At 41.5% G+C, this 60,948-nt stretch overlaps 1 protein-coding gene across 4 annotated transcripts; it reads left to right on the top strand.

The window, feature by feature from the left end:
* The first annotated feature begins 11,479 nt into the window (after positions 1–11,479).
* AQP4 (aquaporin 4) lies at positions 11,480–25,033 on the top strand. Of its 4 annotated transcripts, none has more exons than XM_027745987.2 (5): positions 11,480–11,681; positions 16,011–16,302; positions 17,219–17,383; positions 17,739–17,819; positions 20,421–25,033. In XM_027745987.2, the coding sequence occupies exons 1-5, from the start codon at positions 11,608–11,610 to the stop codon at positions 20,697–20,699; spliced, it is 891 nt and encodes a 296-aa protein (XP_027601788.1). In that variant the 5' UTR covers positions 11,480–11,607; the 3' UTR covers positions 20,700–25,033. The 4 variants fall into 4 exon arrangements, with proteins under 4 accessions (XP_027601788.1, XP_027601786.1, XP_027601787.1 ...); XM_027745985.2 differs by having other exon boundaries at positions 15,888–16,302; XM_027745986.2 differs by lacking the exon at positions 11,480–11,681 and adding an exon at positions 11,700–11,836 and having other exon boundaries at positions 15,888–16,302.
* The last annotated feature ends 35,915 nt before the right edge of the window (positions 25,034–60,948 follow it).

The raw sequence follows: 60,948 nt of genomic DNA, 5'->3' as shown, positions 1-60,948 counted from the left end.
CCTGCATCTTTTTGGCTGTGTCCACCCTAATGGCTGCAGTGGGTCAAGGGCAATGCACTGCCTCTGTGTGCAAAAACTACCCTAATGGAAGCACTCTTACCAAGCAGAATATGGCTCACAATTCATTTTCTGCCTTGCTTTATTTGAAAGTGATGCTAAAACTGAAATTTCCAGCTTAAGGTGATGTGTTTTAGGCTACTCAATCTGCAAGTTAGCAGCTGGAGAAAGCAGACAAAACTTTTTAGGTGGGCTGGGCTGCTGCCAGGCACATCTCTAGGAGCTGCAAAGGCCACATCTGAAAAGCAGAATGGCCTTAAGGGATACTCCTAAGTGTTGATGAAGAACCCAGTTCTTACGAAACCATGCCTAATGTTTTTTTAGTATAAAAGATATCCCTGAACTGGAAGCAGCAAGGACTACTTTGCCAAACTCATGCCTTTCTGAACAAGACATGGAGAAGGAGAGGAAATATTTTGGGACATTTTGAGAGATTCTTTCTAGCATTTTCAGTTCTGTTTTCTGTGCCTCCTGACCCCCAGGCACCAGGCACTTCATTAATTTACTGCAATTTACCAAAGGAAAACAAGGTCTACCCACTTGCACCTTTATAGCTAAAATCTGCTCTCTGTGCTGTCTTGGTTACAAAAACAGGCACAGGCTGAATGAGAGAAGCTGGGAACTTGTTATGTAAAATCTACTGCAAGTGAGCTTTTCTAGTGCCTTTTCTATTATGCCTTGACCCCTTATTTTGGCACAGTAACAAAACCACTGAGACTGGACAGTTATAGGGTTTCACAGGCTTTTTATTTTTTTTTTCCTTTTTGGCCTCATCACAAAACCCAACTGAATCAATGGTGTGCCCAAACTTCTGAAATAGTCTAAGACTTCCAGTATCTTCTACATACAAAAACACAGTGGAGGAAGATTTGTATTCTATTTATTCTTTATTGAACCAGGATAGACTCCTGCCTAAAAATACCTTGTTTAAGATCACAATAGAAAGCTCCCACACATTTTTCCAGTTGCTTGATATTTGACTACATTATGATCCCTGTTGTTTTGCCTTCACTTTGTTTTCTGTACGTGCCTTAAATTCTCCATTTTTCCCAAAAATTACACTTGCCTGTAACTCAGGTGATTATTTTCCCCTCCAAGACTTGACCTTTGTTCCACTTCAGCAACATCACTTGAGTAAAAAAATAACAGTAAAAAATAAATATACAAATAAATAAATGAAACTAGAACAGGGGGAAGGTTTAGGAAGGGAAGGTTTGGGAAGGGAAGGTTTGGGAAGGGGAGGGAAGGTTTGGGAAGGGAAGGTTTGGGAAGGTTTGGGAAAGTTTGGGAAGGGGAGGGGAGGGGAGGGGAGGGAAGGGAAGGTTTGGGAAGGTTAGGGGAGGGGGGAAGGGGAAAGGGAAGTGGACGGGGAAGGGGAAGGGGAAGGGGAAGGGGAAGGGGAAGGGGAAGGGGAAGGGGAAGGGGAAGGGGAAGGGGAAGGGGAAGGGGAAGGGGAAGGGGAAGGGGAAGGGGAAGGGGGAGGGGAAGGGGAAGGGGAAGGGGAAGGGGAAGGGGAAGGGGAAGGGGAAGGGGAAGGGGAAGGGGAAGGGGAAGGGGAAGGGGAAGGGAAGGGAAGGGAAGGGAAGGGAAGGGAAGGGAAGGGAAGGGAAGGGAAGGGAAGGGAAGGGAAGGGCTTTCTTGACCACCGACTTCAAGAACTTCATATGCATTTTATGCCTTGTCATGATTTTGGAAACTTGGAAATATCTACAATTTCTCAGGTACACATCAATTCTTTGAGGCCATGCACTTGGGATCAGCGTGACCTTTTAAGGATGAATTACAAGTTTCTGACATTGGACAGCAAAAATTGCATTGTGAGACTGTGTGGAAAGTGCCTTTCTCTGCCTTTTGTACCAAAAAGGTTCGGTTTAGAAGTCAAAAATAATGTTTGAAGAGACCATTCTGCAAACTCCACCGTGCAACACTGAGGACCAGGCTGGGAGGTTTTACATCCCCTCTCACACCCCAAGAACTGGCCATGCCGCAGTGGGAGCCTCACTGATAACGGTGCCGGTGAGGCGTGTAGCTGAAAAGAATCCCTTTCACTGGCTTGTTGGTTCTGCCGCGCTGCTGGTAAGACAAATGTGCTCATGTCAGTCAAGTATGCAGGGTGAAACTGAAAATCAGATAGATGTTGAGGATGTTACACTTATTCAAAAGGGGACAGATGAAACCATAAACCCCACAGAAATTTCCCTTTCTCTGTGTTTCTACCATTCTTATAAAGGTAGGTCTGTTTTTAACAGGGGTCAGACTGTTCTGGCCTGAAGAGGTTTGGGTTGGAAGGGAACCTTGAAGAACATCTAGTTCCAATCCCCCTGCCTTGGGGGTTATGATCAGCCATATTTGTCTCCTTTATAACCTCCAATTTAATGCAATATCTGTCTTCACAAAAACAGTTTTCTCCACAAAACTCATGAAATCCTATGTAAACAACAACTTATAGCAGGGTTATCTATCCAAAAGATGGATGCAAGAAAAAGGATGAATGAGTTTAAAGATGTCAGGCATTAAGAATGGTCTCACACTGGTTGCTCTGTATTAATAAGTCTGCAAACAAGTTAAAAAAAAAATACTTTTAATCCCCAAAATCTTGTCTTGTTTTTAGCTATTTGCGCAGCTCACAGCTTTTTTCCTTCAGTTGGCTTGAAGCAGCTTGCCAACAACTAAGTGCCTGTAGAAGGCAGTCGTGGAGGTTAGATCAGAAAATAATGCTTAGATATGAACATGACATGTGAAAGTAGCATAAAGCAGGAAAGCCCTGTGGCCCTGTGCTTGATTTCACCCAGTCTTAACAGATTGCATCTGCCACTCACACTCCATAGCTGTGGGGTGCCAATGCCTGCAAATAACTGGACAAGAGCTATGGGCCCCAAAAGACTGTTTTATGTGGCTGCACGTGCTCACTGGAGTTCAGTAGCTGAAGACAAAGCATTGTTAGCTGCTCAGTTCTCATATGCTCACAAACCAACCATACACCCACCCACGCAGTAGCTTTAAGCTGGTATCATTAAAGCTGAAGACAGCAGCGAGAAGTGTTTATTTCTTTGTATTAATCTCTATTATCTTTTTTGATAGTTGAGCCAATACAAGATTCTCCAAAGGAGTTCAGCCTCTGCCATTGAATATCTCCAATTGCCATTTCTGAGTTTGAAACCTTTCTCCTAGTCCAGTAAAAAGGCAGCTCTTGTATCACAAGTTACTAGGCTTGATCTGTTGGGGTTTTTTGCAAGCTGTAAGCATGAAAATCCATGAGAAATAAACTTACTGTTCTACAAAGGATTTGGAAAAAAAGCATGTTATCAGGTTTTCTTTAGAAGCTTATGGACAAAAAAGCTCAGACTTGTAAATATTCATAGTCAGACGATCCTTTTCAGTTAGTTCAATAAAAGATGAACCTCTGCATAGAAAAAGGATCAACCTCTTCACATATGTGGCCTGAGGTTCTAGCTTTTAGAAGGTATTAATGTTGAGAGGGAAGATAACCCCTGTAAAATACATAGAATTAAGACAACAGTTACTACAAAACAGTAATCTACAAAGATAACCTGAATGATCTGAAGCAAAGTTGTCTTTCTCAGAACATGCTGCATGAGCCTATTCATGTCATATGTTTCCATTAGGTATATAAATACTATGAATATAAAGCTATATATGTATTATACATATTATCATTGCATTATATACAAAAGATGGCTTGGACAAAGAACAAATTCCTAGCATTCGGCCACATGTCAGGTATACTATGCCACTGAGGCTCAGCCTTGCCAAAGGAAAAAAAAAAAGAAAATTAAAAACAACACAGAACAGATTTAATTTTTAAAATTACACAGTGGTCAACAGAGGTAGCTATACAGTGTGTTTCAGCATTTCTAGAGGCTTTACTGCTATACTGAGTTTTGTCTGTTTAAAGCATTACCACTGTATGTTAGCCATGGAACAGTAAAATCGATTCAGACCTGGCTGACAGATCTCTGAAGGTACTTAATATACTAATCTTGGAAGCTGTTGGGGAATCTGAAGCCATCACTGTGGGGCCTCATGTGCTTTAGGGTTTTCCTTGGTGGGTAAATCTGGAAGTAAATATAGAATCACTGCCAGTATAGTTTGACCATGAATTAAATCAGTAGGTTGAGAAAAGGATGGCCAAACATAGCAGACTGGATCACGCTCTACTGTGATCCCTGTCAGACAAAATGTCTGCAAAATTGCATGCCTCAGAATGAAACAAGAGTTATCTACAGAATGAGGGTTATATCCCCAGAAGGTCTGAGGAGTTATTGTGGAAAAGCAAGGAAGAAGGTTTCCTCAATGCAATGCTGTGGCAAGAATGGCTAATTCAATTCCCAGGTGTGCTACAGGAAATGCCTTTACTTCAGAATATGCCTTCTGGGAGTCAATATTAAAAATGCATTTTAAAAAGCATGTTGAAAAAGTGGTGAAGGCACAAACAAGAGCTGGAAAAAAAAATTAGTGAATTTTCTTTAGAGGGAAAGACTCTGAGAGCTCGGTCTGCTTAGCTTATCAAAAGGATGATGAAGAGATGAATTGCTCACATTATATAAGTATCCTCATGGGGAGACAGTAGAAGTACAAGAGGCTTTTTAATCTGGGAGAGAACAGCATAATAAGAGGTAGCATATAGCAGATGAATTCATACAAACTCGGTTTAGAGACAAAGGCCATTTTAAGTGATGAAAATTATTAGTCTTGGGAATAAGCTACCAAGGGAATGCGTGGATTTTCCATGCCATGAGTTTTCAAATCTAAGCAAGGGTGTTTTCATAAAATATATTTAACCAAACACAAGTCACTGAACTCATGAAATGTGTCTTGAGGTAAAGCGTAATGGTCTATGACATATGACGTTAAATAGAAAATGTTATGTAACTCTGTAGTCTTGAACTCCACAGTTCTTTGACTGAGCCTCATATCTGTAGGAAAATGAAGCAGTGGTGAGAGAAGAGGCTGAGCATTTCAAGCTGAGGAGCTTGCTTAGAAACAACAACAGCACTGTAAGGGAGAGCAACTCAGACTGGTCAGAAAAGCATGGCTGGATGTTCCAGAGTGTATAACAGTGCTGTATACTGAGCACTACATTTTCTGTGGCTGATTAAATTGGTGAGCATTTAACTGAATTTCAGTGTCTCACCCAGCAAAGATAGATAAATCTTTTTGGTCCCACTGCCTAAGACTATACAGCCCTCAGTACACAGACCACCAGTATGATGGGCTGTTTTTCCCTCCCAGCACATGCAGAGCTTACTGCATCCTGCTCTGTGCTGCGGTATGTTATTGCCCCCCTCCACAAGAGAGCTTGCTTCTCTCCTCCATTTCCAGGCAACCTGGGACTCTTCCCCTAACTCTCTTGTGCCCCCATGAGTGCCCAGCGCTGCTTTCCTGCTCCTCTCCTCCAGTTCATCAAATCCTGGCTGCTCATGCCACTGATGCAGCTTTTTGCAACTGACGTTGTAGCAGTTTGTGGCAGGAGGGGAGAAAAAGGATTTATTTTTTTTTTCCCAACAAAGGGCCTGTCCATGCCATGTTCAAATTAAATTATTTCTAAAGATGAAAAGCCTCCAGGTGGTTCCTGTACCACCTAGTTCTTAATTTTGCTTTTCCAACTCTAATTGCAGCCTATTGAGGTGGGGGAGAGGGCAAAGGAAAAAGCAGTCGATCCAAATTGTCTTGTGAGGGAGGTAATAGAGCAGGGCTAAGGAAGCTCAGCAGTCATTTAAGTGCACAGCTTCTTGTAAATCCTTTCTGAAAAGCCTGAATGAATCCCGCAAATGAATGGCCATTTTGTCCCTTTTAGTTCTCCTTCTCTAGCACAGAACTCAATGTGCAGCTTGTGGACAGACAGATTCCACAATAAATAGAGAAGGAGAGTAAAACTAAACCCACTGGAGCTTAGCCAGCAGCAATGTCAAATCCCTTGACTGATTTCCCAGGGAATTCTTGCTCTAAATGTCAGGAGAACATAGCCCTGCAGCCAAACCTGGACCAGACTGATACCAAGGCGTGACAAAATGAATGACCTAAGTAACAAGATTACACCACAGGAAAATTAAAACTTCAGAAATGTGCAAAGATCACGTTTCAGTAAGCGGTCTTTTATGTAAGATCCTTTTAGTAGACAAAGCTTAACCCAAACTTATAAAACATAAATGAGTGAGGGGAGGGGGGTTTATTAGTGGAAACAGAGTGAAAGTTTCTGCAAGCACTAATGGTTTCTGAAAGGCTTACAGCCTGCTCTCAAATGCTCTTGTTGACAGGAGCCAAGGAAGGTCAAAGGAATTTGGTCTCCTAGGAGTCTGAACCACTTTGAAAACATCAACTAAGTCCTCCATCACTAGGGCACTCCTACAAATCCTCCTGTAGTCTCCCCTTCCAGCAAGCGTCCCTTTCACTGTGGTTACCTGCAGCCACTCGTGCCCATGGGGCTGGCAGGAGCCTAAACAGCTTTGGGATTTCTGATCCTCCATCAGCAGTAGCTGAAACTACCTGGTAGGTTCAAGATCTGTTGAAAAGGGCAGGAACGCCCAGAACAAAGAGAGGGGAAGAGAGAGAGAGAACAGGCATGTAAGCCTCATTGCTTTTGGAAACTAAAAGCCTGAAGTGGTGCTGAGAGGAGTCGAGTGAGCTGAGGAGCTTAACAACAGCAACATAAGGGAGGGGAGTCCAGATTCGCTGGGTACAAAGACACTGAGAAAACACACAGTGCTTCTAAATTATGTTCTTTTTTTTTAGGCTTTAGTCTTTTTTTAATTTGCTTCAGTCTTGTCTGACAAACCCCACTGTCTGACGGAGTTGCCCAGGAATGGATATCCATGAGACATGCCACAGAAGCGAAGGAACTCTTCCCACACTGCTACCCAGTGAGGTGATAGAAGCTAGTGCTGGGAGTTTTTCTGCCTCTCTCTAATATTGTTTTAGCTGGAATTAGCTGTTTGCACATTCCTCTCCAACTCTGGCAGTGTGCCCTCTCCTCCATAACAGACTAAACTGAAATCCCAGATCCAGCACGCTTCAACTATCTGGGAAGTTCTTGTTTAGAATGGGGATGTCTTATGTGTTGGAGCATCTTCTCACCATGGCTTATGTTCCTACGGAGATCTTTAATTCATGATGCCCTAGAAATTACTGTAGAAACTCAGATTTAATGTTCAGTGAAGGAGAAGCAGACACACTGCAAGATTCCTCTGCACATTTCCCCCGCCCCAGGCCCGACATGGATTGAGTTTTAACACCATCTTTAAATTTTTCATAATATTCTTTTGTAAGTTATTTCCTTAACTATGTTGAGCACAGCAGCTGGAGCAATATTTCATTGTTGGACAGAAGTCCAAAATGAGTTAGCCCAGGTTTTTAAAGATGAAAATACATATTAAAAACAAAAAAAAAACCAAAACCAAACCAAAACAAAACCCCAACCAAACCAAGACAAAAACTATGAAAAACCAAACTAACAAAAACGAACCTATGTGGTCCCATCCCCAAACATTGGCTAATTTATCCCTGTACAAACTGGGGCAGCTTTCCTCTGATGTTCAGTGCTATCTCAGGGGATGTCTTCCTTGCCTTCTGTGCTTACAACAGAACATAGTCTGTTTGTTTGATCAGAGCTGGCACTGTGCAGTTCACTCCAGGTTTGTGCCCGAAGCATTGCCTTTCTCTGTTTTATGCGGCCACAACCTTTGTCTAATCCTCCAGAAGATTTATCACAATAAGAATGGTAGCAGTGACAGAAGCTATTAATGTTCTGGCTTCTCTGTTTGGCAGTGATCTGCTCTGAAGATCAAAAAAAGCAGATACATGCTATCTGCAAGAAAAGGAAAAGCAATTACTGGTTTTGTTAAGCATATTTTGTTTGTGAACAAACAAACATGCCAAAGGAGCAGAGTTCACAAGGTGCCAAAGAACAAGTGTGTTTTCAAGGCAAAGCTATGAAAGTAAACTCAGCTCTGATTTTAAACAGCCAGTTCCAAAACTTGAAAGAAATTTGAGGTTTGCATGGGTGCCTTTTGCAGATTTTGGAACAACAGAAGAAAGGATTTGTATGACAGCAGTAGCCATGGTGTCAAAGTCTGAAATAATCAGATAATGGCTTCAACCAAATGCATGTGGGAAGAGGCATGGCATGTTCAAAGCACATGAAGGGAAGGCACAGATGTTTGAAAAAAAGCACTTAAAAAATGACCTTTTTGTACAGTAATTCCTGGCAGAGGGCAAAAAGGGAAGAGGGGTAAAAGAATAGTATGCAGACAAACATACTACCTGAAATACTTTCCTTATGAGTGACTCCTGCAGCCTTGACAGAAAAACTTGCTCTTTGGGTATATGTAGTAAATTATGGCCTTATGTGTCAGTAAGGCAATGTTAGGACTGGAAGTTTCTGAAATCACTGTAGAAGGTTGTGGAGGGCATAGATTGAAAAACCAAGCACACCAAATGAAAGAGCAGAGATGTGCAATGATGACTGTATCCCCCTCCTCCCTCAGCCCCGTCTTGACTAACTCAAGACATAAGCAAGTGAAGTAAAGTTTGAAAACAAGAAAAGCAAACACCAAGCCTGCAGTTTCTCTTTTGCCATCAAATTGTGAATGTCTCTTGGTATCTTTTATGACATGGCTTTAGGGGAAGAGCAGGCAAAATTGGGAGAAACACCTACATTTATACTTTATGATACCCTCTTTTGCCATCAACTGTGATTGGTAAGTATTTAACACATGGACATGACTTTTTTATTGCTGTGTGTACAAATTAATTGATAATGTTACACATTATGCTTACTTTTCACTGTTTTAAATTATTATCTACAATCTCCTAGCAGAAGCTAAGAGAGGATTTTCTATCTGTGGTTTCCATGTCCAGACTAGTTCTTCAGATCTTGCACTGTTTTCTCATGGTTAGAAGGATTATCTGGCACAATGTGTCTTGTACAGGTTGGCTGATCATGCCAAACTTTTCACAGTTGCTGCATGAATGCATCACGGTAGATGTTGTTTAGCCTTATTTTACACTTGAACATGTCCCTTAGAATGTTTTCTATATAACTTATGCACAGATTCTTCTAATGTGTGCAAAGGTCTAGGCCGCTGGAAAAAAAGGATTTTCTAGGTACTTTGTTCCATTTTCACCCATGTCTTCTTCAAGTGTCAATTTCTATGCATTCTCTAATGAAATAGTTGTGCCTGGGAGCTTAGACAACTTTGTGGTTTTTCTTATTACATGAAGAGCTCTTTTTTCACTGAATTGTTTTCTTGCTGTAGAGTTTGGGTAGGCATTGGGTAGGGTCCATGTGAATTTTCTCAACAGAGATCATCATGGTCTAATTTAATCAGTATTTTCCATTGGCCTCCATTTGGCATTCCACACTGGGCAAAACTTTATTGAATTTAGCAACTTCACCAAGTAAAACCACAACAGTGAAAAGGTCCCAGATGACGGAAGTTGGCGAATGTCACACCGATCCACAAAAAGGGCTGCAAGGAGGACCCAGGAAACTACAGGCCTGTCAGCCTGACCTCAGTGCCTGGCAAGGTTATGGAGCAGATCATCCTAAATGCAATTACACAATACCTACAGGATGGACAAGGGATCAGACCAGCCATCAGGGGTTTAGGAAGGGCAGGTCCTGTCTGACCTGCCTGATCTCCTTTTATGACCAGGTGACCAACCTGGTGGATGAGGGGAAGGCTGTGGATGTGGTCTATCTGGGCTTCAGCAAAGCCTTTGACACCATCTCCCACAGTATATTCCTGGAAAAGCTGGCAGCCCACGGCTTGGACAGGGGCACTCTGTGCTGGGTCAGGAACTGGCTGGAGGGCCGGGCCCAGAGAGTGGTGGTGAACGGGGCTGCATCCAGTTGGCGGCCGGTCACTAGTGGTGTCCCCCAGGGATCAGTGTTGGGCCCAGTTCTGTTCAGTATCTTTACTGATGATCTGGATGAGGGGATTGAGTCCACCATCAGCAAATCTGCAGATGGCACCAAGTTGGGGGGGAGTGTCAATCAGCTAGAAGGCAGGAGGGCTCTTCAGAGGGACCTGGACAAGCTGGAGAGTTGGGCTGATTCTAACAGAATGAGGTTCAACAAGACCAAGTACCGGGTCCTGCACTTTGGCCACAACAACCCCCTGCAGCGCTACAGGCTGGGGACAGAGTGGCTGGAGAGCAGCCAGGTAGAAAGGGACCTGGGAGTTTGATTGACAGGAAGCTGAACATGAGCCAGCAGTGTGCCCAGGTGGCCAAGAAGACCAATGGCATCCTGGCCTGGATCAGGAACAGTGTGGCCAACAGGTTCAGAGAAGTGATTCTTCTCCTGTACTCAGCGCTGGTGAGGCCACACCTGGAGTGCTGTGTCCAGTTCTGGGCCCCTCAGGTCAGGAAGGATATTGAGGTGCTGGAGCAGGTCCAGAGAAGAACAGCAAGGCTGACTTGAGCACAAGTCCTATGAGAAGAGGCTGAGGAAGCTGAGATTGTTTAGCCTGGAGGAGGCTCAGAGGAGACCTCATCACTGTCTACAATTCCCTGAAAGGAGGTTGTAGCCAAGTGGGTGCCAGTCTCCCAGACAACCCGCAGGACAAGAGGGCATAGTCTCACGCTCTGCCAGGGGACATTTAGGCTGGATATTAGGAAGAAGTTTTTTATGGAGGAAGTAATCAGACATTGGAATGGGCTGCTCAGGGAGGTGGTAGATTCACCTTCCCTGGAGGTTTTTAAGATAAGACTGGATGTGGCACTTAGTGCCATGGTCTAGTAACCACGGCAGTGCTGGATCAAGGGTTGGACTTGATGATCTCAGAGGTCTTTTCCAACCTGGTTGATTCTGTGATTTTATGATTCTATGAAAACACGATATAGGAAGAATATAAAGTTACTAGAGAGCATCCAAAGGAGGGCTACAAAGACAGTGAAGGGTCTAAAGGGGAAGCCAAATGCAGAGCGGCTGAGGTCACTTGGCTCACTTCAGCCTGGAGAAAAGGAGACCAAGGGGAGACCTCATCACAGTCCAGGACTTCTTCATGAGGGGAAGCAAAGGAGCAAGTACCAATCTCTTCTCCATAGTGACCAATGATAGGACCCGAGAGAATGGCATGAACCTGTATCAGGGGACATTTATGTTGGATATTAGGAAGAGGTTCTTCCAGATGGTGACTGGGCACTGAAACAGGCTCTCCGGGGAATGGTCACAGTACCAGAGTTCAAGAAGTATTTGGTCAATGCTCTCAGGCACACTGTGTGATTCTTGGGGCTGTCCTGTGCAGAGCCAGGAGTTGGACTCGATTCTTCTGGGTTCCTTCCAACACAGGGTATTCTATGATTCTATGATTTCGTAGCCAGTAGAGTTCTATTAAAGTACTCATAGGTATTTTAGATGGATAAAGCTCCCTGGCTGCAGAGCTGCTAGGGCTTTTTTTCCCCTTTAATACAGAGTGGCAGAGAAGAAACTGAGAAACCTTTGAATCATTCCCATTGCCGGGCAGCCCCGCGCCGCTTCTTTTTGACCGGCAGCCGCGACCCCCCTGCACTACTCTGCACAGGCACATGACCACAAGCGACCCGCAGCCGGTGCTCGGGCGGCCGCGCCTCGAGTCCCCGCCGCCCGCCCGGCGCAGCAGGTAGGGCAGCGCGGCGGCGGCAGCCGCTCAGTCGGGAGCCGTCGGGAGCCGTCCCGCCCCCGCCCCGCGCCCCGGCCCCGGCCCGCCCCGGCCCCGCCGCTCACTCGCGCCCGCCGGGGAGGCATGAGCGACGGAGCGGCCGCTCCGCGCCGCGGGTGAGTGCGCGGCCCTCGCGGGGCGCGGAGGGAGGGAAGGCAAGCGGCCGGCAGGAGAGAGGCAGGCGGGCGGGGACAGTCCTCCAACCCCCCCCCCCCTCAAACCAAAGATGACTTTAAGGGAAACCTTCGGGGAGCGGAGTGCGCGGCTGCGGGAGGGGCGCTCCGCGCCCGCGGGGACCCGCAGCTGCCCAGCCCCGGGAGGAGTGCGTAGCCAGGTGAGGGGCTCGGCGTTGTTGCCTTTCTCCTGCGTTTTGCACCGAGGGATGGCAGCCAGGGCACCCCCTTCCCGAAGGCACTACGGGACCTATCGGTTTTAACACCAGAGGTGCGAAGGGGACAGAGAGTCGCAAACCCCCTCTCCTTTTCCGCACCCTAAAAGTTTGTTCTGTTGTCCACTTGCAGTCCTGCAGTGGGGAGTCGTGCGTGCGGAAAACCGGGGTCCCGCACAGCTAAAAAGCTGCGGTACTGGGCTTCCGAGGCTCCCCACGTCCTGTAGATATCCGTGTCAGATGCTAACTTAATATCGTATTGGAAAAGGAGGCAAAATGGTTACAAGCAAGCCCTGCGACAGTGCATTTGTTTTGCAAGAGTAGCCTGTCCCCCTCCTTCCCCAAAGTTGGCCAGCGGGTGCCCGTTGTCCATTTGAGCTCCAGCCGGCGGTGCCAGCCCAGGTCGGCAGTGTGGGAATTCGCTGCGGAGATGCCACTGTAAATAGCCACTCCACGCACAGAACTTGTATGTGACAGGAGTGTCGTATGGAGTGGCTAGCCGCAAGCCCGTGTCCAGGCTGTGTGTCTGCTCTCTGAGATTGTATTAATTAGAAAAAGAAGAATTTTTAAAATACTGTTTGACTTTTGTATTGAAGCCTTTGTTGTGATTTACATTGTTATGGCTTTGAAGCCATAATCATACCTGCAACCCTGCTGGCAATGCAAAACCCACCTTGCATCCTATCAGACACAATTCACTATGTAATCTTGTAGTCCAGACCAGAGAATTTCAAGTGTGGCCCCACATGAAATTAATGTGTGACCATTACTTGAAAGTGGCTTTCTGTTGTGTTTTGGATTTATCTAAGGAAACCATGAACAACAACTACTCCAAAAAAATTGTTTTGCAACTTTGATGGTAAATCTTAGCTGCTGGAAAGTCCCATTTTAGTTTCAGACCTGTACAGCCAGATTTCTCTGTCTCATCTCAAGCCTTTAAGTTTAACTGCATGCTGAAAAAATAGTGGATGTTGGAGATAGTGTTGATTTTTAAGTTGCTGATCACCTTTGGATTTAAGTGAAAACCTGGACTCAGGGCTCAAACACAGTATTAAGCATTTATTAACATTTATAGGAGGTTTTGCTGTTAGGAAGGAATGTACACACTGAAAGAAAAATTTGACCCTGACAGCTGAGTATTTTACTGGGTATTGAAATTATAGAAAAACAGACTGCTTCAGAAAAACATGTATGGATTAAAAATAGATATTTAGATGATTAACTGTCAAAGTATGGCTGACAGTGGAGTTCTATGTAGTATGATGTTCTAGAAGAACAGAAACTTCATGTTGACAAGCAAGCTTCTATGTTTGAAGCTTTTGGCTTGCATGCAACAGTTTTGCATTTTTGGGGCTGCAAATAATATTGACTGAATTGACTGGATATGGTCTCAACTGGAGAAGCAGTATGAGATCTGTCTTTCATAAGTGGCACCCTCCTTCTGGTCAGGCCCATCAGCAATTCAGCAGAAGGTGTGATCCTCTGCATCCTCCCTGTCTCTCTCTTCCACATGTGTGCACCTGCACACACGCTCACTCTTAATGTGTTTTTCCAAGATGTTCCACAACTAGTGAGAAGCCAACTGCATTATTTTAATACCAAATACAAACCCCTTTTTCTATCCACTTCCCAGGAAGAAGGTGTGTCATTAATTTGCGGATTTCAGTGCATACAGAAAGGGATGTCAGGCACACTTGAACAAAGACATTAGGAGTTACCATACCCCTCTCTCCCATGCTCCATAAGTCTACGTTCCCCTCACAGTGCCTTTGGTGGCTGGAAATTTTCCAAAAGCCTTGAATATAACACCAGGGCTTGCATTTTGCTCAGGGAAATCCGGGTTGCATCCCAACTGAGCTGATGAGTGAAAGGGTAGATGAGTGCTGTTTCTCCTGTCTGTGCATCCAGGTTTCTTTTCCATGGGCTTCATGACATGTGTCATCCCCATATTAAATGTTCACCTGGGACATGTCCTGGGAAAATGAACTTTTCTCACTATGGATATAGCACCTACGTCTTATTCAGGTCACTAAGATAAATTATTAGTGAGGAAGTAATAAGGGTGTCAGAGGTAAGCCTTTAAGTTTCAGTGTGAAGCTGGGCATAGGGTTCAAAGGTAAGGGCAACCAAATACCTCTGAGCTTCAGCTTTGAGGGAGGCAATGGTTTTGGGGTCATTTTGAACAAAAAGTCTAGTCTAGACGGTTGATCATTAACTGACTGCTAATGTGAGATCTTACAAAAACATCTTTCCATTTGTCTTGAGTTTGACCCAAAATCAGATTTGGGGTATGGCTTTATTGTCTTTTGAGATTCTGGCTTCACTTTCTAGTAGAGCAAGTCCTACTGAGGTGTCTCAGATCACTTCACAAGCACTTTTCAACAGCCGTTTGCAGGAGATAATGTAATTTTTGTTCTCACATGAGAGTCTAGAGAACTGAGATAGAGTTCAAATGGCCTATCCAAAACACAGAGTAAATTAGCATAGGAAATGAGACAGGGAAACAACTTACTTGCTCCAGTCACAGGGTTAAATTGCTTTTCCCTAACTCACTGGAACTGTTAAGAAATTCATGGTCCATTCCTCTTGCAATAACTTGAAAAGGGCAGACATGCCTTTTATGCTTCTTTCTGATGTAACTGATATTAAATATGCATTGTAACTTCATTACCTCAGATAACTGAGCATAAATTCATCCATCTTTCACTTGAAATTCTGTTCCCAAATGTAGCAACCGAATATTCTTTCTTTTGTTTTCTGCTTCTTGGATGGGTTGGAGGTTTTTTGCTTTTGTTTTTAGAGAAGAATCTTGTTAGCATGCCTTAGAAACTCATTAAAATGCTTCCCTTTTGGCTTATTCTCCTAATTTATTAATACCACAAATAACTTTTCTTTGGTGACCCACTTTCATAGGTATCTGAACATCTAGCAAAATTGTAACTCATCAGCAAGGCAGTGTAGACTGATAAATAGCATCTCCAGACAGGGAGAAAAAACAAGACACTCCTTTCTTTGCCATGCAGAGTTCTACACACCACACATACAGAAAATATTATCTATTCCCCAGCTCACTTGACATCCTTAGCCCAAAAAAAAGCACTTTATTGATTGCATGATTGATTTAAAGGTCAGAATGTAGGATTGCATCTGTTCTCCTGCCTGAATTAAATTTTCACCCTACATCCACAGTGAAGAAACTGCTCTTTGCATAAGTGTAATTTGAAATATTGGTCTGTATGAGTGTTCAAGCAAATAGACTTTCTCTTCTAGCTCCCAGGGCAAACTCCTAACACTACACTGTCATCAAAAACTTTAGGTTTTGACTAAGTTACTAGTTTTTATTGAATTATCTTACCTGCTTTGTGAAAAGTACAGATTTGCATAGAAAAAGAGGATACTCACTGATTTAATGAACATGTTGATCAAGAGGCCACTTGAAGTGGTATAATTATACAGCCTCTAAATCAGAAAGAAGTCTGCTAGCATGGAAGAATACACTTATTTTCATAATCATTTCAAAATATACAGACGTTGCTTTTTGGGAGCTGAAGCTATACGGACAGTTATCTCAAGGAGTGATTAATTAACCTGTATCCTGCATACACTCCAACACTGACTGTGTTTTAAGGACAGGCTGCTCTAAGAGTGTAGTCTGTGGTTGTCCCAGGCCAATGATACTCAGCGTTGCAGCCTTCTCCAAAATCTGCTGAATAGCAACCCCTAACAGGAGAACAACAGACATTTGGTGACTTCTGATGAAGATTTGTTTTCCTTTTCAGTAAGTGTGGACGTCTGTGTAAGTGTGAGAGAATTATGGTGGCGTTTAAAGGAGTCTGGACTCAGGCCTTCTGGAAGGCCGTTTCGGCAGAATTTTTGGCCATGCTCATTTTTGTCCTCCTCAGCCTCGGCTCCACGATCAACTGGGGTGGAGCAGAGAAGCCCTTGCCTGTAGACATGGTCCTTATCTCCCTCTGCTTTGGACTCAGCATTGCAACCATGGTGCAGTGCTTTGGACACATCAGTGGAGGCCACATTAACCCTGCTGTGACCGTGGCAATGGTCTGCACGAGGAAGATCAGCCTCGCCAAGTCCGTCTTCTACATTCTTGCCCAGTGCCTGGGAGCCATCGTGGGCGCAGGCATCCTTTACCTTGTCACACCTCCAAGCGTGGTAGGAGGCCTGGGAGTCACTGCGGTAATCACTTCTCCTCTGGCTCTTGAACTAGACTAGCTTAGATCCTAAGAAAATATAATCAGTGTCACACAGAATGAAGGGAGTTCAAGTAGAGATTTTAAGGGCTTGCTGGTTTATTTGCATCTAGACAGGGCTTAAAGCTCTCCTTAGGATAGGTTTATGCAGTGTACTATCTATAGCTCTTCTTTTTATAGAAGTTCTCTTTCCTAGAACTTCCCCAAATCTGATGACAGCAGGTAATGTTAATTTACATACAAAATTTAAATAATATATGCGTGAAATGCCATTTTTATATGAGCTGGGGAGGGGGGAAATTAATTCCGTGCTATTATGATGGGGATTGAAAAAACATCAATTTAAAATGACATACTTTTGAAATAGATTGTGGCTTAGATTTCAGCTTTGTTCTAAACTAATAAGGAATGCCATCAGTTAGCCCTGTTGCAGGACTTATTAAAAATGCACTTGAGCCGCACACGGCTTAATTTTTAATTGAAATTTAAATTAATTAAGTCAGGGCTAATTAATGAATTTATAATTGAATAGTAAATTACAGTCTCCCAAGGAAAAAAAATGGTGAAAGGGAAGTGCAGCATTTGCAAATCTCTGTGTAAAAATAAACTATACTTCTGCAGTCTAAGTTTGAAGTCCATGTTGGATGTTACTGTTAAGCCTTCTGTTCTCAGTCCAGCAGTGATTTTCCATAACTCTCAAAATAAAAAAATATTTTAAAGCTTAAAAAAAAAAAAGGAAAGTGGAGAGGGGGGCAATCTGTACCTCTAAAAGTTCATTGTTGTCTTTTACTCTGTAACATTTAGAAGTACTGTTCATTGAAATACAATTAATGTGTGTGATAGCTTTCTGATTTATGAAATCACCTTTTCTTCATTTCTGGTGTTTCTTTCCCTTCTTCCAGGTACATGGAGATCTTTCTGCTGGGCATGGACTCCTGGTGGAGTTGATAATTACATTCCAGCTGGTTTTTACTATTTTTGCTAGTTGTGATTCAAAACGAAGTGATGTCACTGGTTCAGTAGCTTTAGCAATTGGATTTTCTGTTGCAATTGGACATTTATTTGCTGTAAGTTAATGATTTCTCATTAAAAAATAGATCCCTTTACCCTTTATGACTACTTCAGAAGTAAATGGAAACTTTTGTGACCTTTATAGCTGTTACAGCTAATATAGCTGCTGTATTCTTTATGGATCCATGCGAAAACCCTTTGGAGTTTGCAGGAGTGTCCCTTGGGTAGGGTGTTGCACCAGAACTTTTCTGGCTGTTTATGTGATGACTTCATTAACTTTATGATAAGACTCAGGAGAGTGGTGATACCCGCTGTCAAGATGAGAAGCCGTACAAAACCAGGGTGTTCCGTAGAAATCAAATCCCTATCATCAAGACTTTAATAACAGGTAACATTTTCTCTCTGCTTTAGATCAATTACACTGGTGCCAGTATGAACCCTGCTCGATCATTTGGACCTGCAGTCATCATGGGGAGATGGGAAAACCAATGGGTAACTCTACTTTCATGCTTCCTTCACCATAGCGACAAACAGCGATCAGAATTTTTCATACATCATTTGCTTTTAGCTCTCTCTCCCAGTACATCCCGTAGAGACTATCACCGAGGAAGGCAGGCACTGACCTGCCCCAAGCTTAGGTGTCATCATGCTCCTCACTTAGGACTGCAGTGCAGTAATGCAGCATGTTGGAATACCTTCTTACTGTTCAGGGGCCATTTGGTGGAGCTAGTAGCTGGGGTAGAAAGGAAATCATGCAAAAAGTTCAAAACAAAAAAAAGCAATGCAGTGAAACAGAAAGAATTGAACTGCTGGAAAGAAAAAATCCTCCAAGGCAGATTGCAAACCCTGCTGGTCATGTGGTGAGCAGTTATGGAAGTAATTCTGTTGGCTTCACGTTTCACCTGGTTCTGCAGCAAACTGGGGGAAACATATAAAAATGAGAGGAGGGACCCTCTGTGATGTGGTTCCTGGGGGACAACCTGCCTCAGCAAATGCTTATAGTGAGAGATGAAGAGGTTGCAGTCTGGTCTTTGCAGACCAGACCAGATGTTACCTGCTTCAGTTTGAAAGCATTACCTTAGCTAGGAGCAGTTGTGCAGGAAACAATGTGATAAACAAATTGTGAATGATGCAGTCATTTTCTACAGAATCCCACTATCCAACTTATTAAAAACCATTTCACATTTTATAAGGCAGAGATGGATCTCAACTCAGCCTCACCTAATTATAGACAGGGAAAGCACTTCTAGGGACACTTTCAATACTAACTGGAAGAGCTGCATATTACAGTGCGTGGAAGGATTTTCTTGATTTTTATAGTATGAAGCCCACATTGCTCTCACTGCAGCTAATAACAGAAATAGCATTGTCTTCAGGCCCTAAGGCTCCAATTCTGCAAACACGATACCATGTGTAACTTTGTTCCCAAGAGTTATCCTATTGAGGCAGATTTACCCATAATCAGTGAATGGTTTGTTCATATGAAAAACTGCTGTAGTTTTTCACAAGATTAATTATCCATACTCTGACGAAGCCTGTAATTTATAACTAAAGCTATAAACAATAAACAAATGTACCATGGAGAAACTTGTAGGAGAAGCTTCGTTACTGTCCTGGCCACTTGGAAAGACAGCCTTTTCTCCTCCTCCAGAGCAGTGACATTGGCATGCCATTCACAGAAGCCTGTGGGCTTTGGCACCTACTAATGTTACCGAACTGCTGGGTGTCGTGCTGAAATAGATAGGTACCTATAAAGTTGTGTTATATTCATTATATTTGCTTATTCAAATCAGATTATCAGCTAGCTGAATGCCTGTTGTATTCTGTAGGATTAGAAGCCAAATTTGGATTATTTTGGAAACATGAGTCTCAAATACTGAAGTAGAACTGTTTATGTGTACATTAGGAAAGGTTTTGTTCTCTTGAACATTAATTGTCGTGTTGGTTGAAAATGCAGAAAGAAATCACTTTTCTACATCAGTGTTTCACTTGTATGTCTTCTTGCAAACAGTCCAAATATGTGGCCTACAGCTGGCAATGAGCAATGAAAAGTTAGAGGAGGCCTCTTGTAAAGAGATGGATCAATTAAACTTGACAAAATTGTTTCACTTCGAAGATGTCGGCCTGCTTCTCAATCTTCTTACCGCTGCTAGTTTAAAAGTAAAGCTGTGTCAGAGCATCTGTTTGTTGTATGTGACTACAGAGATGTATTTGACATACATGACTCCACCAGGATCTGTTGCCTTTTTTGTCTCAAGAAATGTTATAGTTCTGTTTGGTTAAAATAAGGAGGATGAAGAACCTGTACTTTTGTGTTATTGGACAAAGTTTTAAAAAATAAGTTAAATTTCCCATAAAGAGGGGGGGGAAAAGCTTATTTCCATTAATAGGGGAAGGTATGGCAGCCAGAGAGGATGACCTTTGTTTGTCGAGAGGTCCATAGCTTCAGTGCCACTCAGCCAGTCTGCTCCAGAAAATTAGTAACCAGATATGTAGACTGAAATCTTTTTCAGGCATCAGGGAAGTAGTAAATGTGCCTCACTGAAATGTCAGTGTAGGTTCCTCTTTGCTCCATGGGGTCCACTGCCTGGTGATTCCTGAAACACTGATGTGAGAGGAGTTTTTAGGGAAGAGCTGCACCCATGGATGTGATATCATTTAGATGACTGGATGCAAGGTGACTATGGAGTACTTCTGAAAGGGCTGGAATAGCTGGGAGAGACAGGGAGAAGGCAGAAAGAAAAAAGAAAAAATACCAAAGACTAATGCCACTAACAAGAAACTGCCTTTCGAATAACTTCATGTGTGATTTTAGAGCACTCACGCTGAGCTCTAAGTCACCATCAGTGAAACCTATGGTAGTTGTACTTCTCTGACTCATAAACTGGATGGCAGATTTCATTCTGGTTCATGAAAGCCAGGGAGCAATGTGACCATGCATTTCTGCAGAGTTGGTTTTAATAATTGGGCCAGGGCATTTTGTAGAAACTTTTCTGGGTAAGGTCTGTACTTACATGCTTTTCTCTGAGACCTTGGCTTCTTTATTTGCTCTAGAGCTTAATGTCTGGGTTTTTTTCCACCTCTTTTTTGCAGGTGTATTGGGTGGGACCAATAATAGGAGCGGTCCTTGCTGGTGCTCTTTATGAGTACGTCTATTGCCCAGACGTTGAACTCAAGCGCCGTTTCAAAGATGTTTTTGGTAAGGCTACCCAGCCTTCCAAAGGGAAGTACATCGAGGTGGACGATAACAGGAGTCAAGTAGAGACCGATGACCTGATCCTGAAGCCTGGCATAGTTCATGTGATTGATATTGACAGGGGTGAGGACAAGAAGGGAAGAGATCCATCCAGCGAGGTGTTGTCTTCTGTATGACTAGCAAGAAGCACTGAAAGCAGAGAGCAGCCTCCTAGCACATCCACAGATATTCTTCCACCTATTAAAGAAACAGATCTCCTCTAGACTGAGCATTTACCACTTCTTGAAAGGTATGGTGTGGGCAGCTGCGTGGATTGGTGTCACCAAACCATACACCTGCTCAGCTGGAGGATTAGGACTTTGTTATAATTAGGATTCCCCACCTATTATTGCAAATTAAGACTTGTTCCTAGTATTTTCCTTTCCTTCTTTCTGGAGCAACCCCAAAATCAAAAAAAGAGATGAAAACATTCTCCTTTAATAAATCAGTCAATAATGAGATAAAGATAGAGATGTCTAACATTCAGATTGACAGTTAAGACATACCAGGAAATGCCTATAGACATGAAGACCTACTTATCAGATTGTTCTTCTGACACTTAATTGGCTGTTGTCAGCTCTGATTATAACATCGTATCCATTAAACATTCTCTGCAAGGTTCAGGGACAGCACCAGCAGTATTTAAGACTTTTATTCACAGTCGAGCAAAGGAGTATTGTTTCCACTCATTTATGTCACTATTTCCTTGCAAACTACCTCGGAAAAAATGATACTTTAGTAGGTTTTTTAAAAAAATATGTCAACCCATCAAATTTCACTCATGTGATTTGCCATAAAAATACATCTCCAAGAGTAAATATGCTGAAAATGGAATGTTGAAAGTAATAAGGCTGCAAAGTGTTTGACTGTACTGCATTCTCCCTCTTGTCATTGTGTATCTGGTGAAACACTCTCCTCGGGTTTGACTGTTGACCATTTAGTGTTAGCAGCCTCTCAAGGTCATGCAAAGAATATAAAGGCTTTCCTGTTACAAGAGATACCAGAAGAAAAGAAGGCTTATCTGTTTTCAGTGCACTTGTTCAAATACACATTTCTGTGCTAATTTATATAAACTAAAGGTTTAAATTACTTACCTATTTTCTTACAAGATGGTTGGAGATATGTTTTTTTTTAATTTATTAGTAATGTAGAGAGGTTTTAACTTTTAACTGTATTGCAACACTGATTGGGAAATAATTTTTTTTATAACAGATGATAAAAATTTGACTGCTTCTGGCTTTTTGTTGTGATGCCTGACTATTTGAATGGGATCTGTGCTTGTTCCAGTGTTCATATAGTCTTAATTACACCTCTAGCTAAGGTTTCTTTATGTGTTGTTAGGAAAAGATGCAAGCGCAGGGTATTTTAGGGGGAAAGGTACATGAAATATGTTCAGTAAACAGTCTTTCCCTTATAGAAGTATTTTGACAGCCCAGGAGAACATTTCTGTAAAACTGTTACTGACTTACTGCTTTTGTTTCTGATCAGCAGCTTTGAGTTTTACGATACGCAGCTGCAAAGCAGTCAGGAGCATGGTATTATTACTGTAATTATATAGTTTTTATTTTTAAATTGAAAGCTACTCCTGCCTATTTAGCAAGAAGAAAAGGAAAAAAGTATTAGTCCTGACTGTGGGCTGTATTAGCCTTGTCTGTTCTTTGACATACTCTACATGCAGTCTTTATTACAAGGAATTAGATGTTTCTAATGAGATAATAAATTCCTGCAACTCTCGAATTTATGCACTGTGATTCAAGTGCAATTCTACTACCCCTACTTGCAGCACTGTGTAGTCCCAGTGTGTCCTACTATAGTCCTTTTCCTAGTTTCACATTTTTCTTGTCTTAAACTCGTTTAGCATGGCACAAGTTCCCTGCACTGAGCACGAGATTCATGACTCCTTCGTGCATTTGCAGTTGGACCATGATCTCTCCTGTATTCCACCCAGGCACAGCATGTAGCACAGGCAGGCACAGGTCAGGGCTTCCTTGTGTGACCCAGGGACAGCCCTACTCCTGACATGTGAGCCCTCCCACCAGACGTGCTCCCTCTCATGGCAGTGACTACCTGTCAAGTCTGGTAAAGCAGCTGATATTTGTCCTTAGCTGTGCCTCGACACAGGGACAGGCTCACGATTCAAGGGCGTGGGCACGGCTGGGGACCTGCAACGAACAATGTCAAACCACAGATAAGAGCTCCTTCCCACAGCAAGGACTAAGTCTTCTGGGGAAGGGCAACACAGGTGTGGTGTTATACCTCTGCTCAGATGGGTAAACACCATGCTAAACAGATTCAATGAGAAGCTGAAAACTTGTTGGGGAAGTTCTGTCTAGGCATTTGGTTTGGGTTTGGTTTTTTTCTATATTGTTCAAATGCTGTATTTGTTAAAGGGACTCTTTGGTTAAACCTTTTGCCTGACTTACCACAAGTAAAGTGTCATACACATAGAACTGGTGGATTTTTAAGCAAAGGTTTGCATTTTTGTATTTCAAGACACTCCTTAATTTGTGATTTTTGCATGATACTGTGTTATTTAAATAAGAAGCTGTGATTTGTTTTATGCCTGAGGGTCCTTAACACAAGTGGCTTTATGTGTGTTTTCCTCACCCAGCCTAATTCTGCTGCTGAGGTGAGCATAAAGTGAGCATAGCACCAGCCACCTCTGTTAGGAGGGTCTTCTTCATTAAAATACTCTGTATTAATGAAGTGCGTCACTTAGAACCAGTCCCAGGAGAACTCCTCTCTCAGAGAGTATTGGACATAAGATCCTGAAACTTCTGAAAAGATCAGGGGACAGAAGAGCAGCTAAAATAGAGACCACTAGACAGTAAAGAATGATGCCATGCTACCAGACATTAGCAGGAAAGCAATATGTGGTAGATCTGCTCCTGCTCCCACAGAATGAGACTCATGGAGGAGTTTGTCATTGACTATGGTGGAAATGGTCCTGAGCTTTTTTGGTTCTGTCATGCACTTCACTGTGTTTTTTTCTAAAATCAGAGGCTCTCAGCAGGATATTTAATTTTGGAAGAAAATGCATTCAACTTGAAGTTTATGACCCACCCTAAAGTATTCTTAGAAGTGTCCATCATCACAGGTGGTTCTGCCACACCACAAGACATCACCATTCATAAAAGGGAACATCATTCTTGAGCATCTCTTGGGACTTGATTTAGTTTTGACACAGTGATATGTGCTCCTCTAAGTTGTTTTGCAATGATGTCATCACTGTACAGTAGTCACATTTGGTTAAATAATAAACTAGCATGACATTTTTATGGATTTGAAATACTTTTGCTTTAGTATTATTTTAAAATATGTACTTTGGTACTGTTTGAATGAGATTTATGTTCTAAAGCTCTTCAGCTCTAAATTGCACCTCATAACATAACTTGGTGTCCTCTTAAAGCATTTCTTGGTTGTGGTATGAAACGTCTTTTGTTTATTAGGGTGGATGGTTATTACCAGAAGTCTGCCAGGTCTGTCATCATTCTGGGATCCTAAAAAACAAAATGGATGAGTCTCACTCCTCCATGATGGCACGATTGTTTTCTATGCTATATTTGCACTCTAACAAACACATTCATATTAAATTACTGGATTTCAGAAAAGAAAGCAGGGAAGTTAAGGGTGATTCTATTGGCACACACAAATACCTTTTATGTTGTGTGAAGGAGTTTATCACCCAAATTCTTTCTCAGGAAAAAAAATAAAAAGCCCTGCAGCATTTGAGTTGTCATCATAACGCTTCTCATGTTGAAGTGTTTGGGAGCTGTATCTTTCATTCTGTCAGTGAAAGCAGGAGTGAGACTTATCTCATGCAGTGTTTAGGCTTGTCACATGTATTTGCATATCAGCTTTTCAAAGTGTGCTTTATTTCTGATTATTAGTAATTGCCACAGTAGAAAGCTAGATGGCCATCAAGTTTCTACCTTTCTAGTGCTGGATGGCAGAACATTTGCTGCTGTGCTCTGTAACATCTTACCTGTAGTCTGTGTAACACATTCAGGATATTACACACCATCCAATGTTTTTTATCTAATTAAAATATATGAAAATTTACATTGTGAACCTTTCTTTTCAAGGTGAGAAGTGAAAACACCATGCACAATTTTTTGTATCTCAATTCAGCCTCTGTGTATCTAAGTTTCTCGAGGACTTACTAAATAGACAAGATGTAAATATAGACTGAAATATTTGCTACCCACTTACATGATCTAAATCACACTGTTGCAGTCTGAAATTTAGGACAAATGAAGTAAAGCAATACATGGATTTTTCTACAAGACTGCTTATTGTTTAAATGCTTAGTCACCATGATATCAGAACTAATGTTATAGGACTTAAAATTTCCATATGTAACACTTGGAATAATCTGCTGAAAAAAATACACTATAAAATCCTACTTGATTATCTGGTTCCCACATGTATTCTACTGTTCTCACACTGCTATTGCAAATAAAGTATCTGTAAAAAAGAAAAAAAGGCATCATGTGATTATTGTAAACATTTGGTGATTCTAAAGCTCAGACTGAAATATAAGGAAAAACCCCAAATCCAACCAATAGAACATGTCTTAAGAGGAGTCTGGAAGTGTATGCAACTGAGAATGAATAATTTACTATGAAAAAAAATATGCAACAGTGAAGAGAGATGCTTGTGCAAGAGATTTAATATCTTTAAGGAAATGAGCTAAACTGATTAAAGCAAAAATTATGCTGGTGTGTTGTCATGGTTTAAGCCCAGCTGGCAACTAAGCACCACGCAGCTGCTCACTCACCTTCCCCCAACCCCGGTGGAATGGGGAGGAGAATCAAAAGTAAAACTTGTAGGTTAAGAATAGTTTAATAAAAAACCCCAAAACATCAGTATCAACATTAAATCCAAAACACAGCACTGGAGAAGAACAACTATGGAGAAGAAATTAACCCTATCCCAGCTAAAAGCAGGGCATATATTGTACATCACTGATTTTGCCAGATGGTTTAAAAACTCACAGGACTAGTGAGGAGCTAAGGTTTGGAAAAGCGATAGAAATCATACTGACACTTAAGACTCCTTTCACTGAAGCATGACTTGTGAGACCAAGCTTCCACGAGGAACTTCAGCAATGGAAATCAGGTCCTGTAGCATTTACATTTCTAGTTGTCTAGCTTTTTGCTTGGAATGAAAAGTTTAACTCCTATTACATTAATGGAGGTAGATTAGTATCCTGACAATGACTAATATGAAAACCCATCACCTGGGGTCGCATCCAGTCAGTAGGAATGGCTGAGAGTAGGCTCAAACCTGAAATTCACCCCTTGGCAGCGCTTCAGCTCTTGCCTTCAGTTACTTCATATCCAAGCTCCAGAGGCACCTCACAAGAGGCTTACGGGGGTGTGTGTCTGTGTGTGTTGCATATGACTTACTACACACATGATTTGTACCTTACTGAAACAGATTCCCGAGGGAATTTAGGCAGAACTAGTAAAATTATTTTGAGGTTACAACCACATAAGAAAGGAGCCGCTCTGGCATTTTGAGACATGCACAAAACAGGAATATAGGTGTCTGGAGACTTACAAACATGTAGTGATGGAGTGCTCTGCAGGGTTAAGGTGAAGAAGGGTTCTGGGAAGAACATAAAAACAGCAATGAGGGCAAGGGAGATCTTTGTATTATGTCTCTTACCCAGTGGTTACTGGCACTATGGCATCACTTAGAGGATTAAAACCTGGTCCCTGTTGCATGAGGCTTTTGGATCACATCTGAGCCATTGAATGGGAGAGGCTGAGCCTTGCTGGGTGAGTGATGTCCTTACTCTAAGCCTCAGTGGCAACACTGGCTTCAGCAGCAACAACTACAAACAGCAACTGTGCCCCAGTCATCTGCTTAAAAAGAGAAAGAGAGTAGATATTTGCAATATCAGCTTCCTTTTAAACACTCTTTGGCTACAGACTCCTTTATCTGTTGCAGATTGTAGTGTATTGCAAATATTATATACTGCTTTATTTGTATCAGACTGATAACTGTTATCTTGGCTATTAATTTCTTTTGACCTTTCTTGCCTCATTAGAAAAACAATATTTACAAGTACAAAGACTGTGACATAATCTAACTGAAAAATCTATCACAGTGTTCTTTGGAAAGGCAAAAGGAGCTTATATTATTTGTCTCTCACCTTGCTGGGTGTGATGGGGAGAGGCAGAGGTTTTCTGCAGGTGTGCCTGGCAAACAAGGTTTCCCAACTGCTGTTCTCCACTCAGGCACAGCAGTGACTTCCTATGATGTTTTATCCCTTTTTCCCTTGATATGAATCTTCATAAAAAGCTCCAGAATTCATAGTATGTCTAAAAGTTCATATTAGTAGATACATGTTCATTAAAATCTGCACATATGTGCATTTGTGTGCACACACGTGTGTGAAAGATGCAGAAATGCACAGTGTTGCACAGCCATTGAGTTTACTTCTTCCCAGCAGTGGACAAGATCAGTGGGTAAAACTGTGGGAGATCAGCTGCCATTTGAGATTGCTACATGCCCCACTGGGATCCTAATGACTTGGTCATTTATTTCCACTTATTTCTGAGCCGTATAGCTTACAGCTTGAAATGGGGTCATGGCCATCTCCTACTGCCATGGAACCAATTGGGTTCTGCTGCTCTTCCTACCAAAGTTCATTTACCACAAGGTACTTCTTTCCACATTTGTACCATTTAAAAATTGATTACCTTAGACATTTCAGAACCTTCTAGCATGAGAAATATTTTACCATTATTCCACTCTACTGTAGAGTTAGCTCCATTTTTTTCTGTGGGAATTGTTTCTTTAGAACAGCACATCTCAGGGCATTGGAGATTCATTCGTTTCTCCTCAAAAATTTCCTTTGATAATTCCTAGTGATGTCTCTGTTATTCTGTTCCAGTGTTTAATTATTTCTATTTGCATGGTATCTCAGTGCCTTGCTGCCTTGTGGTCCCATATTCAGACAGGAATGCATGCATATTTTGTTTTGTTTTGCCTTTCCAACTGAATGAGCTCATCAGAGCTGGAATGGGATGGTTTAATCTCTAGATCCTCCTTCTGTGAGCTTCTTCAAGATGTTACTGCCACTTTGGACTTGGGGTCACTTTTTCTAGTCAGCAGCAGAGTTACCGTGGGGGGAGGGCATTTCATCTGCTTTGACTTGCCAGAGCTGTACAGTACACAGGCTGCATCCTGCCCTCACTTCTGGAAGAGATGAAGTCGGTTTGCACCAGCTGAACACAGTCTTAGACTTGCAGTAGAGCAAACAGTGTCCCAGCAAAGAAGTAATCAGTTTTGAAAAGATGGGATTTGGGCTTGTGGCCAGTCCCTGGGCTCTGATTTGCAAGAAAAACATCAATAGGAAAACTGGAACAATGGTTGATTGTCCCTGTAAGTTCTAAACATATGTGCATGAATATCCAGTAAGAAAAAGACTAATGCTTCATGATTAAAGATGACAGAGAAGGGACAAAATGAACTCTGGAGATCAGGAAGATATACATAGATGTTGGACTCTGCTGCTGTTTGCCCACAGGTATTGCTCCAGAGAAACAGCTGCACAGCATCTTCTCAGAGCTGAGTCAGACCAGCTGTACAGGCTAGGATGCACACAAACACAAATGTTTCAGACACAAGGCTTTTTTGTTTTTCTCCCTCCTTCCACAGCTGCCCAGCATATTTCAGATTTACACAGGCAAACATTGCTAGGGCATGAATGCAGAAGCTTTTCTAGCCTCAAGACTAAAATGTGAGAATAAAGCTTTGTGTCCTGCAACCTTTTAGCTTTGAAAAAGCCCAGCAAATGTCATGGAGGGAGCTTTAAAAAAAGAGGCCGAAAAGTCCATCTGGATCCCTCTGAATCCTAGTCATTCCTAGAGCTACCCTTAGAGAAGCGATCCATAGGTTAATTTATCACTGTGTAAATAAAATATCCCCCAACTTCTTTTACCACTAGCCTTTCTGAGTTAAAATAAATATCTTTTGGTTGAGCACAGCTCAAGAGCATCTAAGGTTTATATATAGTAGCTATTGCTATTGTGTCTGAGTGGTGAGGAAAAGGTCAAAGCAAAATGATTTTATTACCCCCCTAGTTAGAAAAATTGCTCTGTCTGTTGGGGATTTTTTGAGGGGGAAGAGGGTAGCTTGGTCTTTTTTCCTCTTACAGTATTCTGTTTTTTTCAGATTGTCCGCGCTTAATTTTATCTTTTCTACAGGTTGAATCGTCAAATATTTTATGGAATTACATGGAACAATTAATTTTCTTTTTTTTTTTTTTTGTCCAAGAGGATGATGTAACTTTTCTAGCTGTTTGACATGTTTGCTCTGCAGGATCTGATGGCACCCTCCATTGCATGGTCTTCTTTTGTCTGTATTTCCTGCATAGACAACTGTGCCTTCAATGAATTTGGGACTGCGTGAGGACTGCTGAGGTTTTTACAATGAAGCTCCAAGCATCTGAATTTGTGATTCATATTCTTCATTTTCACTTCAAATGGTATTTTTCTTAATAAAACACACAGTTTCCATGAACTTTCTTTCATGATAAACCTACATTTTTCTTCTGAGTCCGGCCCCTTCTAATCCATTTTCTCAACATTTTGCTAATCATTTAGAATTTATCATTAAAACTACATATTTGAGACAATTGCCTAAATAATACTGGGTTTTTTTATATTCCTCTCCATTCGTTTCTCATTTTAAGTGTCTGAGGGTCCAGCAGTTTTTGTGCCAACAATATAAAAAAGTCATGAAAGGGAGAAAACTCACATCCAGGCAGTATATATATGGCAGAGATGGAGTCTCAGGTGATGGAAGGAGCCAGAAAAGTTGTCGTTCTATATCCCTGCAAACATGAACTTTAGTCAATAGTGAAACATCTAATAGGTTTCAGAGTTAACTGGGAAATATATAATACTAACAACATGAGGTAAAAACCTAGACACTAATTTCCAGTTTTGCACTCGGTGTGAAATCCACATCATATCCCTTAGCTTTCCAGTGGCCATAAGGAAATCCTATAGCTAAAGCAGCTTTCAAATACTGAGTTCTGCAGTTCTAGGAATGGGTAAAACTATTTTTACTATTACATTTATATATATGTGTATAATTTAATGTTTAGATTTTCATATATATGTATGTATCTAATATAAATATTATCTCTATATATAATGTATATGTGTGTAAGTGTAAATAATATATATGCATATACTACAAATGGTTAAGCAGCCTTGAAGTGCTCTTGTTACCCCACAGATTTAATAGTAAACTTTAACAGGAAAGATAACACAGGCAAACTGACTCCCATTTTTCTTTTCTGAACATTGGTATTTTCTCTCTTATGAGTGTTAACATTTCTCCAGCAAACATAAAGTGTTTATGCTGCAGATAAATCTGAGAAGAGGAAGCCTTGTCTGCTCTCATGGTTGTTACACAGACAGCATTTTCCTTGTGGTTTGATTTAACATGCAGCTATGAATGCCCTCTGTAAGTAACAAATCATTACACCTGCACTGAGTAAATATAATACAGCTTGCTTTTGCTGAAACATGATGTTTTTTTCTTGCCTGTTTTGTACTTTCTTGAAGACAATCCAGATCAGGAAGTCCTGAAGATCAGCCAGTGTGTTTCCAGCCATGACTGTGTGTCTTACCAGATTCTTTCCTTCAGAATATCAACAGAATTAATACAGACTGTTTTAATCATTATTTTTATTTTTATTTGTGTGGGCGTCCTTCTGTCTGCTTGGAACACCTCTGGTGGTGATAAGACTGACAAAAATAACCACAGAGATATTTTAAATTCCTTTTTTTTTTTACAGGCAAAACTTTACTAGTGAGATTGATTCTTAAGAGACATCTGTGTAACCCAGGCATGGTGATTTTTGTAGGTCAGCTGTTTTTCTTCTACAAACCTACAGAGGAACCTAAAGGAACAGCAGTGCCAGAAGTAAAGTCTTGATCATATACATTTACATTGTGGCTATGCCTCTCCCATCCCCTCTTAATGGCTATGGCAGAGCTGTAAAAACCTGCTCAGTCATAAGGGTGAGTTTTTAGTTGAGGAGACAGAGGTCCCTTCCACTTGCTCACTAGTGCCACCTCTGCCGACTAACAAGGTTGCAGTGGGTTTTCTCTACTATTGAGGTGCCCTAGACCCACAAATTTGAGTTTGGGATTGAAAGAGATTTTTAAAGAGTACTTGGGGACATACAACTGCTGTTAAAATAGGTGGGAGGTTAGGTTTGTCTTGCTTTGGTTTGGTTTGGTTTGGTTCGTGCTCTCTGTTTGGTGAACACAAGACAACCAGATTTGCAATAACATTAGGAAAGCTTTACATAGCTAATGTGCGAAATCCAAAATATTACCAGTTGTGTGGTAAGACTCAGAATCACAACATTCTCTTTTTACAGTCAGATGAGTTTTAAATTAAAAAATATTTTGTTTGCCTGGTTGTTTAAACCTCATGTGATGATCTGATACAAATGAAAGAGTTGGAAACATCATGATCTGAGACTCCAGGGTTTAAAGAATACAACCAGGCTGATGACAAAACAAGTAGCAATGATGTGATACGCTTGCATATAGCCCTTTGTTTTAATGATGCTACAGTTCTGTAACAAATGAAGCATGTGAAGTATCTCCACTCTGAATGACTCAGGGATTAAATGTTGTCAGAGGATTAGGTTGGTGATGCTTCTCACGGCTCAAAAAATCTCTGGATGGAGCTAGATCTGTTGATAACAGAAGTCTTGATCTGCATAGTAGGAGATGGCTTGGAAGCTCTCTCAGACAGTGGTTAACATAAATTGTCAGAGATGCTGCGGTAGTGGTGGTAGTGTGTTTCTGTGCGGTGTGACCCTGCTAACATAAATTCAAAGAGACTGTGGAGAAAAGGTTTGTGTTAAGAATAAAATTTGTGTAAAAATAGATGGTGAAATAAAGAGCATGAAAGTAGACACTTCAAAAGACATTTCACAGCAACTAATATCTCACATTAAGTGTTTCACATTAGAAATCGCACTGTATTTTAGGGCTTTTTCTTCAATTTATCATCCCAAGTAGTCTGTCAGAACATTCCTTGGACCTTCTGTCAAATTCCGGTTGCAAACCAATCTCATAAGGGAAGCAGCAGTTTATGTTGCTAATTAGTAAGGCCAACTCGAAGATGAGCTCACAGTCCCAGAGGCAGCAATAAATTGTTCTAATCTCTGTTAAGAAATGAGATCTCCTTTTTCTGCTGTTCCTACTCAGTCAAACTAATATAGGGAAATAATGCTGTAGTGTTGTGCTGGGCGGATAAGTCAGGATTCTGTCCAGTGACAGCAAAGATAAGTTTTTCACATGAAAAGATGAGATGCTTTAAATTCTCATTACCAGAATTAAGGTTACCCCATTGGACTGTGCTACATAGAGCAGCCAAGCTTCTTGGAAGAAGCCAACCTCTTTGACCTAGATGTCAGAGCTTTGAACTCAAAGTTCTCCAAGTCATTTCCTCTATCATTGACACAGACAAAGACTGTGGGATCTTGAGAAGAAATTGTCAATGTGCATGTTTTAATGTCTGGTCTTCTCGCAAGCATAGACACAGTCTAAGCTCACCTGTGTGAGTTCCAGGCAACTGGTTTTCAACCATTTCTCTTTGTGTATTCTCTGTTGCGTGCACCTGCTGTGCCAAAGATTGCAATAGTTTCAGTGTTTGTAGGAGTGGCAATTGCTATTAAGACACTTCAGCAGATAGTTGAATATTTTTGCATAGATCTAGTGGGAATAGATTTGGGGATCACTATCCTGTTCCTTCACTTTGCCACAGATTATCTATCTCCCACAGAACTTGGAAAAGAGCAAGTGAGTGCACCTCAGTGGAAAGCAACCTCAATTAAGCAGACTATGACAATTATTTATACCAAGTTGACAGAGTTTGCACTGATGTATTTGAAGCCCACTCATGTTTTCAGTCCAGGAACTTTGTTCAGGAAGTAGCAAAGGAACAACATGCCAGTGACACCCAATAAGCCTTAGACTCTTTTTCAAGAGGATGTCTGGCCGTTCCCACAGTCAGCTGGATAGAAAAGCAACATGTAGTGTGTGCTGACAGCACAGGATGTCTGCAAACAGCAAGTGTTATCCAAGTATTTTTAGGGGACCCCTGGTATAGAACAGTAGTGCCATCATACTTGAAAGTAGAGAGTTTCATCTTGACAACAACCAGGCTGATAATATACAGGAGCTTTGGCATTTGCAGCAATCAGAGTTGTGGCAATAGCCTTACCAATGCATTTAGGAAGACTGAGAGTTTTGCTCTTTGACGTAAACGTTCATCACTTTTTATTACTTGCAATTCTGTACAGCAGCTCAGATTATCGTCATTAGGAGTTAGCCACAGTATGATAACCCAGAGGTCAGGGCTTCACTGTGCTAGAAAGTGTGGAAGTATAACAAAGTATGATCTCTGTCACGGAAGCCTGGCACTCAACCTAGAGGGCTATTAGCTAGAAAGGTGATAAAACAAACAGCCCTGGGGAACGAAGGTAACATGAAGCAGTTCAGAGGCAACCAGGAAAACAAGAATAACATAAAACCAGGTATTATCTTTTATACCAAGTACCACTTGAAAACAAAGGCAATTTATCCTTAATCTCTGCCCTGTATATTTATCAAAGTCACTCAGTAACAGAAAAAAATGCCAGTATATTCAAAGTACTCCTCTGTCAGGGATAGATTGTTTCCCATAGTTCATGTATTAATACTTTTCCACCCTACCTACAAAAGGCCTTTGTTGGTCTTGCTCTGAAGCAAGAACAGATTTATAATAGCCTCTGCTAATTTTTATTTTCCTATAACCAGTTTCTATTAAACTACATAGTTTCTCTCTATCCAGTAAGTTTGTGGCCTTCAAATATCATGAGTTTTTTTAAATTATTTTAACCAAAGAATTCTTGATTTACATGTTGATCCCTTAACCCATTGATCCCTTTTCTAATTTTTAGGTCTGTCTTCCTGATACTGGTAGTGTCAGAATCTTTTTAGCTATATAAGGCCTGGAACTCATTGCAAAAATGCTGCTTATATGGTTCCTGTTATATACTCTGAGAGATATGTATCTCTTCACTCCAAGACAGAATGTCTTTGCATGTGCCTGCTCTCTTCTGCTCACTTACTGCAGTACACTTTCCAAGGCAATGTTGTGTGCTCCTTGGATGCAATACACTAAGCAAGAAAAATTACAGATTCATTAAAACCATGACTAGAAATATTAACTTTAAGCACAAAAGTTGTACAGGCTTTGAAATTTTCCCTTAAAAGGAAACCCCAGAAAGACTGCAAAGGTGAAAGGCAGGGTGCGGAGGGCGAAGCCAGAAGACAAATAGAGATTTGGGAAACTTAATAGAAAGCCTCCTGCACTTTCTTCAGTACACAAACGCTGTACAGTCTCATAGGGGAAGCAACTGCCACTTCTCATTCCTGAGAGAGGTTTGCTGGGCTGTGTGGAAACTAAAGCTGCAGTGTGCCCTCTTATGGCAACACCAGATGCTTTTTTCTCAGTTTCACACAAGGGTGTTACAAGGAGGAGTCAAGGGATAGTTTGAATTTTTTTGTTCTTCTCTTTTTCGTTTCCCTGAGAAAGATATGTGGGAAGAAAGTATTAACTATATGTTGTGAGATGGTTGGAAAACAGGCTTGAAACTTCAAGTCCGGAGCACCAAGCAGTGCCTCATCTGCCAAAGAAGAGGAACTAATGGAAAAAACTAAAAGAGAGGCTAAATGTCATCATTTGCCGATGACATATGTGGCTTTCATGCCAAGGTTTATGTAAAGTGAAAAAGGATTGTTTGTTAAAGGCACTGCATTTAACAGGTAATATCTAATTAGCTGACTGAATATTTCTGTGCTGGCTCCATTGCACCCAAGGCTGTGCACATGTTCCTCTGCATTGCTACAGCATTTTGAATAAGAGTGTTGAGGAACATATCTGGTCCAGGTAGCTGAGCTGGCAAATAGCAGATTAAGATGCAGATTGAAATGGAGATTGATCTCTGGATGGTAGCCTAAGACAAGAGGCCATGAACAGCCAACCTTTGTGATATCAAAGGGGGCGAAGATATGTGAAGCCAGGCAGGTGAATGGACGCTGAGGGACACAGCAAGAGCCGGGAATTGCTAACCTTTTTGATAGCAAAGGAGATGAAGACCAGTGACACTAGTGTGGTGGATGGACATAGAGCAGGGGGAGAAGCTGACGACTCGGGAGAAAAGAATGAGAATTGCGTGCTGGTAGACTGTGAGGATGTAAAAACCTAGATTCCTTTTGGGGGGGGGCACTTCTTAAAGGTACCCAGCTAAAGCTATTTCTGTGTTACTGTGCTGTGAATAAATGGCTTTATGGAACAAGACATCTAAGACTCTGCAATGGGAAACCTGAGGTTGAACCAGAGAGGAAACATGGTCTGACTGTATGAGTGAGGTGTGCAGGGAGTCAAATGGGGCACCCATCAGCTCACTGGAGCTGCCCACTCTGAAGGGGCTTCAGTCTCAGCAGTGAAAGACTCTGGTCTTAGAAGTGTGACTGTCAGAGTGTGTTGTGAGTGGTCAGACTGGGAAGTCTCCGTAACAAGAGCAATTGTCATTGACTAAAGTATTGTCATTATTTTGTAAATATTCTATTACTAGGCCTGTTTTGAGGATCGTATTCCCATGGCTTCTTCTGTCTCTTCTTCTGTTACCTTGTTCTCTGATATTTTCCCCTTGTTACTTCTCAATGCCACCATCACCTTGGAGCCCCCCATTCCAATACAACAGCTCCATTCCCAGCAGGACTCTCCTCCTCTGCTCATTGAAGATGCTTCTAGTCTCCGGGCATCTTCCAACCCACAAAATCATAGTTGGAATACTCTACTACTCATATAACTCGTCCTTTCACGTCTTTTGTATCAGAACAGCCACATCAGTGGCTTATTTAATATTGTCCCTCTGCTCATCGTGTGTTTAAAAGCACATAGAATTCCCCAAGAACTCAAGGCAAGAGTTACGACTATGGTATTAATGCCTTTTACTACAGCGACTTGGCACTGTCAAGATAAAGAGGCAAGGGGCAAACTCTATCTTTCCCCAGTTTCCTGGTCAGCCTTGGAGATGGAGTGTACTCTGACCGCTCCATATTTCCAGTTGCAAAGCTGACCTAACCTCACGTGTGTGAGGAAAAAAAATTAATTCCCCTGCCAGATTCCTGGCTTCTCCATCAGCATAAAACCTGGCACCACATGACAGTACATGCAATTCCTCACCAACGACACTGCATGCTCCGAGCACAGGCTATTCCTGGGATGACCTGTCGTCCTGGGGTGCAGGTTCATAGTGGTGCCCAAAAGCTATGCACGCAAACCCTGGTATTTCTGACTGCAGCGTATTTGTGTCTCTACTTTCCCTCTGGCTCTTTGCCTTTTATATTTACTTCAGAATGCCCATTCACCTTAACATAAAAAAAAGAAAAAAAAAAAGAAAACAGTCTAAACACTTTTTCAGTCAATCAGGAAACTTCTGCTGCAGCTCATTCTGCTGCAGTTAATCTTCCTAAATTCCGTCCTTAGTTTTAACAATATAATAATCAGGCAGTTCCAATAACTCTGAATATTTACACTAAGATCAATGATATTTACTAGAAAAAGGTGAAGCAGTCTTTAGAAAATAGAAACCAATCTACAGGCTCACTTTAGATTTCAACTGAATTAAACACTACTGGAATTGTGCTAAAAAACTATGATAAAGCTATCCAAAATGTGAATATTATCTTATTTATCTTAGAAATGAAGAGTGTAAAGTGATGCTGTCTAGACTTACACCACTTCTGTCCAGCCCTTGGGAACACACTTCAATGACCCTTAAATGTTCCTTCTGTACTTTATGTTTGATGATTTGACAGAAATTTTTCTGTGACCAAGTTACAGTTTTCAATGTCAGAAAAAAATGCTTTTTCTGGTAGACAGGGAGTAAGGATGTCAGAATATGGCCCTTCTTATTAACCTGCACAGAAGCAGTTGAGGGTTTAATTGTTTATCATCATTCCCTAGTTGTGTTTGTTTGTTCTTTAAACCTTGCATTTATTTTACTGTTTACAGCAAGATTTATGCTATGGAGAAGTCTGGTGATGAGGAAGCTCTAGGAGGAACAGAAAGGTTTCTGCGCCTTTGAGATGTTTGTTGACATACCTCCAGCTTGATACACAGCAAAAAAATAAAAACTCCTTCATTTATTAGGAACACAGACCAGGAAAGCATCTTGTAGGCTACAGGGCCCAGTCCTTTGCTGTCTCTAGTACAATAAAACATAATGCTTTCTACCCAACACATCAACCTTTCTTAAAGGTATGATAACTGGTCTTTCTAAGCTGTTCTAACTGGGAGGTTGCTCCAGAGCTTACAGATCTCAAAGCTAGAAAGCTCCTCTTAATTTCCAGCCTGGATTTATTCATGGTTAGCTTACACTCACCTGTTCTTAACCAACAGACCTTAGTTTACAATACCTCTTCTTTCTTCTGTTTCATTATACCTTCCCCATCCTTCTCAATGAAATTTCATCTTGATCCTCCTCTGCCAGCAGCTCTTGGTGAGCATTTACTGGTTTCCTTTACTACACTTGCCTGCTTCCATTCTTCCCTTCTTGTTTTAACACACATAGAAAATGAAGGTGTGAACACTCTTACTTGAGTCATTACCTTGAGGCTTCTGTTTTTCTTCCTTAGCTTCCCCTCTAGCTGTCCCCAAAATAAAAGAAAGAGTTCTAAAAAGATAAAATATTATAGACCTGCGCAAGGAACAGCAAAAACTCTCACCCAAATGAGTGCCAATAGCTGCCAATTCTAGTCTCTTGATTTTTGCTTTCAAGGCTGGGAAGCTCTCCATATATCTGCAGGGATATAAATGAGCTGATACTGGATAACACTCAAATGAATATGTTCTATGAGAGCTGAAGTACATTTTGCAGAATATGTGTAGACAGAGTAAAGTTCGAAGCACCTGTATTTTCTTAACAAAAACACGGGGAAAACCATCCTTCTCAATTTAAGCAGAAGAAAGCAGAGAAAAATTAGGGCCAAATGGCATTAGAAAGTGTACCAAGGTAGGGGGCACACAGTGAGGATATTTGGACATTGTGGTTGACCTGAAGCACTGCATTGTCTCCACTTAACTCATTCTCACCTCTCTCAGGTTCCCAGGGAGATCCTTGTTTGTGTCAACAGTCACAGAGCATCTTTCTTGCTAGAAAACATCACAGTTATTCAGAGTCCTGTCCCAGAGAGATGATGCCTCCTGTAATCGAACCTGTGTGGTGGTGTGGTGATAGACAAACTTCACCAAATTTTGCAGATTTTTTTTATTTGTATTTTTACTAGAACCCATCGGTGTATTTTCACAACCAATGAAGCCTAGTGTCTCTGTGTGAGTCCCACTTGTGTATGCTCTTTTCAAGCAAGGATCTGTTTTCCCCAAAGACATTTTGCTGTGAAAATCATATTATAATGGATCTGTGTTCATTCATGGTGCTGACTATAAGAATTTATCTGAGGTTACCTAAAGATTTCCTTTCTTTTAGTAATGAAGTCTGTGGATTTGGGTACACCCAGAAGACAAAATGTCAGGAGAAGAGAGGTCACTGCCCTACCCACCACCTTGAGATCACAAGAAAGCTTCACCTATCTTGTGCCAGTCATATAATAATGTCAGTTAGAGGCGCAGAGGTAGATGGAGTTTAACGGGGTGTGAGCCCCACAGAGTGGTCTCCATGAAATGGTTCTGCACCCACTCCTCTACTGGCAGGGTGGCTTTTCACCTGGCCTTCTCCCTAAAGCCTGGTTAAGTGGTGTTCAGTGTGTCTCTCAAGGTGCTGTGTGGAAAACCCCAAGAGCTTATGTGGAGGTTTCAAGGGAAATGGGGTCCCCGAGCCCACACAAGGCTGCACAACTGGAGAGGATGGAAAGCTATTTCTCCCCTCTTCTGCCATCGTGAATTATTGTCTATGCCATCCTTTTACTTTCTCACAGGGGATAGAGACCACCAGGAAACACATTTAAAAATCATCTGTGGCACACAGAAGGAGAAGAGAGAAAGTTGTTGGTACATTTCAGCAAGCCTCGTTAAAAACATCTCTAGGCACTACAAAGTGCATGTTATCAATATGCATATGTGATGTCTCTGAGGCAGAGTTGCCTTTAAGGTACGTATTCAGCAGGACAACATTTTCCCATGTGAGGCAAGGAACAACAGTGAATCATATGTGTAGGAGGGAAAGGCCTTCCGGCTATGTACAGTATTTATTCCCTTTTGTGTCTTGCTTCCCCCCCTTCCCTCTTTTATTAATGGCTTTTGCAATTAGTGGTAACAGGGTATTGCTAGCTGGCAGAAAGCAGTGACTTCTGCAGTCTATTCATTGTGGGAAGCTGGATGTGCAGGGGAAGGAAATGATGGCTGTGTGCTGGCTTTGCTCACCCCTCTGACCCCCAAGCAAGAGCCAGACGATACACTATTTGTGTTCAGCACTTGCCTCCCCAGCTGAATGTCACATTACTTGACCTCACATAAATACACATACAGATGTAGAAATGTAGAAGGTGAGGCCTGCAGTGCACACATTAAAAATTCCTACTGAAGATGTCAGTGGGGGGGCCAGAGAAGCTGGTTTAGATTTAGAGGGAATCTGAAGGAAAAGTATGGCACCCTGCTCTGCCTGCAATCACAGATTGGCTGAGTTTTTGTTTCTCATCCTGCTAAAGAGGGGTTCCATCCCGGAACCATTAGTGCTGGAAAGTGTTACAAAACATAGGCAGGTGCATCAGCACAGGTGATGAAAGCTGCAGTGTCTTGGGATGTTAGTTAAGTTCCTGGTGAGCTGATGGGACAGAACTGAAGTTCAGCCTCTCCATAAGTGCCAATCAGTAATTGCCAATGGATGTCAGTAGACAATAGGTTGCCTATGGGTTCCAGGTTTCAGCAATAAATTACAGCTCAGCAACACAGAGTAATCAGAAGGGTGTAGATGGGATGGAAGAACTCCCATGTCCCAGCAGTGAGAATGTTCTGGCAGTGTGGAGGTTGTCCAGGAACCAGACCTCTAACGGGTCTGGGGACTGGCAATGTGATTCCCAGGGAATGTAGCAGAGGTAAAGGGCAGGCCATTTCAGAAAAACGTCCACTAGGTAGCTTTTAACAGAATTATATAGTCTAGAAGCAGCAAGATCCAGTATCAATGTGCATTGGTGGAAAGCTTGTGCAACTGTGACTGTGTAAGCCCTATGGAAACAGGGCTTGGACAGAAGTAGGGGAAAGCTACAGTTTTCTTACAGTTCCTCCTTCTCCTTGCCTTCTCTCCCTGCTTTCCCTTTGTTCAGCTGTGTGTAGATTAAGAGACTCCTGCTAAAGCTGAAATGTCATAATGCAAAACACTGTGTAATTATGGGAGTATAAGCGTCCTGACAAATTTTAACTCTGAACAGAGCAAAAGAATTAAGAAAGGAACATGAAAGCTGGCATAACTGAGCTAGTAGTGTTATCATTTCCAAGCACTAGTAGCAAGATATCTCTGATTGGCAATCTCTGCTGCTTTCTCCCTTTCTTTTCTCTTGCTAGAAAAGCAGAGGGGAAAGGGTAGCAGGGAAAATGGGCAGGTGAAGTGAACAGAGTGAGGCTCATAGGAGAGGCTGTGAGAGGGACTGCAAGAGGGAATCAGAGACAACTGATTGTGGATGAGAAAAGAGCATCTGGAAAAGAACTGAAAGATTTTGAAGCACCAGTGAGTAGGAATGGTTGGCAGTTTCCTGTCAGAGAGGAAAGGATGTGACTTTTTTCTGCAGAAAATGTCGTTTTAATAACTGTCTATCAGATAATATTTCTTTGAAAATTTTCAATTTTACCTGACTCTTATTTTAAATTTGTGTTGGAGAGGAATTGTCACGCAGCTGGAAGCTGACATTTCTGTCAGGCTCTTATCATTCACGTTTTCTACCTAGAGGCAAAGAGCGTGAGATTCTTCCAATCTGGGAGCCACAGCTGGGCTGATGGGGAGACGCTGAGCCTGGCATTTGCTTCCAGCCATCTGCCTGGAAGCCTCACACCATGGCAATTCTCTCCCCCTAGGCAAAAGTCAGGCTGACAAGAGCCTTTCAAGAAGGCAACCAGCAAATCAAATAAAGCCTTTGTTCCTTCAGATTGGAATGTTTCCCTTTTCCGCCCAAATGAGACATGGATGTACAAACAATTATGTGAGAAAAGTCTGACTCTACAGATGACCCTAAAGAGTACAAAGGTCCTTTGGTACCTGCTTGCCTGTGCTTCCACTAGCTAAATTTCTTGACAGACCAGTTATTTTGTCCCTGAATTTCACATGGTTGTAACCAGCTGCCCTGGGGAAAAGCTCCTCTGTACACAATTCTGTCCCTGGGAGTGCTCAGAAACAAGGAATATGCATGACTTCCTGTCTGCTCTGCCTCCTCAGTGTGCCCATCGTGGGCATTTGCTTTGCTCTTACTGTGATGGTTAGTACAGCCTGGCATCAGTGCTGGTATACATGCCAGACTGCAAATTTCACTGGCTGTGTTAGGGACCATTATCCAGCCTTCTTGATTCCTGCAGAGTCTGTCAGATTCTGCAGAGAACCCCGCAGACCAAGCTCTATGAGTGGTTGACCCTGCAGATTGCTTCCCCCTGGACTACAGCTGGAGCATCCTCTAGATGATTTTGAGCAACTGGGAGAAAGTTTCTTTATGACACTTCTGAAAAATAAAACTGATGGAGACTTTTTTTTTCCATTCTATTCAGAGTACTAAGAGGTCTGAGCACTGAAATTCAAGAAGGAGGTAGGCCAAGTGGAGACAGTCCAGAGAAGAGCAATCAGAGGTCTAGAAAATGGGATACTGGAAAGACTAACCTGAATAATCCTTAGTCTCCAGAAGAGACGCCTGGAAGAGGATACTTAGAGATACGTTAAACAGGATTCGCTGTGATGGAAATGTTAGGAAATCATGGATTTCATTTCAATCAAAAAAAAAAATCATATGTAATCTAAGGAAAAGTTTGGAAATTATAAGGATAAAGACTGTATTGATGGGAGAGTTTTCCAAGTAGATGTCCTTGGAGATCTTCAGGAACAATTAAGAGAAAGATCTGTCAGAAATGGCAGTTGATCCTGTCTTGTATGGGGGAAGGACCAGATGACTTTTTGATTTCCTTTCCAGCATGATGTTTGTGTGTTCTATTCTCTTTAATGGGAAACCCACATGGGGGGGGGGGCGGAGTGGGGGTTGGCATGTTTTTTCTAGACACTTGGGTTGATCAGGAAGCAGATATGTAGAGGGAATCCAAATGTGTAGGGGGGGGGGGAAAAGGAAAGAAAGAAAGAGGGAAAGGTAGAGGAAGTCTGGGCAGCTTCAAACAAACTAAACAGACTGTCTGAACCCTTAGCAGGGGAGACTCCAGGCAACAACTCATGGCTTATGCTAAGGACTCAGGCATATGCCTGAGAGTAGAATGAAAAATGTTATGCAATTGGGAATGATGTATCTGCTGTTTTGGCTTTGCCTGCACTACATTTACCTGTGTTAAATAAACAAAGAAAGTGCTCTAAGTATTGCTCTAAGAGTGAATAATAAGTGGAACATTTCTTCTTTTGTTAGTAGCTTGTGTCCTTGCTTATTAAGTCTCAGGCTGAACAGCCAAAGGGAGTGTTTGTGACATAAATGCCAGAGGGGACTCCCACTGCTGAAAGCAACCAGCAAGCAGCTTGAAATGTGCTACTTCTATTCCTGGAAGACCATGATGATCAGAAATACAAGCTCTGTGTCCTTTGCTCCCTGCCTTCTCTTCTTCCTGTTCCTCCTCCATCCCTTTGAATAGCATTCAGGAAGTTCAAAACTCATTTTTAGTGACAAACCAGTGACCAAAAGAGCTAGATTTTTCCTTTTGTCTTTTGCTAGTTAAATTAGCAGAGGTTTTTGGGCAAATTTTTCATTTTAGTTAGTGGCAAGATAAATACTAAGATTTCCTCTACTTCTCTGCCCCTGAGTCTTTAGATTCAGTTTTCAAATCCCTGCTCTAAGACTTTTACTCTTTGGAAAAATCTACCCTATGAGAATATAAGAGAAATATCAAGTCTATCAAGATTCATTTGCCCTTTCAAAACCAAATCTGTCTCTCATAAAAAGAAGGGGCATGCTTATTCAATACTCTGAACAGTAACAACTGGTCACACCACACCTTCGTGTGTCTTTTAAGTTTTTTCCTCATGAAAGCTTCCTCTGCCTTACCAAATACCTCAGACAAAGCCAAGCTTTGTTAGTCCTAGCAAGAAACATGAGTTCCAGTTCTAAGGAAATAGGAACAACACAGGAAAAAAATTCTTCCCCCTTTTCACATGTCTGTTGAGATTTTTAGCCCTAACAAAGCTGCTGATCACAAGCGCTTGCTATCACCCAGAGAACAAGACAGTCATTCAATCTATACCTGACACTTCCCCAGAAACTAATTGGAGCCAGTGCAGATATTGTGAAGTGCTCCCTTTGCAAAGTAACTGCATGACAGAGAGCTGATCAAATTTGAAATAAGCAGTTCTGAGCTTTACTTTATAACAACTCACTTATCCAACCATTACCAGATGTTTGCAAATGTTCTGTAAGTCTCCCATCTAATGTTAACTGATCCTTTCAAGTTTTTCACAGCATTTAAAGACTGAGGGTGCTGTTTAGCTACTGCTGGCAAAACAAAAGGGGAATCATATAGCATTTTTTCTTTTGTTATTTCTGTTATTAGTAACAGGAATTAAACCGCTTGAGTAGTAGGAAAGTCCACAGTGCTACTGAGACACCTGATAAGAATTTGATTTTCAAGTCTCTTATCTAAATGATATACCTTGGCCTCAGTAGTGTGAGCTGCCCTTCTATTTAGTCATGTAATTGAAAAGGATGATATTTCATTGCTGTGGTATGCCATAATTTTGCAAAGAAAAAGCACCTACCTGTTCAGATAATACTTATCAATACACAGATTAAGTGTCTCAGATAAAAGACTCTTGACACTCTTCCCTAATATACTCATATTTGTAAGCAGCAGAATGAAATGTATTGACCGCTTCATCCTTCTTTGGAACAGCTGCTGGGAGGATTTACCTGCAATTACCTACTGGAAATAAAAGATTAGTGGAAATGAGATGTCACTTTGGACTTACGGCTCCTGTTGCTAGGGAAACCTTAGAGTTAGCATCCTGTTTAGGGAAAAAATTGCTGTAACCTAGCTGAACCTTTGTCAGTGTTGGAGGTTGGCAGAGATGCAGACAGCCTGTTTGTCTGACCAGGGACAGTGATTACCCACTGTGGTCTCCTGGTTGACTGAACAGCCCTTTCTGATGGTGCCTCATCCAGACATCAGCTTACAAAGATACATAGCAGGGACTGTGTAACTGAATTACACAAATACAACACCAGTGCAATTAGATGGGAAAAAGGGAAAGACTGATGGAGGGGAGAGATTAATTACATTTAATGCCCACTACCCCTACTATCAAACAATTCAGAGCTATCCAGGCACCCGGTGCCTGCCAATGACTGCTACATAAGAACATATTTCATGCAGGAAGAATAAGAGAGAGACATCAGTCAACTAGAGAGCTTGGCAATAAAACCTGCAAAAGGACTTGAAACAATGGAGTGAGGCCAAAGAGAATGAAGAGTATTGATATATGCTTGAGCCTGAGCCTTCAGAGAGGAAAAACAAAGCAATGAAGGTGAGAAGGGAAAAGTAGTGTTTCATCCTCCCTACGGAAGTAGGTATCACCTTCTTACACCATCCTGAGAAGAAGACTGCTTTGCATTTCTGGAGTGTCAAGGGAACCAATTTCAGGAAATCCTGACTTTCCCACTTTCCCTCTTTAAATATCCTGGTGCCTGCAGCTTCACTTAAGTGTGTCCAGTACTCTTGACACTGTAAGACGTTGAGGAAGGCCCTCACTTGGGTAATGTCAAGGAAACAGGTTTCAGACAAGGTCAGAGGCTTCAGAAGACAAGTTAATGCTTTTTATTTGTGGAGATTGAAAACTGTCAGGGATTAGCCTGTCAGCATAACCAAATTAACTGCAATCAGTACTTGTCTGGATTCAATGAAATAGATGCTGTTGTGGTTTTGTACTTTTGTGCTTCTGTTTCAGCTCTGCTAGGGGTATGACTTTTAGAAATGCCCTACTTCTCAAAAATATGGCAAACTGGTGGGCCATTTTGTTTTTCAAACCTTTTGCTAATATAACACATTGCCCAACCACTTCTGCCAACACAAATACTGGAACTGAGCTACATGCAAGTTAGAGTGTAAATCTATAAAATTATCTCATATTTAAACGATTGGATTACTTTGTCTCCGCTTTTATGAAAAGAATCACCATCCCTAAGTAATGCAAATGCTGCATGATTAGATCATGACCAGAAACACCAAGACTAAACCACTTCATTAGTTCGTTTTTCTTTAATGTTACCTATGTGCTGACTTTTAAAAATAATCTGGGATTAGTATCTTAAATATGCACAGACGTTCTTGAATTCTTCTATTCACCACTTCAGTACCAAAAGAAATATTGTAAATGCCAGGAGTGTAGGAGTGTTGAAAGGAAAATTACATTAATAGCTCAGGAAATATTCCTTGTCTGTGTGCTTATGACATTTATTTCTTCCAGATTTGAAAACTTCACCACTGAAATTTAATGCATTTTAGTAGTTGACCCCAGGTCTTTTTAGCTGCACAGACTTCACTACTTCTTCCAGCAGCCCACTACATCTTTCTGTAGTAGATTACACTGTGTTGTGTAAGGTGTGGCAAAAAGGAGGTGGTCACAGCTAAATGAGTAATTACGCTGAAATTCTCCCACAGTGTCCAGGCTGCAAACAGTGCAGTACAATTCAGCACTTGCAGCTATGGGAGTGCTGTCTTTCTAAAATGAGTACTTAAATATTCAGCTTTTTGCTCAGGTGAAAAACTCCTTTCTGGTCCCAGTAATTCTAAGCAAACTGCCATCAAATTTCTAAATTTGATGAGAGCATTTTCCTTTATTGTTTTACAACTCTGCTTAATTTAGGACTAGTTTCCCATTAGCTGCAGTGAAGAGACGTTCCTTTCAAAAATCATGTGTATGTGTGTGTGTGTGTGTGTGTATAAAAATTATATATATAAAAATCTGTGCATGTATATATAAAATATATATGTATAGTATATATGTATGTGTAGATAGATAGATAGATAGATATAGATAGATAGATATGTATTTCAGTCTCCAGTAGTTATTTGGCCAGTTCATAGTGGTTTAACAGTAGAAACTTTGATAATTTTAAGCACACCAAAACCTTTCATAATCATAAGGAATCAAAATATTCTGGTTTGTAATATATTACAATATATTCTACTTATAGCCGTGCATCTCTTCTGTCTTAAGAATTGAAGGTTTGGTAGTAACAAAATAAGTGAATCTTATTATGTATGGAAACACAGCTGAAGGGTTGCTGTTCCAGATATAATAAAAGGATTTCCTTTGTTCTTTTTCCCAGGAGTTTTTTCAATTCATTATAAGTTCAGTCAGAAGACAGTTCAAGGCATAAAAACTCTCCTTAACCCAAATGAGTGAAAACATAAAGTTGTTTTTACTACCTACACATCATACAGTAGCACCTCAGTGCTATTCACATGATCATTTCGGTGGGTTGATCCCAGCCAACAGCCAAATACCCACACAACTCCTTGCTCATTCCCCTCTTCAACTGGATGTCTCCCTTGATATTATGCTCTGAGAAATTTGCAGTCCCTTTTGCTCTGAGTGGCCATCCTTCTGTGTTCCTGCCTGTCCCTCCAGTAAGGACTGATCAGCAGAGGGCCTCTCCGATCTGGAGCATACACACTGCAGTCACGGTCTGCTGTGTACCTGCTGCCTTGTCCTGGCACCCAATTGGAACCTGCTCACTCTCCGCTCCCAGCATACAGAGGAAATAGAAGGAAACCAAGAAGACTCATGAGAGAAAATCCTCTGTTCCTCTGATGGTTCCACACATGCTGTCCCAGAGGAGAAGAGGAAGGCACACCACTGCCTTTGAAGACACCATGGCTGAGACAGAGACTCAGCTTCCAACTCTGGTGATCATTCTATTAGGCAGAAGGAACACAGGGAGCAGAGGTCAACAGGTCCATACCAGAAGTCATAATTAAAAACAAAGGCAGAATTTGTGACTTCATTTTTCCTTTCTGGAGTAGTCAAGTGCCCTTCTCTTGGCAAATATTCACCACCAAAATGCTGGCAGATAGTACCAATCTTAGTAGCATGTGTAGTGTGTGGATGGAGAGTATAAAAAATGTCAGTAGAAGACAAACATAAACCAGTTTTTAACTCCAGGCATAGAGGAAGTTCATCTTTATGTGCCTATCCATCCATGGTGCCTCATGGCATTCAGAGCTGCAATCTGAGCCAGGATAGGGCCTTAACTAAAAAGGCATCATGTTAGCCGAGGTTTTTGTGATGCTTCCTATAGTCTACAACAATAAGACGTTCTGGAATTTTTGCTCCTGGGGTGGCTGCTCATATCAGCTGCTGATATTAGAGGAATTTTTACTGTAAGAACAGTAAGGAAATTCTGAAGCAGTGACAGAAAATGTATCTGCAACACTAGGAAAAGGGAAGAAGGAGACCACAGCAAGGCACAGAAGAGACTATATATCTCTAGCTAAGACAATGGATTGGTGTAAGGATTAGTCAAAACAGGAGTGGGATTCCAGTAGAGTATCTTAGCAATGGGACGTTTTCTTTTCTAGATTAAGTTTATGTAGTACTAGAACTCTAAAAAATAATGATCAGAGACAGGTGCTGTCTGAATTAAATGAACAACGATTGCACACAGAAGCAGAAACCTTGAGGAAAAACACATTTGAAAATATTCCTCACAAGTGTTCATCAAACTAGAATTTTGCAGTTTTAATGTTCCTTCTGTCCAAAGGATAGCTCCCGGTAATGTCTGTCCAGATGATGAAGGTAAAAGTAAAATTTATGCTTCACAACAGAAAGGAAAAAGACACCTTCAGACTACTTTGAGATTTTGTCGTTTTGCACCAAAGGGAAAGCAAAAACTTTTCCCTTGAAATCGATGGCAAGAATTCATTTAATTCAGTTATTTTAGGATTTTATACCAGAGGGGGATAAAGAGACTGAGGATACAGAATATGTGTACCAGTAGCCATCCACTGCAGCCATCCTACATTTAATATATGGGCCATAACATATGGGGGTGACCCTGCTCAGATCCTACTGTGGCTGACCTAATTAGTTCAGGACTAGTACACAAGTGCAGGTGTAAGCGTAACCTAAGACACACACAGCAACAATTAATATGAGTTAAATAAACTTTTCCAGGTATTGACATTTTGCTGTGCAAAGACTACAAAAAGAAAATAAAGTGGTGAAAAGTTCCACTTACCCATGGAAAGACTCTTTCCTTAAAATCTGCTCTTTTTCTAAAAAAGTCTGTCTTCTAAACAGTGGAATTTGAAGCTGAACATCTGTGAAATGAATATTTTCAGTACATGCTAATTCAGAATGTGCTGCAGGCAAAAAAGGTGCAGCAGCTGTGAGCACCACAGGTTCTGGTTGGGTGCCAGTACAAGGCAGTAAGTACACAGCAGACCTTGACTGCTCTGTACACTCTCGAGATCTGAGAGGACCTCTGCTGAAAATTTCTTACTGAAATGATAGGCAGAAACACAACAGGAAGGCTACTCAAAGCAAAAGTTACTGCAAGTTTTGTGGAATATATCAGAGGAGATATCAAATTAAAGAATCAGAACTAGAAAGTCTAAGAAAGTTCACGATGATTAATCCAGTGAGTTGAAAGAGATACTGGAAAATAATAAGAAACTTCTACATAAACCAACAATAAGCTTTGACCACTAGCACGATCAATTTTTTACTCAGCAAAGAGGATGCACCTGGAAAAAAAAAATTTTGCCCTGGATTCAATGTATGTATATATATATGCGTGTGTGTATGTGCCCGCACACACATTTGTGTATTTATATAAATAAAAGAGATGAAGAAAAATGTTGATAAAATTATTTCAGTGTTGAAAGTTCACCACAACTATCAAATGTTTGATTATATTAAACAGGCAGCAACAGGTCACATCTTATTTTGAGGATCCAATGGGTTAAATGTCCTCTGTGGGTTAAAAATAATGGTATGTATTACAGTAGTACTGGGTAGCCCTCTTTGAAAAGATTACATCAGTTGAAAGTTAGGCAGTGCTGGACAAAATGAAATGCTATATTCATTTCTGTACAGATCCAGCTAACTACACTTTGGAGCAGAATTGTACAAGAGGAGGGGACTGGGGAGAGGGAGGGTGGAAACAGAAGAGAAGTGAAAGGAGGCAATGAGGAGGTACCTGCTGAAGATGAATAGGGCCAGCTGGGGTCAACAAGAAAGAGGGAGCAGCCAAGGAGCAGTGACAGAGGGGTAAGAGCAAGTCTGACTTGATTAAATCTAATAGATGCAGGAGTTCTCGCCACTGCAGCAGGAAGCAAGTTGGCACAGGTCACCACTAGCCTAAAGAGCTGGAAACACTGTTATCACATCCAGTGCAAGCATGAGTAGGGTCCTGCAGAGCCTGTCTCAGCACACAATAAAATGGGGTAAATATACCTGAGTGCTGGTTATTAGTGCTATCTGTGTTCTGGAATAAGTCCAGGGCAGATGGAGAAGAGTGAAACAAGAAATCACAAATGGCAAATATCTAGTGAATTTTAAACTTTCCAGAAAAGCTGAGAATAAAGAGAAGAAGCCAGGGCTCCTTTCATGTCTCCAGTGGGACAACACCAAATTTTACCTTCATTTGTTCTCAGTCCAGGTAGGATTCCTGAATATGGGAACTTGAGAAATACACTTTAGGGGTTTCAAGTTCTTTTGGCCTTGTTCCTGATTCCTTGGGTACAGAGGGAGATGACTAAAATGTCCTGAGACCCTGCCACGGGATCATGAGACAGTCTCTCCCATGCTTGCTCTGAAGCTGTGGCCTCCTCTCCCATCTCAGGGTTACTTGGGATGACACTTCACTCCTGCAGGGAGCCAGGTGTGCAGGAGCTCTCCTTTCTGCCATGCTCCTGGAGAGATCCTGGTGCAGAGGCTGCCATTCTGCTTCTAATACCACTGACAGTAGCCACCCAACTTCACTGTATTTGAGAGGATTTAATCACAGGAGTTAATGTGAGAATAAGGAGATACTGTAATGTAGGTGACAAACACGGTACTCTTCTCCTGGGTTAATAAGCACCAGTTGCAGAGGAGTCATGATGGGGGTCTGACCCTTCAAGGTCTACATACACACAGTAGGTGTGTTTATTCCTTCTCTATCTTGACATATTTTAGGCTACATCTCTACGTAGTTTAGGGTGTTACTTTCTTACAATAAGTGATGATAGGGGCACAATAAGTGATAAGAGAGGGCAGAAGGGAGAACACTTTTTCTCGACCAAGTTAAAAGAGTCCTACGCAAATGGAAGTAAAACAGATGAATATGCATGTGCTAGTTTGAATATGTGGTTTGTCAGCTATTTGCCTACATGTATTTAACACCCACAAAAAGCCTAAGGCATTAGCCATAGACATCATTCCACTTGCTTTTTTCAGAGACCTTACAGAAACTCCAGAGGAGTTAAATTACAGATATTATGATGCTATGAATGACTGATAGAAGCATATTACTCTCCAATGCGTTGGTTGACTTTATGTAAGCAAAACTGCACCTGGTGCATAATGGCTTGAGACTAATTATGCTGGACTCCCAACTATGGCCTTTAGCAGCCCAAGAAAATTGGCCTGTGTTTGTTACATAGTCATTTTCTTTTCTTTTCTTCTGTACCTCAAAGAGTGATATAAGCTGGGTCTTGGGGTTAACTGTGGTATTTTAGTACTATATGCAGGTGCAAATAACTGACAAATTAGGGAGGATAATTCTGATTCCTCCATCTTTTGCCTCACCTGTTTAAGCTAGGTGAAAAATGAGTTTAATTTGGATTTGGCTAGTTAACAACAGTAGCATACATATATTGGAAACTGAAACATCCTCCAGTTAGCTTCTTGACAGAGAAAAGGTCTTTATTTCTAGGACAGGGAAAGCAGGGGAACAGAAGAGAGGGAGAAGGGGACAGTGAAGAGACAGAAGACAGGAGAAAGGGACCCTGACCTTAGTGAAACCATTTAGTGAATGATTTATATATAATAAGTAGCAATTTGGACAAAATCTTGATTCTGTTGAAATTAAGGGTTACAGCAACTTCCATATGAAATTAATTTTAAGAGAAAGAGAGCATGAAATCCCATTTGTATACACCATTTCTATTGGGGCTGCAGTAAATTTTTAATATTCTACAGCCATAATGGAACGATGCCCGGGTAGCCAAACACATATTCTTAGAAAAAACAAGGAACCTTTGTCCAAGGCATGCATCTCACAGAAATCTTTGTGTTCCCTCCACCATCCACTTTAGGACACAGTATCTATATGTATGCCTTTGTGAGAGAGATAATTCACTTATAGCTCTGGGGTTCATTTAGAGAGATGGTAGTTACTGAGACTCTCGTGTTTCTATCTCACTGTCTTATCCTGTCTCCCTTTAAAACATTTGACAATAGATGGATGCTGAGTACATGACTATCTTGAGATGCCTGTTTCCTAATAAACATCTGATATCATGTTAATTTGATGCCCAACATCAATGATAGTGCCCTTTTCTTTTGGGAGAAAAGGGGTTTCCTTTTGTTAAGTAGCAAGGTAATGAGCACACTGAGAAAAGAAAAGGGAAATAGGGAGGTCAAACTGTATTTGTTTAGTAGTTTTGTGCTAAGGCCCACAGAAAAAGAAATGTAACACATGGAAAAATTGTGAATAATAGGTGAGAAACCCTGATGAATGGCTTTCAGAAGTAAGAGTTTGGGGATGGATGTTACTGAAGAAGGAAATGGATGGAAAAGGGAATGATGCAGCACCACAGCTCATGGGGAGCTCAGACTTCTACAGGGTGCCATGGTAAGGAAAATCAGCAGATCCTAAAGAGCAATGTAGGCATGAGCTGCTGATTGAAATGAAATATTGTCTATACATCAGTATTACAGAGGAGATTTTAAAAGCATTCCAGAAACCCCCACAATGATGAAGTGTTTCTAATCCTAATTCCCAATTCCTAATCCTCTGTCGTTGGGGAAAAACTGATATTTTACAAGATTCTTAATGGCGTGTAACAGACTGGAGCAAAGCCTCTTATTACCTGAATTCCTAGACATTGCACTTTTTAATAGGACAGTTAGCTTGGAAACTTCTAGTATAAACTAAATCACTTTAAAAAACACCTTTTTCATTGCAAAAGTTTTGATTTTGAATGCTATACTGTTACATTAAACTTCATCAGACAATTTGAATAGCGATTTTTCTTCCTCCCACCCTCTCAATAAAATGCCTGTGTAGCCTTGTAATCAATTGAAGTATTTCAAGTAAATCACTCGGTACTCTATATTTCAATGCATTTTTTGCCTGTTTTTTGCTTTTGTAGTAAAATGAAACTGGGTTTGCATGCTGTTAAGGTTGGTTTGGTTTCTTTAATTTAAATTAAATCTTTTCGACTCCTGCCATTCCAAAGTGCCAACTTTTAACCCAGGAGGATGGTGAAACATCTGCAGAAACTCAAATATTAGCCAGACTGATCCCTCTGTACAAGGCAAATGAGCATTCTGTAAATACAAACCCTCTTTGTAGATTTCCAGCTTCAGACTTCTCTCTTCTGTGCACCGGAAATAACTTTAAGAAAATTTCACTTATCTGCGCACAATCACAAGCTTTGCCCTGGGGCCTGCAGAAGGCCTACAGAAGGGATCAGTCTCTTCCAAGGTCTTTGTTGACATCCTGCAGTCAGCATCCTTTTCCTCTTCCCATGGGTCTCTCACAGAGCATCGCAAGTGGAAATCATGCCCAGAAATCCTCTGTTATGCACCTGCTTTCCATTCTGCTTTTTTCATCACTGCCAGTTGGAGACCAGGGTAATCCTTGACTCAATTCTTCCCTTCACTGAACTGCTTTAAATGCTTGTTTTATATGTTCAAATCCAGGTTCTTACCTTTTCTCAGGCTCTTCTCAGATCATCTTTAAACTCTCTGTAAATATTAAGTTGCATAACCCCAGTTCCAACCACCCGTCCCTTGATGTGTCTAAGGAAGGAAATTTCTACATCTAAGATGTGAAAACAAATGCAAAGACTAAGATATAATTGCAGTATTGTCACCTTTAGTTAATGAAACATTTGGAGTAATTAAGAAGCCGTAATGTAACAGACTAGGAGCAAATGTTGGCTCTATAACGTACAGCTATTATACTTGTGTCTTGACTTAATTTTTGCTAAGTTCTGTATTTTGGGAGCATAACACAAAATTAAATGTCAGGGCTGCTGTTTGTAAAATGTTGGTGAGTAGGTGTTATCTTTATTATCTCCATTATGTATATTATCCTTACCTTCTATATCTTCTACATCTTCTGCACCATCTATGTCTATAAGACGGGTATTGTTATAACCCATTAAGGCTATGAAACTTAGCACATAGATTTGTAGCACTATGCTGTAAACAAGCATTTCATTTACACAGAGGTCACCGTTTTCTTTTTTTAATACAGGTCCTTAGGGAGTAACTCTGGTGTTCATTTTGCAGGACATGCCCCCCCGAGGTCTGCCAGACAGTGTGCAGAACCCAGAGAACTGCCCACAGCAAAATGCCTCAGCTTCAGAAGCAGCTGCCGATCTCTGAAACACGTTTCCAGGCCCTTCTGCCCAGCAGCTCCCTGATCTCCCCCATTTGGGATGAGAAGTACCAAATGGAGCATGCAGAATAGAGAAGCTGGATCTTTGCTGTGCATCTGATTTCCAGATGGAACCTTCCAGCCTGCTTTCTGGAAACACTTTCAGGAAGCATGTGGTTGAAAGAAGTAAGGAAGCATCTATACCAAGACTTGGGGATAGAAGAATAAAACAGAACAGAATACAATACAATATTTCAGTTGGAAGGGACCTACAATTATCATGTAGTCCATCTGCCTGACCACTTTGGGAGTGACCAACAGTTAGAGCAAATTATTGAGGGCATTGTCCAAACACCTGTTAAATATTGACAGTTTTGGGGCATCAATCACCTCTCTAGGAAGCCTGTTCCAGTGTTTGACCTGCCTTGGTAAAAAAAGGCTTCTTGACGTCCACTCTGAGCCTCCCCTCTCATCACTTTGTGCCATTCTCACACATCCTGTCACTGGATCCCAGGGAGATCAGCACCTCCCTCCCCACTTACCCTCCTCAGGAAGCTGTAGGGAGCAATGAGGTTGCCCTCAGCCTTCTTTACTCCAAACTAGACAAACTCAAAGTCCTCAGCCACTCTTCCAAAGCCTGACATTCTTTTCAGCCTTTTCACCAGCTTTGTTGCCCTTCTCTTTATGCAACTCGACGAGGTATGGAGACAAAGTTTTTTTATGGGCAGTGATATTTCTCCTTCTTCTGACACCATTCTTTGATTAATGGTAGAAGAAAGCAGCTCTCCATGTGTTTATTTGGTTTTGGCTTCTTCCTGAAGCTTTGCTGTGTACTTAGAAAAAGTCTTATCTTGGCAACAAAGGCAGAGATGAAGATGCTGCAGCCTGCAGCAACCACTGCTTACTTTCCTGAGTCAGTTTCTTTTTGGCTGCCAACAGATTTCTGCCCGAGAAGCCCTGAGGTCCAGCATTATTAGTGGTATCATTTGTAATGGGTGGCATTGACTTGGTGGAGTACACAAGGATATTAATAGATGGAACATGAACCATAGAATCAAAGATGGAAGGGACCTTTAAAGGTTATCTAGTTAAACTCCCTGCAATAAGCAGGAACATTTTAAACTAGATCAGGTTGCTCAGAGCCCTGTCCAGTCTGACCTTGACTGTTTCCAGGGATGGAACATCTACCACCTCTCTTGGCAATATGTTCCAGTGTTTCACCATCCTCATTGTAAAAAACTCCTTCCGTATATCCAATCTGAATAAGGCAGTGACTGACAGATTGAGTACATATGTTAACCACAAGCAAAACATATATTGCTATCATCTTCAGTCTCCATTTTGATACTTTTGCTCTGGAATAGTCACACAAATGTGTGCCTCTGTCCCACTGCACTGCTTCATTCAGGAGAATGGAAACTGCAATAAAGACATCATCTACCTCACAAAAATGTGTGCTTTGCCAGCAACTCCAGAGAATTTGGACATTGATTGGATGGGATTAAGCTGTTAGAAGTTTTAGGGATCTGCTAATAGAATATCAATACTGCAAACTTTGCAGGTTGAAAACTCAGGTTATCCACTGATAAGATCCTGTGGAATAATTCTACTTTCTTTTGAAACCTCACTTTTTTCCTGGTCACCTGGACTACTATTATTTTAAAACTTCCACATATCCTTTCCTGAGGAGGAAAATTTTCTGTAAAATCCATCGGAATGATGAAGTATTTTTCCTGTCTGGAGACCACCCCTTAACACTGTTGGGATCAAGCTGTTTCATGTTACCTCTGCCTCCACTTCTACCAAACTCCATCTTCTCTACTCTCTTTGTACTAGCAGGACAGGCTGTCATAAGGCACGGGGCATACTTTCCTTTTCGATCTTGCCACTGCTGGTCCCCAGGAGCTGGAGGGGAATGGGTAGGACCTTCCACTTTAACATCACATCTAGCATCCTTCTGCCTTCTGTGATGTTGAGAGGTGGTAGTATTTGGAGCATCACTCTCTCAATTGACAGTGACCAACAGCAGCATCTAGTGGCTCAAGCATTGTTTCAAAGAAGATTTTGGTCTGAAATTGTCAGATATGAGGAATTTGTTTGCACATTGCAATGAAGTATAATTTCTCCAAAACCACAACGCCAGTGAAGGTATGCCATTTGGCAACCTTGGTGCACAGAGAGGCTTTACAGCTGGGTGAGCAGTTTGAATGCATCATTTCTTGTGTGCAGACCTGACGGCCTCCATGGAATGACCCAAGACCACATTGATAGTAAGCACCCGAATACTGTGAGATGTGAATAGCAAAAGAAGAATGAAGCTGAACAACACGGCAGTGAAGCAGAGTGTGTGTGGTAGCCATCCTTGTAGAACCAGACTGATGAGTAGCTTCCTCCAGTGCTGCCTGTCCATCGGTCTGTCCTGGGAACAGAGCTGCTACACAGAGGTCATTGGCTGTGTATGTAGTTGATGAGTACACAGGCCAGCTACTTACCTGGGCTGAAAAATAAAAAAATAACAAAACTAAACACTGATAGCAGATTTTGTCACGTATTTTGGGAAGGATTCTGAAAAGGCATTATCTAATACCTTGTATCAGAGTGAACTTTCTGCTCCTGTCTTTCAAGGGTTGCTAAATGAAAGAGTTGGAGATATTTGCAGAGACTTTCCCCATTTTTCAGGACCTAAGAAATTATGCAAAGAGATGTTGTGTGTTAATTCTGTGCCTAGCTTTCTTCTGGGGAAAATTGCAGATTTATTCCTTGAATTCTTCCAGTAACACAGGCACTATGTGTGTTCAGCAGCCGTTTCTTGAGAACATTACTCTTCTGAAGAAACAGTGGTTTCTGCCTGCTGTTTGTGTTTGTCTCTATTCAAGGGGAGGCAAAATTAAGAATTTAAAAGGAAACATCCAGCAACTTGGGAGGTTCTGGTGCCTGCCACCACTAGACTGAAAGTATAGGTCTTCTTGAAAATTGTCCTGAATACTAAGCACTGGCTGTTTACTGTAAAGAAGAATCAGTGTGGCTTGGCAGATAATTAATCTCCTGATGAGCCTATTTACCTGCAGCCCACCTCCCTCCTCTACTATGCAATTCCTGGCTCTACCCTATGAAGTCCACACACATATTTAAAGCATTTATGTATGTTTTCTGTGCATAACTGTTTCCAGTCAGAAATTGTACTTTCTCAGGTTAGGTTTGCATATGTGAATGTCTGTCTTCCTTGGGCTTATTCTGCATTTTTCCCCACTACAGAGCAGTTTGATCCTCTGAAGCGGAAGGGTGAAGCAAGTACTAGCAGAAGGGTTTGCTAGCACTGCCTTGCCTTACAGAAGTATGTGGGCTTAGGTGTAATTATTTTACAAGTGTTTTCTCACCTTTACAAGGCAATGAATTATTGTGATAACAGGGTCTGTGTAATTACCAGTGCGATCCAGGACTTCATTTGAACACACCTATTCAAGCAGACTCAAGTCTCCTTTCAGACTGTTGGCAAGTTGCCTGATGTTTGGGTTGTTTGTTTTTTTTTTAATTTGAACAAAATATTTGCCACTCCAAAATACTGTGGGGGTACCTAATCCTGAGAGGGTGCTGCCCTCCTTTGAAATCTCCTTTTTCCCGGCTGCCAAGTTGCCCCAGGACAAGGGAGCAAGGCCCTTTTCAACTGCTTTGACAGAACGGAGTGGCTTAAAATGACCAGAAACTGTGCAAAGAGAAGACTGAGCAATTTAGACTAATTCTGCATTTGAGATGTATTTACAGAAGAAACTCAAAGTTTGAATGGATCACAGCAATCACATGTGTGTGGAGGTAATACCCTGTCTGTAGCTTTTGCAACATTTTCCAGTGCAAAGAAATGAGGGAGCGTAGCAGATGGGTTTTTCACAGAAGTCATCTTTTACAAACTGCAGCAGTTCATGCATGCTGAATTAGCAGATACAAACCTGTATTGCACCAAGTTATCAGATCTGTCTCCCAGTGCTCAGCTCCTTGCCTTGGTTGCAGCTTCTGTAAATTACCTAGGAGATTTTTGAAGACATTAGTGTATTTCTTTGTTGTGTCTGTAACAACATTAAGGCTGAAATGATTTTCTGATAGGCTTAAAAATAATGCTGTAGTGCCTGCTTCAAATCTGGGTGAAGTTAATGGGAACTGGTTTACACAAGTTTCAGTCAAGATCTGGGGATTTCAAAAAGTTGTTCAGAATTTATTATTCTGAACATTTATTACATTATTGTGTGGTTGTCTGAGCTATAGTAGATGTGGGGCCACTAGCCAAGATAGTTTTCAGCTGCTACAAGAGCTGCTCCCCAGGCAGGAAAGCGGTGCACAGAAACCACAGCTGCAGCAACAGTCCGAGTTTTGACAGCACCAGACATCTCAACTCTTCTAGCACAAGGTGTGAAGTCTGCAGTCACAGCATATCACAGGGCAGCAGCAAAGACCTTGGCCCCATTCCCCTTTCTCCCCTTGGCCATCAGAGAGAGTTGGTGAGCAGTCAGGTGGCATTAGCCTGTCCCAAGTTCTGGGCTGCCCTGGGGGGCTTCTCACTCCACTCAGCTGGCTGCTGTATCTGTGCACGTCTGCAGTCCCATCACCAGTGCTGCAACAGGTGCCTCAAACAGCATCCCCCACATCCTTGGTCTCCTTTTTAGCCAATGGGATTGAGATGTACATGTTCTAGGAGCACAGTTCTTATGGTCTGGTGCCTTCCTAGAAGTTATCACTTTTCTAGAGTATCCCAGCAGAGAATCAGCTCTCTCCCGAGCTGGTCACCAGGTGCACATATAGCACTGATAGTGTTTCTGCCCTCAGGAAATTCACTGTCAAGAATTTATAGCAGGGCTACTTAATATATTTTTACTATTTTCTGCTGGGTAATTTTATCATTACGATTTTATGATTGGGAAGGGGGTGTTTTCTGCTCTGACAGGCTAGTGTTTCACATAATACCACCTTCAGATGAGGAAACCACCTTTTGCAAATTGTCCAATTTGCAAAAGGTGAAGGAGCATATAAAAAATGCGACAACTGCTTTCGCACGGCTTAGTGATCATGTTGGTCTCTGCTCATCTCTTAACTGCTGTCAGTCTGAGAAGCACCTTAACATGTGAGGTCCTGATTGCAAATTTCTAATTAAAAACTCCACGCATAAGCTTCCTAAGATTGCACTTGCAATGTTTTTCAGCCAGCCCTTCTCCCAAGCCTGGAGGTTGCTGACAACACCTTTATTTCAAAACCTAATACTTATACCTACACCTCTCTCTAGTTCTTGTGTTTCTGATGTGTTAAAGTAATTTTTGTGTTGTTATATTTGGAAATGTGGGATAAGGGAAAAATATCTTGCCCATTAAAGCTACAGTTGACCCTTTGAGAATGACTCCTTGTCCTATTCTCCCTCAAAGAAGTACTCTCCTAAGGTAAGCATGCTCAGGAGGAAGTAGTACCACATCCAACCATGAAGCCTCATGTTTGCTAGGAGAGAATTGTTCCTGCCAGAATATGAAGTAACTCCTGTATCCCTGCCAGAACAATTGCTTGATGTGTGCTCCCTAATAGCTCATAATGAACCACAAACAAGCTTTTAAAATAAGGATAAGGGCACACATGCTTATAATATTCATATCCAGAGAACTGAACAAAGAGCCAAAGAATAGGGCAGCTAAAGGGGGATGCAGGGTTCTTCTTAATTAATGAAGTTCTTCAGCACTTCATTAATTAAAACAATGGGTCTGTGAATTACAGTATTTTCACTTTTGGGGATATTTAAACACTCAGATTCTTCCAGAAAGGCATTCCTCCAATCAGTGTCTTGGAAGAAGAGCCCTGATCCTGAAAAAAAAATGCACATAGGTGATTTCCTCCCTCCCTGAATTCAATGAAGATATACACAGAAAAAAGTCACAGCCAGGCCATTTGTTTGCAATCACATATGTCCTACAGTAACATCTGCTAAATACACTTGGCACCTACTTCAAATCTTCTGAAATCAGGGTGTTCCTTCCCATTGACTTGGATGGTCTTCAGCTTCTGTCCTAACTTTTTTTTTAAATATCTTCTTAAAAGTTTTTAAAATATGACTGTTTATTCCTGCAAACCAGATTTTAAAAGGAAATTGGAGGATACCCAAAGCACTTGCCTAATGCTTTCCATCCACATATATCTCAGTCATAAGAAGAGTTGAATACATGTGGGGTCTATATCCACTTTTGACCACTGGGATAGGAGAAGCACACAATGGCCAGATGACTCACCCAAGGTCAGAGCAAGTGAAAGGCTTAAAAAGAAATTAAAATCTCCCTAATTTCGCAGGTCATATCCACAGGAGAATGTTTTTTAGATTGAGCTTGAGGCAGTTCTTTGTTGCTTTAATTCACACAGATAGTTCCAGGGCAGTTGTTGGTACCTATCTCTGTGACTAGAAAGAAAAAGGTCTCTGGGGCTCAGACCAGCTTTTAACTTGGCCAAATGCTAAATAGCTGGAACATATTTTCAAATGTCTTTTTTTTTCCTCACTACTATTTTCAAGGGAATTCTCAACAAAAATCTATTTTGTTTTTTCTCCTATTTTAAAAATTTCAGGCCTCAGCAAAAGCAACAGAAGGATAAAGAAGAACAGGAACTATTGGAAGAAGGAAACCTGTAGTGGTTGATTACAAGCTGAGACCCAGAGTAGTCTACCTTCCTGAAGCCAGGAGCCCTGTCCTTTTGCTTTATTTCACACATTTCATGTCAGTGTCAGGCCAGATCCATGCTCTTGTTCTCTTTATGTTGCCATAGCATAAAGCACAGCATAATTGCAATTGCTATTTGTCCATACAGTCACCAATGCTGCATGCACATATGAGTGCAGCTGTTTAGAGAACATCCCAGTATTCATCAGCTGCAGAAGGGTGTGAATGGAGGATTAAGTTGTATCAGGCCAAGAACTCCAACTTTCTTATGGAAAGACATTGTTATGTGGAGTCAAACCCAAAGAACGCGAAGTTCTCACAGAAGAAATGAAAACCAGCCTCTTAGATAGGACATTGAACTCAAGGGAGTTGGGTTCAATTTTCCAGCAGTTCAACCCGAGATTTGTTTGATTCTGAGCTAATTAGATAGATTCACCAGAATATAGGCACAGACAAATCAAAACCCATAAAAATTACCTCCCTTTTTCCTGCACAAGGTATCTTCAACACCAGCATTCCTCAGAAACCAGTAGCTGCTTCAGATGGCCACTGAAACTCCAGATGAGCTCCTCTCTCCAATCAGTTGTCCGGTGAAAGAGGTCTGCAGTTGGCAGAAGGGTGTTGTGAATTTCCCCCAAGAGCCACACTAACACTAGATAGTATTTAATTCACTTTGCTATTAGGAATTTCGCTGAGGCCTGAGCTCCTTGCCCCAGTATTAACAGAAAGTTTCCCACTGCTTTCATTGGATGCACAGCTGGGCCTGGTGCACAAATAGCCAAGGCAGATTTTTCACTACTGAGACTATTATTTGCCCTCTATGCTTATGTTGCTTTCATAACAAAATTCACAGGGTGATTGTATAGAATGAT

Source organism: Pipra filicauda, unplaced genomic scaffold, assembly GCF_003945595.2.
Source record: "Pipra filicauda isolate LSUMZ 115617 unplaced genomic scaffold, ASM394559v2 scaffold320_size837821_pilon, whole genome shotgun sequence".
NCBI classification, from domain to species: Eukaryota; Metazoa; Chordata; class Aves; order Passeriformes; family Pipridae; genus Pipra; species Pipra filicauda.
This window is presented reverse-complemented; position numbering and strand designations above follow the sequence as displayed.

What these genes read in the sequence shown, in the direction of transcription:
- AQP4 (XM_027745985.2), top strand. Translation starts at nt 11,608, where the DNA reads ATGACCACAAGCGACCCGCAGCCGGTGCTCGGGCGGCCGCGCCTCGAG. An exon ending in GAGGCCTGGGAGTCACTGCG is followed by an intron (nt 16,303 to 17,218) that starts GTAATCACTTCT and finishes CCCTTCTTCCAG; the next exon opens with GTACATGGAGATCTTTCTGC. An exon ending in GGAGATGGGAAAACCAATGG is followed by an intron (nt 17,820 to 20,420) that starts GTAACTCTACTT and finishes TCTTTTTTGCAG; the next exon opens with GTGTATTGGGTGGGACCAAT.